Below are 60,948 nucleotides of genomic sequence, written 5' to 3'. Positions count from 1 at the left end.
CTCGGATAATGCTCCTTGCTTCCCTGGATCGAAGATAGAGAGGGGAGTGCCAATGCAGAAACCAGCCGACCGAACAAAGATAGAATTCACATTTATTGCTCTTCACACTTTTAACTCTGGCCCACCCCAACCCCCAGCATGCAGTCCTCTAGCTGAACATTTTCCCTACCCGCTGCTCAGAGTCCTATTAATGATTTTTGTATTAGTGATTTTTAGTGAGGCGGGGGGGGGGACTGATGCTGCACCTACCTCCTCCTCCTCAAGACAGAAAATTGCACACAAGAAGCCGTTTGTAGAAACCATTTATTTTTAAGTTATTTCCAAAAATTGAGTTCGTTCTTGCTTCTTTAGGAGGTTCAGTCTCAAATGTGGATCCAAAAGAGGAAAAGAAGAAATGCGGCTAAAGGTTGTTGTTTTTTGTGGGGGTGGGTGGGTGGGAGGGGTGCGCTGGGGCAGGAATACATTTTTCTCTTTCCTTCACCAAGGGTCAACAAAGAGAGAATCTGAAGCCTAGAATGGGACATGGGTCTTCTCCTAGACTCCAACCGTTGTGGGGTTATTTGTGAGGCAGAGCAAAGTTCAAGCTCAAAATGCCCCTCCCTGCTCACAAAAGGCAGCAGGGCTGGGCACACCCCAATTCCTCCCTGTTCATCTCCAAAGATCTGCTTTCTTAGGCTGCAATCCTAAATGCACTTACTGAGGAGTAAAAGCCCTATTTAACATGGATCAAGATACCTTTGTCTTCCTCTCCAGCATTTAATCCTGGGTGGCTGGACTGGTTTTCTGCTGAAACCTCTTGAAAACAGCCACTTATATAAGGCTGTAAAATAGCCCCCGTCCCCTAAGAAGGAAACCCTGCCCCCTTGATTTCCAGGAAGGGAAGGAGGAAATAGAAGTGCCTATCAAAAAGTGCTCTGGAGGGGAAAGTTACACAGCCAGCCCTGCTGTTAGGCAGCGGGACACAACTGCCTCAGGTGGCAGATAAAGAGGGGTGGGGTGCAGGCAGCGCTGTGTGCCACACGCCCAAGCTAACTTGCCGCCCTCAGGTATGCAGGATGCTGTCCTGTTGCCAGTGCTGGAGCAAGATGCAACCTCCAGCCTAACAGGCATGGGAGGAGGCGACCTTGCCTCGGGCAGCAAAGTGTCTTGGGCCAGCCCTGGGAAAGTACCACTGATGACAAGGAAGGATCACTCCTGCTTCAGGCTCTTTTAAAAATCAGATTTATTAGTCAGAATCTTTCCACAAGAGAGGGGAAGAAGAGAAAGGAAAGGGGGATTTATTGGGAATTTGCCAGATTTCATCCAGAACCAGGCTCTGTGTGGAAAGGTGTTGGGGGGAATCAGGGAAGGTGCTGTTTTCCCTAGTGTTGCAAGTGCTGCAACCAGAGAAGCAGAGCTTGCCCAAATTCTCTCCCTTTTGCACATGAAACGCTCGGAAAGCAAAGGCGCCTTGTGCCACGCAGACACCCAGCCGCCCTTTGGCTCCACAGCATGCGCAGTCACCCTTCACGGCCCTCTCATGGTGTGGACCCACTGAATCAACTCACTGTGTGGCAAAGCAGTCAAACAGGACAGAATTAGTTGGGAGAGGCGGGGAGGAAGGCTTCTGTCACATGATTCAGGAAACGGACAGTAGTGTTCTAGCTGCTGCAGGTAGCAAGGGAGACTCCCCCCCCCCGTCCAACCTCCCCACAGGTTTTAAGTGCTCCCTGCAAATGCTACATGGGGGCAAAATCTAGAGTTAGAGCAGCGGGGCCGAACCTGGCCGCACAAGTATCCCAAATAGTTGCCCCATATTTTGGGCAACAGGAAAGTAGCACATGATCGATCAGAGATGGGTGTGTGGGCGTCCCTGTCCCAGAATCCTTTGCAACGTGATCCAACAAGGCTAGCTGTCCACTGCCGCACCACAAGGAACTCTGAGGCACTTGTGTCTCTGAACAGGTGGGGCAGCCACACCGAGCGGCAAACTTTCTCTGTTCTGCTCTGCGTGGAAAGGACTCGGGCGGCCAGATCCTGTGAGCACTGTCCCAGTCACCCATCCAAAGGTTCCTCCCCTACCCCCCTAGCATCCAAATTTCAGATTGTTACATGGATGGGGCTCTGGAGGTCGTCATCAAGGTTCTCCATGTCAGGCATGTTTGGCATGTCCGCTCCCCCGTTGGACTCTCTCAAGTGGATCCTCTGGTGGTAGATCATGCTGTGCCTTCGCCGGAACCTCACCCCACACTCCCCACACTGGTACGGTCTCTCCCCGGTGTGGATTCTCAGGTGGCGCGTCAAGTGAGACTGCCGGCCAAACCTTTTCCCGCACTCGACGCACGGGTAGGGCCTCTCCCCGGTGTGCGTGATCCGGTGGCGGGTCAGGTGAGACTGCCGGGTGAACGTTTTCCCGCACTCGGCGCAGGGGTAGACCTTGCTCCCCAGGTGGGTCTTCTGGTGCCTGGTGAGCCCGTACAGGTCGTGGAATATTTTCCCGCACTCCATGCACTGGTAGGACTCCTTCTCGGTGTGGGTTCGCTGGTGGGCGGCCAGCTCCGACGGCCAGATGAACCCTTTGCCGCACTCGGTGCAGAAATAGCGCTTCTCTCCTGTGTGGATTCTCTGGTGCGTGGCAAGTTCGGACGGCCACCGGAACGCTTTGCCACACTCCCCGCAGGCGTGGCGCTTCTCGGCCACGTGGCCTCCCAGGTAGGCGCCAAGAGGGGGCAGCTGGCCGTTGCCGTTCCTGCAGTCGGCGGCGAGCGGGGAGTTGTCGCCGGTGTGGATTCTCTGGTGCGCCGCCAGCTCTGACGGCCACTGGAACCCTTTCCCGCACTCGGCACAGAGGTAGTGTTTGTTTTTGTTGTGGGTTTTCTGGTGCGTGGCCAGTTCTGACGGCCACCGGAACCCTTTCCCGCACTCGGGGCAGAGGTGGGGCTTCTTGACGGTGTGCGGCTTGGCGCAGTCGGCAGCCGGAGGGGTCTTGTCGCCTGTGAAAAGGCTCTGGTGCATGGTGAATTCCGGAGGCCACTGGAAAAGCGCCTCGGAATCCATGGCGTAGTGCGGCTGTTGGCCTGCATGGATCCTCTGGTGGATGGCGAGCTCCGTCGACCACCGGAACCTCTTGCCGCACTCCGTGCAAACATGGCACTCCTCGCCCATGTGCGTCTTCTGGTGCCTGGTGAGGTGCGAGGAACGGCCAAACTGCTTCCCGCACTCGGCACAGTGGTAGGACTTTGGCCTGTTGTGAACTTTCTGGTGCAAGGCCAGCTCAGATTGGCACCGGAACCGCTTCCCGCACTCGATGCAGGGGTGGCGTTTCTCTCTCACTCGGATTCGCTTGGGGTTCAAGTGTTGCACCATCCCGTTGAGCCTTTCTCCAAATTCGAACTGGCCGTCTGCTCTGCTGGGAGTCCTGGCACCTGGTTTGGGTGGTTGGGGAGCGGGAGAAGGCAAGAGAGAATTCACAAATTTCATAGGTATGAATTCTAAAGCTGTCACTCAATTAAAGCAATGATAGTCGACCAATGCATGTGTTTTAGATGGGAGGTTTAAGGCCTGCAGTCCTATTCACTATTATCTGGCAGCAAGTCCCACTGAATACAGTCGTACCTTGGTTCCCGAATGTAATCCGTTCGAAAACCAAGGCGCGGCATTTAATTGGCTGCAGGAGCTTCCTGTACTCAATCAGATGCCGCAGAAGCAGCGCCTGATGTTCGGGTTCCACAGAACGTTTGCAAACCGGAACATTTACTTCCGGGTTTGCGGCGTCTGGGAGCCAAAACGTACGCGTACCAAGGCGTTCGAGAACCAAGGTACAACTGTACAGCGGGATTTACTTCAGAGTAAACATGAATAAGATTGCCCTGTAACTGGATTAAGTCAGCATACGAAAGAGAGGGGGAAAGAGAGATAAGTAATGCTAATTGCTTTGACATGATTTGTGTGTTTTTCACAGCAAGCACCGCCTTGGAAGGGACATTTCCCCTTCTCTCTCCAACGTTAGAAAATGCATCTTCTAAGATGCGGCTTGCAATTCTGCAAGACCCACCTGAGCCTCCTTCCTCTGCTGAAGAATCCCACGTTGCTTCGGTGTCAGAAGAACCTGTGTAGGGAGAGGAAAGAGTCAGGTCCCACTGTGACATGCCCTCCGTCACACACATCCACACAGTATAACATGATGTTTTGGACAGAGTGCCGATATGCCTTCCTCTGGATACATTTAACTCCATCCCACAAGTGCCCCAGAACTACAAAAGAAATTCATTGAAACGGGTCTGCAGTACAGACTGAGAACTAGAGAGGATCTCTCTAATGCACCTGAGGCAAGGGACCTTGAGAACTGTGTTCGTCTGCATGGCCGTGAAAAGTAGAAAGTGCACTCCGCGTGTTACTACCGTCTCATTTTTACAGAAACAAAAAGACCCAGACTTTTTTGTCCCTAGGCTGTTTCCTTCCCAGAAAGGTCTTCAAATGTTATACAATACAACCTTTCTGGTCATAGATATGCAGCCTCATAGAAGTGAACCAGTTGCAAAATGTGCAAAAGCTATAGAGATTCATATGCAGCTTTCTGTGGGGTACTGCTTTCAGTGTTGATGTTTGTTTAAACAGCTAGCACTGAAAAGTGTACGGTTAGCATGCTTTCTCATATCTTTTGTGGTTCTTTTCTACCAGTTGTATAGAATCATATATTTGTTTTTGGAATTTGAAGGTCTGTGGGCTACTAAATAAACTTTACTGGGGTTCAGTTAAGGCCTAAAGACCTAGATCAAGTAGGAAGGTCTAACGCCAAACCTGCTCAAACCAGAAACTCACTTCAAACTACGGTTTTCAGTTCTGGCAGGCAGCAGCCCAATGGTTTGCACAAACCAGTTTGGATGATTTGGGTGACACAGCAAAGTGGTTTGTACGAAACTGGAGAGTGAAATTAAACTCACAAAGGAAGGAGGGAGGAGGCTTACATCTGATCATCCAAGCCATAGTTTGGAGGATAATCCCAACCATTCGAGTGTGATGCTAGCCATCACCCTAACCTTGAAAGTAGGGTGAGAATAAAGGTATAGCTCAAGGGTGGGGAGTTTGTGGCTTTCAAGAAGTGTGTGAACTCCCATTAGCCCCAGCCAGCAGGGTCAGCAGTTGGGTGTAATGAATTGTCAGGTATAATGGGAACTGCAGTTCAACAACACCCTCGGCATACTTTAAGGGGGTGGGCTTACAGGGAGCAGCCACCCCCCATCAAATCCAGCTCCTCTAACGGCTTGGACAGCAGCGGAAGGACAGGAGAAAGGAAGCAGGAAGTGAGCGGAGGGGGCCGGGGCTGCAGCCTGTGATATCAGCAAGGGAGGGGCCAGTAGAAAGTTCCAGCGGGGAAACAGCAGAGGAGCGTCCTTTCAAATTCACCCCGGAACTGAGGCGATCAACGGCTCGCAAACGCAGGGGGAGGAGATTTGGGGTCCCCAAACTACTCTGCTGGGGTAGGAGCCGAAAGGTGCCATTGGGAGAATCTGATAGCACTGAGTAGACATGTTTTCCTGAAGCTCTTGCTTTGTAAATAGCTTGCATAATAAAAGCACTAAAGACAAGATGGTTTGGAGTGTCGTTGCTTGAGGGTCGCCAGCAACCTCCCTGACACATACATAATAGGTAAAGGCATTTGTGTACCGAAGAGAAGTAGGTCAAGGAGCTAAGCCAGGCTTCCTCAACCTCGGCCCTCCATATGTTTTTGGCCTACAACTCCCATGATACCTAGCTAGCAGGACCAGTGGTCAGGGATGATGGGAATTGTAGTCTCAAAAACATCTGGAGGGCCAAGTTTGAGGAAGCCTGAGCTAAGCACAGGGAAGAGAGGATTCTTACCCAGCAAACAGATATCCACATCGCCCCTCTGCTCGGCCTCCATGCATGCATCTCCCTGTTCGGCATCTGACAGGGCTTGGTCATCATCGGGGAAATTCACAACCACCTCCTCAAATAGGTCTGAATCCTGAAATAAGCAGAGAGACACATTCAACAAAAAGATCGATCAAAGGCTGTTTAATGTTAAACTAGCTAAACAAACGAACAGACAAAAAAGTAGGGCTTTTAGCATGACTGCCTCTGTTCTATGGAATGGCATTCCTGTCCAGGTAAGACAGGTGCCCACTAGCGACCCTTTCCAGAAACAGCTGAGGACATATTTGTTCCGACAGGCTTTCCCAGCTGGCTAAGTGGGTCTTTGCCACAAGTGTCTATTTTGTATGGTTTTTAATACACCATTTTTAATTATCTGTAGTGTATATCACCTTCAGATGGTTGTTTAGAAAGTGATTAATAGATCAGTATAGTCGTACCTTAGAAGTCAAATGGAATCCGTTCCGGAAGTCCATTCGACTTGCAAGACATTCAAAAACCAAAGTGCGGCTTCCGATTGGCTTCAGGAAGGTCCTGCAGGCAATCGGAAGCTGCGGAAGCACCATCGGATGTTCGGCTTCCTAAAATAGTTCGCAAACCAGAACAGTCACTTCCTGGTTTGTGGCATTCGGGAGCCAAAATGTTCGAGAGCTAAGCTGTTCGAAAACCAAGGTACGACTGTAATAATAATTGTTTTGGAAGGGTGGGGAGAGGAAAGCAACTAAATCCAGCTGCCATCCCATGTACTACAATTTGGCTTTAATAATGTATTTATCTCTGCCTTGATTCATTAAGAGCTGCACAAAAAACAGAACTCTATGGTACAGTTCTTACTAGACTGTACCATTTTACACTGTAAGCAGGGGGATATCCCAGATTATTTGTGCTTTTATCTTGTATTTTTATGCTGTGAACTGCCCTGAGAACTATAGATGAAGGGTGGTATACAAATTTAAATAATAATAATAATAATAATAATAATGTATAGAGAAGAGCAGGAAATTTGGGAGTAGGCATTTCACTCGGATATGCATTCCCCTACTAGCAGTCTAAAGATTAACAACCCAGTAAATTGTAACATGTGATTCTGCTGATAGCATAGCTTGGCTGCAATTCCACCCATATGAGCTCTTTTGGAAATGTAGATTTTATAAGTGCTCTTCTAGGATGCGCCAAGGCAGCTTCATTAAGATGGTTTTTAAGCGACAATAGGACAGCCACCCCATGAACCGCTATTCCTCAGCCTAGAGTTGAACGTGATACATCGCACTGAACTGTCCTCAAGGTGGCTCACAAAATAAAATTAGCACACTAAACATACACACACAGAATACAAAGAACAAGCCAGAATTGAGATCCTGGAATTTTTGCTAGGGCTAACAGATGCTATGTTAAAGTCCATATTCTGCATTTCATTGACATGCAGATTCCAGAACTCTGGAAGGGTGGAGGAAAAGGCTGGGACTTCTTTGCTTCATATCCTAAGAATTGGAAGGCAAAACTCTGCCTATTGTGTGCTCTCTGCTCTCCATCTGCTTCTTGATTTCCTGCAGGAAACCTGCGCGCACACACACACACAGAATTTTGTCAGTTGTGCCCTTCTGTCAAATCACACAAATGACTGGTGCAAATCCATCATTTCTGATGCAAAGCCACAATTCCTGACTGCAACCCAGGGGGGGGGGAAGCTCCCTTAGCAAACAGCTCTTTTCTTCCTCCCCCCTAATATGCCTCAGCCTGGGAGAGGAGACATCTTGCCTACAGTGTTGGCTTGTGGAGAATGGCAGATGGCCAGCTACTAGGAGGAAACCCTTTGTCTCTGGGCTGCAGGACTACAACTCCCAAAAGCCTTTGTGTGGATTTCGGTGAATCCACTGTGAGCGGCAGGTGCAAAAGTCCTCTGGGGTTTGTAGGCAGCCGTAACAGTGTTTGTAGGGGACTGGAGGACTGAAGAGGGAAAGCTGGGAATAAGAGATAAGAGGCGCAGCTCTGAATGAGAGATGGCTTTGTAGAGGCTGCCTGAGGTCCTGAAAATAAGAGGAGTCTTAATGGCCAGAGGAAGGCATAAAGAGACGGGAGGCTTCAGAGTTGATTCAATATATTTTGGTGCCTCATGCACACAGCTCAAGCTGGAAAACTATAAAAATAAACAAAACTATTGACTATTTGTTCTCTTTGGTGTCACCCAGCAATACGGATTTTCCAGAAAATTTAAAACGGGGGGATATCTTCCATTGTAAATTACCGTAGGGCAATTTGTGTTGGAGAATTTCCAGTTTGCATCAGAAAATTTCCTGATACCCTAGAGAGCAATCTAATTTAGCATGTTTATTTGACTTGTGTTTGGTAAACAAAGCTATCTTTTTTTAAAAAAAAAACCTTCTAAACAGCCACACTTGCAAATATTTATTTGCAACTGGCACCCATTCATTGTTTACAAATCAACTTGCAAAATGGGGAGAGGGGGGAATTCCCTGGAAAAATTGCCTCCCCAAATACCTGATGGTAGCCCCAAAAGTCACCACTCCTTGAAGGAAACTGCCCTGCACAGCCGAATGGAAGGGAAGCCCTGAGGGACACTGAGGAGGGAGGCAGAAGAAAGACCCGGATTTGATGTTAACAAGAGCAGGACAAACATAGTGCTGCCATTCACACCCTTTGACCTGGATTCCTTACTCCTGGAATCCCAGTTATTTGCAATTACTCTGCTGTTAAGGAAGACACCCACTAGGTGCCTCAGAAAGCAGCAGTCCCTCTCCTTACCACACACCTCCATCCTCTGCAATGCCTAATACAGGCATCCCCAAACTTCGGCCCTCCAGATGTTTTGGACTACAATTCCCATCTTCCCCGACCACTGGTCCTGATAGCTAGGGATCATGGGAGTTGTAAGCCAAAACATCTGGAGGGTCGCAGTTTGGGGATGCCTGGCCTAATATAATGTAATGTCCACAGAAGGCCTGTGTTGTGACATCAACACCGTTTGAATTTGGCCTGTTCTGGTTCCACTTCGCTGGCTGCTACTTAGGGGCAAGTGGGAAAACTTGGAACGGCGTGACGTCATGTCTGCCATTTTGTATTGCTAGGCAGTACCAGGAGAAGTAGGGAGACAAGACACGAGGGCTGTTATTGTTGAAGGTAGCCATGACTCCTCTGTAACAATTAGTTCTGACAAGACTAAAGATTCGACAACTGCACCAGCCAAGGCAGAAAATATGGAATATATCGTGTGTTATGTGAAATAATAAAAACATAGCATTTTTAAAAGAAGCAGAGTAATAGTAATAGCAACAAAAAAGCTTTGTGGAAGAGCTCCCTGGCATCTTGATAAAAAATAAAAATAAAAACACCTCATAGCAGGTGAGGCTGAAGAGACCTGTCACCTGAGACCCCAAAGAGCCTCTGCTAAGTCAGAGGTGACAATACTGGGCTACAGTGACAAATATTCTGGCCGCGGTGCATAACAGTTTCCTACGTCCCAAACCATATCCACATTTTAATTACCGTGTTTCCCCTTTTTTAATACGTAGTCAGAAAGTAAGCCATGGCAGGGTTTTTAACCATTTGAGAGCTATAAGACATACCCCGAAAATAAGCCATACTTCCGCACCAGCTAGCAGGACCCAGCATGCCGGCCGCGACAGGAGGAGGAAGCCTGCCGGGTCGGGTCAGTGCCCGGAAGCGGCAGTGGCTGCTTTAGTGCCAATAAAGCGTGCAGCAGTGCCGCACGGAGCACCAGCCAGCAGGACCCAGCTCCTGCAATGCCGGCCGCGGCAGGAGGAGGAAGCCTGCGGGGTCGGGTGGGTGCCCAGAAGCGGTGGCGGCTGCAGCGCTGACAAAGCGTGAAGCAGCGCCGCACGAAGCACCAAGGGCACGAGCGGCAGGAGGAAAGAGAGAGAGGCTCGTTACTTGCGGCACTTTAAGAGAAGCAGCCAGAACCGATCTCCATATTCCGAGCCTCCCTTTTGCGCGTGCGGGCATGTTAAAGCCCCGATCACTTCACTCCCCACTTCTTCCTCGCCATCCCTCCCTTTCACGCATTGCCTTGACCCCGCAGCCCCCCTCCCTGGCCATCTTCCCCTAAGTGCAGCGCTGCTTCGTGAGCGCTGCAGCCGCACGCTCTCTGTGTGTGCTGCAGCCGCACGCTCTCTGTGTGTGCGCGTGTCTCTTTCTTTCTCTCCCTGTGCGTCCGTCTCTGTGTGTGTGTGTGTGTGTGTGTGTGTGTGCGCGCGCGTCTCTCTCTCTCCCCCCCCGTGCGTCTCTCTGTGTGTGTGTTTGTGCGCGTCTCTTTCTTTCTCTCCCCGTGCATCCGTCTCTCTCTGTGTGTGTGTTTGTGCGCGTCTCTTTCTTTCTCTCCCCGTGCATCCGTCTCTCTCTGTGTGTGTGTTTGTGCGCGTCTCTTTCTTTCTCTCCCCCGTGCGTCCGTCTCTCTCTGTGTGTGTGTTTGTGCGCGTCTCTTTCTTTCTCTCCCCGTGCATCCGTCTCTCTCTGTGTGTGTGTTTGTGCGCGTCTCTTTCTTTCTCTCCCCGTGCATCCGTCTCTCTCTGTGTGTGTGTTTGTGCGCGTCTCTTTCTTTCTCTCCCCCGTGCGTCCGTCTCTCTCTGTGTGTGTGTGCGCGCGTCTCTTTCTCTCTCTCCCCCGTGCGTCTCTGTGTGTGTGTGTGTGTGTGTGTGTGTGTGCGCGTCTCTTTCTTTCTCTCCCTGTGCGTGTCTCTCTCTCAGTGTGTGTGTGTGTGTGCGTGCGTCTCTTTCTTTCTCTCCCTGTGCGTGTCTCTCTCTCAGTGTGTGTGTGTGTGTGTGTGTGTGTGTGTGTTTGCGCGCGCGCGCGTCTCCCCCCCCCCACAGAGAAAAGGTTCCGCTTCGGCTCGTCATTCAGCCGCGCGCGCGCGCCAGGGGCATGGGCCCAAGCCTCGTCCCCCTCGCGCTTCCCTCACAAGCATCTCAGAGCGGGACGGGTCACGGCCTCCCTCCTCATTCCTCGGCCGGCGTGAGAGAGCCCGGGGAGCAGAAGGATCCCAGGTTTAACCCCCAGGTACCCCCAAGTTTGAAATTCTGGAGAGCTGCTGCCAGCCTGGTTGACAGCAAAACCTGGATAGCACAGTAGGCTAGAGTGTGGTGTTTATAATGTGCGCGGAAGAGAGCACCGAGTGTCCTGAGCCAGTGGGACCCAGTTGTACCAGCACTTAAAAAAAAAGACACCCCCTGAAAATAAGCCACCGTGTGTTTTTTTGAGGAAAAAAAGTTATAAGACGGTGTCTTAAAAAAGGGGAAACACGGTACACCAAAGGGCAGAGATTAAAGCAACCAAGCTTTAATTACCAAGCGTTTCGGCTCATTTCGAAAACCCGGCTCCACGTTTTGATGCAGCTAATGCGGAAGAAGCCACTGCCTTGGTAATTTTACCTGCAATCCTATACAACAGGATTGGGGCAACTTTGGCAGGGGGCGTCATGAGGACGCCAAGCGACTGATAGGCGTGTGGTCTCACCCGCCTGTCAAAGCTGACCTATGGGGAGAAGGGAGGGGTCTGCTTCACCTGTGCATTCCCTGCAGAGAATATGCTGGAGAAACAGCAGGATCGAACCATGCCCCCTGCCTATCAGCTGACATCACCCAGGTGGGAGGAAATGGCCTCATCGGCTGGTGGCCTGGAGGTTCCCCACACCCGCTAAACATGTCTGCTCAACTTCACTGAATTCGAATAGGGCTCCCTAAATTTATTTATAAGCGTTTCTAAACTGCTTAATATTTAAAGATCTCTAGGCAGTATGCAAATACAAAACATTAAAAAAACAGAATGCAAAAAAGAAAGATGCAACATAAAAAGCTGTAAAACTGTAGTATTACAGGTGAAACTCGGAAAATTAGAATATTGTCGAAAAGTGCATTTAGTTCAGTAACGCAACTTAAAAGGTGAAACCAATATATGAGATAGATGCATGACATGCAAAGCAAGATATGTCAAGCCTTTATTTGTTGTAATTGTAATTATTTGTCAATAGGCGGGTCAAATATAAATGGAATGTAATTAATGAAATGTAATAGCGATGTTTATTTTTGTATTATTGCAACTACAGTGGTGCCTCGCTAGATGAATTTAATTCGTTCCATGGGTCTTTTCTTATAACGAAAAATTCATCTAGCGAATCCCATAGGAATGCATTGAATTTTTTTTGAATTTTTTTTTTTGCCCATAGGAACGCATTAATTGAATTTCAATGCATTCCTATGGGAAACCACGATTCGCTAGACGAATTTTTCATAAAACAAATTCGTTTAGCAAGGCAACCTCCGCTCGAAAAATCCTTTGGTTAAGCGGAAATTTTGTTAAGCAGGGCATTCGTTAAGCGAGGCACCACTGTATTTGTTATATTACTGTGGAATTTCCAAAAGAAAGCATTTGTAAAAATTAAAAGAAAAATAAAAAATAATAAGTTGCATTACTGAAATAAATGCACTTTTTGAAGATATTCTAATTTTCCGAGCTTCACCTGTAGAATCTGAAGACCTGGATCCTGGGCATTATCAGGTCATGGGCCTCATTCTGTATGAACCTATCCAAAGTATTACGTTCAGCTGACAAAATACTGCGGATGAGTCCAAATTATCCAGAAACTAAACTGGTTTACCCACAAGGCAGAGGTTTTTCGGTGACTGCTCTAAAACGCCCTTCCACAGGCTAAATGTTTTACTCCCTCCTCCCTCCTGGCATTCCAGAAGTAAATAAAAGCTCTGGGGACTTTGCTGTGCTTTGAGGGCTTAGCGCAAAATACATACTCCCATTGTTTGATTGTTTTATTATAGCAGCTTTCAGCCCAGACACTGAGGTCCTGCTCTGGTGGTTGCCGTGAAGTTACAGGGAACCAGGCAGACAGCCTTCTTGGTGGTGACATCTGCTCTGAGGAATGTCATCCTGTCAGATGTCGAGGAAATAAATACTATAAAACTTTTATAAGACATCTGAAGGCAGAAAGTTTTTAATGATTCATGTTTTATTATGTTTTTATATTCATTGAAAGCCACACACAGTAGCTGGGGCAACCTGTTCGGATAGGCAGGGTACAAATAATAAAACTGTTGTTGTTGTGTTATGTAGTTTTATACTATTTATATCTTTAAAAAAAATGTTTGTGAGGCTGATTGTACACGATTCTGAGAGCCTTAGCTGGAAAACAAATATGTCATCTTTAAACAGAGATTTTATATTATCTTATGCAAACTGCTGGGGATTTTCTTATCAAGTGGTATATAATTTTTTAAAAATATAAATAAACAAAATAACCATTAGCCACAGCAATAACAACATCGTAAAGGCAGCCCATGCCCCAAGGACAAAATGTGCCCGTCACACCTGCCCCCCATCCGTTGCTAGAACCCCACCGCCATTTCCTTCCCATCTCCGCCATAGGTATGGGCCCATCTCAGCAGGTCAAGCCCTCACAAAGAAACTTGTCCCATCTGTGCGCCACAAGATGGTCCTTGGGGTGAGAAAGGGGGTGGGGGGTATGAAAACCATCTCACCTCCTCGTCTGCTCTCTCTGCCTCTTGCTGCTTCGACAGGAACTCCTCCGCCAGGGCCACGGCCCGTGCGCAAGTGTCCGGGCTGCATTCCCACACGCGGCTCCGAATCCCCGGAGGTAGAACCGCCAGGAACTGCTCCAGGATCAGGACGTCCAGAATCTGCTCCTTGGTGCGGTTCTTTGGCTTCAGCCAGTGGTTGCAAAGCTCCCAGAGCTGACCGCAAGCCTTCCGCGGCCCCTCCTTCTCTTGGTAGCAGAACTGCCGGAAGCGCCGGCGGGCCGTCTCTAGGGTGAAGCCGCCTACTCCCGAGGTGGACGTCCGCGTCTTCCCGATGCTCCCTCGGTCCGCATTGCCTGGTGTACTGGGCTGGGTTTCTTGCTGGCTCTCCTCTGCGTACGGAGCTGTCCACGGGGAGGAGGCAGGGTTCTCCGCTGGCTCTAACGCCGTAGTAGAGAAGGCCCCCGACTCAACGTTTATGGGTGCTGCCTCAGTCGCTGGGGAAGCATCTTGTGTTGGTGGCGGCGGCTGCACAGTTGCAGGAGGCGGAGCTCGTGGGGCCTGAGACACCTCCTCCCACTGGACTTCCCAGCGCTGAGGTTGTGGGGCTTCTTCTAGGGCCTCCGGCTCAACGGCTGGTGGCACCTCCAAGCCCAAAAGTTCCTCCACAGTCCCAGTGCACACCACAAGTAGGGAGTCATCTCCTTCCTCTGCTCCCACAGCCTCTCGTACAGGCCTTGTTGGATTCTCCTCATCCTCATCTTCCTCCTCCTCACCTCCTTCTTCATCTTCTTCTTCCTCCTCCTCTTCTTCTTCCTCCTCCTCCTCTTCTTCTCCCTCTACTTCTTCCTCTTCCTCCTCCTGCTCTTCCTCTCCTTCCGCTTCCACCACAACTTCCGCCTCTGCTTCCGGCTCCTCCTCCTCCTCTTCTTCTTCCTCCTCCTCGATTGTGATTTCCGGGTACACCCCCTGATCAAGTAGCACTTTAAAATGGAGATCCAGCTCTCCTGATCCCTGCTCGGGCTCCATTTTGTCTTCCAAAAGGTAGGCCGACTTCTCCCAGTTGTAGACGGAGGTCTGGCCACCGAGGCCCCAAGTCTCACATGCAAACATGGCGGGAAACTAGGAAGTGTTTACAGGGGCGTTGTCTCCCTGAAAGAGGGTGGGGAAGAAAAAAAAAAGAAGGCTATCACCCAGTTTTAAGAAACCTGAGTCATTAAATCAATTGAAAGTCATTTTCCTGAATTGGGTATATGAATAAGAGCAAGAGTTCTGAAGAAAAACAAAATACTTTTGTTTTTAGGCGATGCGATGCACGTGCCGGGCCATCTTAGGTAAAACATTCTCTCCTCTGTGTGAGAGAAGAGGGAACACCTCTTCTAAGAAGGTACCAGCTGCCCAGTTTTTGTATTGCTATAGTTTTGCATATAATAATAATAAAAATAACCTGCCACTTCATTAATGGTGGATACTTCAAAATATGTTTATAACTGATTAACGAAACTGATTCATCAATGAAACTTTGCAGTCCGTTTAAAAAGGGGGGGCAGAGGAAGAGGGGAAGTTGAGGGGGAAAACAGCCAGAGTTGAGGAACATCTTCCTTACACAGCCACCCCTAACTCCACCGCAAATGGCCCAGGGAGAAATTGTTAGGATGGCCATCAGTATAATCTCCTCCCAGTTTGATTCCAGAAGAGAGATAAAGTACACACAACCACTGTTACTCTGCTTCACTCATGGCTCTCTCTCTCTGAGCCGTTCTGCACATTTAGAATCTTCACCTAGCCCACATACTGCACCTCTTCAAGAGGCAGGTAGAAAATCAGACTACGGAGTGATTCCCCAAGGCCAAAAACGCCATGTCCCTGGATACTGGAATGTTAGACAGAAGAGTTATTATAGCCTAGCCTTCTCTGTTCTGTGCATAGGGAATTTCTTATTATGGTGCACATTCACACATGCAACACCTTCACCCCCAGCATTTCACAACGGGACAGCCTTTGCAGGGTTCTGTGTCTTCTGGCCAGATGGATAAGAGAACGGCAAGTACATCTACTGCAACACAAGACAAATGTATTTTCCCAGCTTGGAAATATGGTGCAGCACTCTGGAGGCTATAGCAAGGCCAGGAAGTGCCATTCATTTGCCATTTAGCTACTTGCCCAACGAAAGCAGCAGACTTCATGGCTCTGCTGCTGCTGCTGCTTCTCTCTCTCTCTCTCTCTCTCTCTCTCTCTCTCTCTCTCTCTCTCTCTCCCCTTTTCAGAGGCTCAAGTTCCCATTTGTTTGTACAGTGCCATACACAGTGCTGATAGGGTGGTACAAAGAAAAATAATAATTTACCAAGGCCATTTATTAAGCCAATATAGCACAGTGGCTGGAATGTCTGCACTCAATTAAACATTAAAATTTCAGAGTACTGGGTTTGACCTCAGGTGATTTCCCAGATTTTCAAAATTGTGCAAAAATTTATTTGCAGTTCTGTTTTAAGTCCTTGGTCACATATGATCACACAGACCCCCGTTTGGTGTGACTTAGCATTACGTCCGAACCTAGGGCTCATGGTTTGTCTTGCTGTAGCCAAAGTTTGTTATTGGCTTACTGGCCCATGGTTAGTCTGGAGCAGGCTTCCTCAAACTCGGCCCTCCAGATGTTTTGAGACTACAATTCCCATCATCCCTGACCACTGGTCCTGCTAGCTAGGGATCATGGGAGTTGTAGGCCAAAAACATCTGGAGGGCAGAGTTTGAGAAAGCCTGGTCTGGAGGAACAGGGGTTTATTGTAACACTAAGCCAAACCATGGCTTAGCTCTGTATGCCGCAGGAGGAGGAGGACCACTGGAAGAGAGACGTAGCTGCTATTTCCCCTCAAAGTACCTGCACACTCATTCATTCATGTTTAGCCATGGTTTGGCTTAGTGTTACAAGCAAATGAGGCCACGGATGAACTCTCCCCCCGGCCCCGGCCCCCCATTTCTACTCCCCTTAGGATGATGACACCTGTTGGCATTTGGTAAGTACCTCAAATACAGACGCCTCCATCATCCTTCAGTTTCAAGAATATTCACAAATATTTCCTCCTATTAACTATGACTCACCTCTGCATGTGGTCAGTCTCACAGCTCAATAAACAAAGCAACTGTAAGCAGCAATGGTAAGTTGTATAGAAATGTAGGAACTTTATACTAGCAATTGATACATTGTGCTTACAGATGACTATGTACCAGATTCTAACTTGCAAAAAAGCAACAAAAATGGAAACTTTCCACATTTACAATTAGCTAAAGGACAAGTACTAGGAAATGTTCCCACCCTCTCACCATAATTTTTCATTTCAACAAATGCAATCTTTATTTCCCCTACCCCCACCAGTGTTGAAAAAGTGTTGTTCATCCTCAGGTGAAAAAGCTAGGCGCCAAATGGCTCCTTAAAACAAGGTTACAGTCATCAAAACAGAACGTCTACTTGCCATTTGGGGGGTAAGATGGATCTAAAATCTTATACAGTGGTGCCTCGCTTAATGAAATTTCCGCTTAACGAAAGGATTTTTCGAGCGGAGGTTGCCTCGCTAGACAAATTCATTTTATGAAAAATTCGTCTAGCGAATCGCGGTTTCCCATAGGAATGCATTGAAATTCAATTAATGTGTTCCTATGGACAAAAAAAAATCAATGCCTTCCTATGGGATTCGCTAGACGAATTTTTCGTTATAAGAAAAGACCTGTGGAACGAATTAAATTCGTCTAGTGAGGCACCACTGTATTTCAAAAGACTGTCTAACACCTGGCTAGTTCAGATGAAAACCTCGAGTTAGGTTAAGAACTCTGAGAACTTAAAGAAGAAAAGTCGTTTTATCCAGGGACAGTCCACATATATATTGCCCTTTTCCTACTTCTTTTTCTCAGTGGTGACAGGGACCATTCATAAGGTAAGAATATTATTCACAGCTGTGAGCAGGGCAGTGGGGTGGGGTGAGGACAAGATACAACAATTAACTATAACACTGTTCATTGGTCTTGCACAAGCTGCACAGAAAAAGGATTTTGGTTCCTGAAATTCATTCTGATTGTGTTGCAAGTGGCCAATAGCAAAAATGTGCTTGGTGCCTGGCTAATTTCGAACACTGTTCATCAACATATTTTCATCAAACCTCACATTAATAATAATAATAATAATAATAATAATAATAATAATAATAAAAGTGATTATTAAGTTGATAAAACGGGGTTTTTTTACTGCAAAATGGAGTGGAGGCATATGCACCCTTTCAATTAAAGTAATTCTATATTCAGTAATATTAACACTGGAGGTTCCTTTCCCTCAATATTTCTTTAAAAAGATTCACCTAGATCATGCATGTCCAACCAGTCGATCGCAATCTACAGGGCAACCGTGTGTTGTCTGTGGTCGATCATGTTTGATTGCGTGATCCTGAGCAATCTATCCCCCCCCAAAAAGAAGCTCAACAACTTTGGCTCATTCACTCCCCCAAAAGCTCAACAACTCTGGTCAATCCAATGGGTAAATCACTGCCAGTTTATTTACAGTGGGAGTAGATCGCAGTTTCTTGGAAGTTGGACGTGCCTGAGCTAGATGTTTCCAGATCTGCCCCCCCCCCCTAAAAATTTCAAAACATGAACAGAAGCAAGATTAGCACTAATAATCTTTTGGAAAACAAAGCAGATGTTACAAAAGGAGCACCTTTTATATGCACATTTGGACATACAAAATTATACATAAAGGGAGATAAATCTTAAAAACAGAAATACACTCATCCTTCCAATGTGTTTCAGCTGCAAAATTCACACTGACAAATCTTCATAGCAGACTTTAAGAAATGAGTCAAAGTATTGGAACCACTGGGAAGAATCAAAATTAGCTTCAAAGACTTTTCACCTGGGAGTTATAATAGCAGACTTGAAGCACAAATATTTAGAGTCAAATCTATGCCCAAAGGATTCCCAAACTACATTGCAAGTGATCCAAGCAGTCCCTGCATGGCTGGGCCACTAACTAATGAACACTAATGCCACAGAAGCCACAGAGTGGCAGCAGAAGTGGGGGGTGGTAGAGAGGGGGGGGGAGCCAGGGCCTCTTGGGGGAAATGAACATGTTTACTAATGGTGAGAACATAGTTGATCTATTACCGCCTCCCTGCTCACTTTAACAGAATGACTTAGATCAGACATTCCATTATTTGTTCACTATTAGGGTGGTGCACTTGATTGATCTATTAATTAATTGGCAAAAGGATTACTGTGCTAACTCAAAAAGGGGGGGGGAGCTGAAGTGGTGATTCGTCCCCTTGTCATTTTTGTTAGGTTGCTTCTACTAAACAGGAAGCACCCACCTCTTTCCAAAGACCAGGGTAAGGCAATCAGCCACCCACACCCCATATACAAAGTGGGGTGCACCCCGCTCCCCACCATCGGACACAGAGAAACAGCCCCCCATCTCCATCTTTCTAACCTTCTTCCTTCCCAGATGACTCAACTTTCCACCTCTCACTCCCCCCCCCAGCCACCCATATCTTAGTTTCCTGCCCTCTTTCTCCTACCAGAAACATTTATGCCCAGCCCTCCCCTGAGAAGGGTCTTATACCCCCCACCTCCCATGTGGCTGAAAAAGGCCACCTTCCTGCGACCACCACCCTTCCCAAGAACAAAAAAAGGACCTTGACCATTCATTGCCCGGCCTTTCTCCCGCCCCCGAGCCCATCCCTTCGCCCTTACGCACAGCTCCCCCTGCCTCTCCACCCCATCGCAGCAGAGAGAGGCCCTGGTGCATTTGCCAGCCCTCCCACTAGACTCGCCCCCCCCCCCGGCGACCCCGAAACCGAGACAAGGGGAATGCAGCCATTTTGCCTCTTTGATGTGGCTGGGGGTGGGAGGGGCAAAGAAATGGCTCATGTTGCGCTTCTCGCTCGCTCTCCCCTGCGCTCCCAGCAAGCAGCCCACCCCCCTTCCAATCTGTGAAATCTACCTAGGATTTTGGGGGACCAGGAAAAGCCCCCCTCCAAATCCAGCCCACCCACCGCCCTCCCCTCCCCTCCTCCCCCACCCCCGTCCCCGCCTTGCACGTGGCTTTGCAAAATGGGGAGGGGGGCTGGCCGCTGCAACTCACCCCTTCGGCGAGGAGAGCCGGTCTTCCGTCTCCCACCCCTTGCACCAGATGCGGATACTTGGGGGTGTTGCAACCCCCAACCTCTCTCTCTTCCTTGCCCCCCCTCCTCCCCCCAAAAAGGCGGAGCAGGAAGGCGCCTCCTCCTCTTCCTCCCTCCCCACGTGGGCGCCAGGGCATTAACCCTTTGCGCGCTTCGGACGACCGCCGCTCATCAACGCGCAAATCAGATGCATGTTCCTCCAGTTTATGGTCATTTTCTTATCGTGGATTTATAGGAGCCGAACTAGTGTGCAAAGTGGCATCTTTTTTGGGGGGGCGACCCCCCACCTTTTCTAATGCAGGAAAACGTATTTCGAAATAAACGTATTTCGAAATAAAATCCCTACGCAATAATAATAATAATAATAATAATAATAATAATAATAATAATAATAATAATAATAAATAATTTCACTTCTGAGATTTTCCAACGCTGCTCACAGGAAATTCTTTCTCCAGCGTGGCGTTTAATAATCCTTCCATGAAGATCAAGCTTCCTTTTGTTCAGACACAAGCGTGCAATTTCTTCCTTTATAACCATTTCCAGAGGGACAGGCCTGTGGTGTGTCTGTTGCAGCTGACCCTACAAAGGAAAGTCTTGTGGCATCCTGAAGACTTAAAAAATTTATTATGGCATAAGACCCTGATGTTGGGAAAGATGGAGGGCACAAGGAGAAGGGGACGACAGAGGACGAGATGGTTGGACAGTGTTCTCGAAGCTACGAACATGAGTTTGACCAAACTGCGGGAGGCAGTGGAAGACAGGAGTGCCTGGCGTGCTCTGGTCCATGGGGTCACAAAGAGTCGGACACAACTAAACGACTAAACAACAACAACAAAGCTTTCATCACTGGACTACAGACCTTTTGATTAAATGGACTCCATAAAAGCTTATGCTATTAAAAATAATTTGGTTATCTTTTCAGGTGCCACAAGGCACTTTGTTAATTTCTCCTTTTACACACACACACACACACACACACACACACACCAGCCTCCCCCACCCCCCAACTAGCTGGAGAAACATAACTTTTTTAAAGGTCTTGGACTCAAATAGTTTATCTCACAGAGTAACAGTGACTGAAGCCACTCAAACACAGCACAATAAAAATGATTAAAATAAAATGAACAGAACCTGTACATTCAAAACAAGCAAAACTGTCAGGCTGGCACCAACTTCAAACAAAGCTTTTTTATAGGAAACAGTTGAAAGTTACCGTAATAAATAAATGATATTAATGCCAGGCAAATATGTCATATAATCTCTGTTTCCTTGAAAACTTGATTTTTTTTTCAATTAGGAAAGTGACCAGAAATGCCCCACAAGTGAATTATGATGAATGCTCAATAAAGGGGTCTTCTGGAGGAGCCCTCTCAACACACTTAAGCCACATTCATACTGATTTAAATGCCTGTCATGGCTCCCATATATGGATGAGTTAACCTGTCAGTTCTGGTTTCTCTGGTTCTCATTTTCCCAGTCTCAAATTCAAATCCCCACATTTCTACAACAATTTGCAATTAAAAAAACCCAAACTCATCAAAATTTATCATCATTTTTAGAATGAATTTCTCCTAATTAGCATATTTTTGCATGCTGTTTTGGCACGCACACACACAGTGTGAGAAAGAGAGCGAGCAATTCCCCCCAATAACATATTTGTGTGTTATTTTAATTAATATGTGCATTTTATGTGCATTTCCCTCAACATAAGCATTTTTGCACACACACTTTGGCTGAAGAATTGCACCACACAATTCAGAGAAGTGTGAATTTCAAAGGGCAGCTGTGTTTTGGTTCGCGTATTGGTCCAAGAAATGCCAGTTAGGTAGCTTTTCATTAAAAGGCAAGCTAAATCAAATTTCTGCCCCGTTCCTAGAATTCTCAGGCAATCAAAACTCTCAAAGAGCAACAGTTCCCAGGTTGATTTTAAGGAAGCTGTGATAGTTAAACCAGTGTTAAACCAGTTTTCATGAGGAGGCTAGATTACTACTACTACTACTACTACTACTACTAGGTAAAGGGGCCCCTGACCATCAGGTCCAGGCGTATCTGACTCTGGCGTTGTTGCGGCGCTCATCTCGCTCTATAGGCCGAGGGAGCCAGCGTTTGTCCGCAGACAGCTTCCGGGTCATGTGGCCAGCATGACAAAGCTGCTTCTGGCGAACCAGAGCAACGCACGGAAACGCTGTTTACCTTCCCGCCAGAGCGGTCCCTATTTATCTACTTGTACTTTGATGTGCTTTCGAACTGCTAGGTGGGCAGGAGCTGGGACTGAGCAACGGGAGCTCACCCCGTTGCAGGGATTCGAACCGTCGGCCTTCTGATCGGCAAGCCCTAGGCTCAGTGGTTTAACCCACAGCGCCACCTGGGTGCTACTACTACTACTACACAATTACTGCTACTGCTACCACTACTCTACTACTACTACTCTACTACTACCACTACTACTATCCACTCTACAATTTCCAATTGATTAACAGTGATATAGGCAAAAATCTGCCTTGATTCCCTTATTGGGTTCTCCATCGGTTGGAGAATATAACAGAGGCCAACCAGAGAAGTTTGAGAAGCAAAGCCTTTATTTTCGCTGTTGCAACAGGGTCCTTCCTCTCACACAGGAGAACAAGGAAGGAACCCCAAACAAAGATGTCTTGCCCTTAAAAAGAAATTTGAAATTGGTTTCAGCCCACCCCCCAGAAGCATCATCCATATGTCACAGAAGGGGTGTAGCCCAAGACCCCCCCCTCCCTAGATTCATCATAGAGGTACATCATGAACGGGGAGGTCTGGTGGCAGTAATCTGAGCAGTCTGGACCCTGCCCCCTGCTCCCAAAACCTAATCAACAAAATTGAGAGATATTTACATTTCCCTGTTTCCCAGCCAAGTTAATCACACCCTTTTGTCTGGCACTCAGGTATCAGGATGCCAGGGATTATCACTTTAATTCCTGAGACAATGAGAAGGTTTCCCCCCCTTCTTCCTTGCAGAGGAACGCCAGGTCTAAGAGAGTCAAAATGGTGTCAGAAAGGCCTGTCTTCCTGTGCTGCTTCAGACATGTGCCTGTACTGTACATTCATGTACATGTTTTATGAACAATTATTATATATATATATATATATATGACCTCAAAATTCTTATAACAACAGTCAATCCCTCTTCCCAGGGAGCAGCCATGTGTAATATCGATCCTTCAGGAAAGAGCATTGGGATTTCAGCAGAGGGGCTGCTCCACTGGGGCGAATGGCATTTTGCCCCCTTAACCTCAGCCTGCCCTCAGCCAACCACCACCTGTCACCCTCTCACTTCCCTCTTGCCCAGAGGGTGGCACTGCCTGCCAGTCTCTCCCTCCTTAGTCCCTGCAACTACTGGGGGTGTGTGGGACTAAACTACAATTAGTGATTTGCCAGACATCGGCTCTAGAGCCAACTACTAATGACCTTTCCGTCTTCCTCCCTCCCAGTCCCGATGGGCACTAACCACCACTGGCATTCCTCGTTATTCTGTTATAATTTAGGGCCATAGCTGCCAAGTTATCCCGTTTTTTAGGGGAATTTCCCTTATGCTGAATAGGCTTCCTCGCGAGAAAAGGGAAAACTTTGTTTAGGGCTGCTGTATGGGAATTATGGTTGCATCCGCACGGCAGTCCTGGGCTCATTCAGACATTCGGCCTGGATTTAATGTGCTTGGAAGGAAATTGTGGTCTCCGGGGCATGAACACCCTAACGTAACGTGTGAACGGGCACTCCCGTGCACGCACATAAACCCGTGCTTCCGCGCCGAAGAGCCAGGTTATCGCGCATACAAAGGCACTGGCTCAGCCTGGGCTGGATTTTTGAACCTGCTTTCGCTTCTTAAAGGGCAGGTCTGCCCCCCACCCCCTCTTTTGTTTTAGTATGGAAAGAGCGTGAAAAGTTAGATGATTTGAGCCAGCTTTGCGGCGACGCCGATCCGGTCTCTCTTTTCTGTTGATAACGTGGCGAGGAATGAGATTTTCCAAGGGTTAATATGATAGAGCAGGGGAGTGAGAGAGGGGCTTCGGAGAGGAACCTTCCTGCTCTGCCTCTCTGGCGATGGAGATGGGAGGGGGCAGTGTTTCAGCAGGAGAATCAGGAGTTTGTGGTGGAGGCGAGGCAGCCCTGAGGGTGAGTTCAAAAAAGGTGCCTGGAAGATGGAGAACGTAGCACCCATAGGGAGAAACCTTTAGCTGGAGAGAGAAAAGGAAAATAGATGTAAATCCATAAAGATCAGGGGGTGCTTAGCAGCTACCCCTGCAATTATTAATTTCCCAACAATACATGCTTTCTAATCAAGATTGTTACCCTCCACCATCCCACCCCCCCTACCCCCGCAGCCCAAATTCTCCTTTAGCTGCTTGAGTTTCCAGCCTGTGCAGCCGAAAGGGATGTGCTTTGCTTTCAGAAAACTTGTGCAATTCATGCATACAAATGGGCAGGAGAACAGACCTTTTATCAGCTAGATAATAAATCTGAAGAAGTGTGCATGCACACGAAAGCTCATACCAATGACAAACTTAGTTAGTCTCTAAGGTGCTGCTGGAAAGGATTTTTAGATAATAAACAGACACCCCTTAAATATCTCTCACCATGGACAGAGCTGAGTGCGATCCCAAGTCGATGCTGGACTCATAAATACCCCATCCCTTGCCCAAGCCATTTCTGGAAACAGTTTAAAGCCAGGTTAAATGCCCTTGATTCTCCCAAATGACTCTGAAAAGTACTGGTTATGCAAAGACTGATGAGGACATTATTAGAAGCCTCTAATTCCTTCCCAAGAACTACAGTACTGAAAGATCCTTGGGCGGGAACCCTGAGATTAAACAGGTTTCATTTAAAAGCATAGTTTGAGAATGTTGAGAGAGGGCCAACATTGCTTCACTAGCCTCTCCCTAATCTATACCGTATCTCATCCTTTCAGGAGCAATTGGTTCTCATCGCTCAGAGGTGTCACATTCCTCTAGAGATCATGATATCCTAATTAGGGCACTCACTTGATTCAAGAAATGCTAGCTGATTCATCGTAGCTCTTTTAATTGATCAAATCTGCACATTCATAAAACAACAGCCCTGGAGGAAAAAACTATTTTGCTCTTCATTTTTCAGTAATGCACACACACGTTGCAGCAGGCAAAAGAGACCTACCCTGCTACGTAAGACAGAAAAGGAAAATGCCTGTCCTGGGATGGTTGCCTGCCAGCACACATGCTGTTTGTATGTCCTTGCCTTAAAAAATGATTTTTTTAAAAAAAAAGGAAAAAAGAATCTTCTGCCTGTTTTGTTCACACTTGTTATCGTACAAAATAATTTGCAAATGGCTGATCTGATGTCTGTTTAAACGATGTTGCTGTTACGATTCTTCTGTGGCTGCCTCAAATCGCCTCGCGTAGTCACTGATGGATGTGAGAGAGGGAGTTTTGGGGAGCAAGAATGCAAGTTTGAAGCGAGTGTGAAGGTGGTACCATGAGAGAGAAGATGGCCACAGAGGAGGGGGCCGAGGCAGACCTGGGGGCTGTGACCCAAGCCCCACTGAGCCTGCAAGGCATTAAAATGGAAGAGCAAGCACCATCAGCCCTCAGAACGGGACAAGCCCTAGAAAAAGCAGGACAGGCTTCTGGTGTCCTTCGTGCCAGGAAGCTCTTGCAATGGAAGGTGTCTCCACTGGTCAAGGAGGAGTCAGATGCAGAAAGGACCCAGCGCTGGGAAGTCCAGGGTCCAGAGACAGAACACCCCCTTTCCTTTGGATGGGGGAGTGCAAGGCCCTCCGAGGCCGAACCTTGGGATGACACCCTGGCGCTTTTCGCTTCCTTTGAGCACGTGGCCTACGCCTGCCGGTGGCCGAGGGAAGAGTTGGTGGCCCGGCTTTTGCCAGCCCTGGGCGGGGAGGCCCAAGAGGCTTACCTCAGTTTGGACACTAGCGACAGAAGGGACTATGGGAAAGTGAAGGCAGCCATTTTGAAGAGGGAACCCGTGGCGTTGGAGAAGCGGAGGAGGCACTTCCGGCAGTTCCAGTACCAGGAGTCAAGGGGGCCGAGGGATGCTTGCCGGCGGCTCCGGGAGCTGTGCCGTCATTGGCTGAGGCCGGAGAGACGAACCAAAGAGCAGATCCTGGAGCTGCTTATCCTGGAGCAATTCCTGACCATCTTGCCAGAGGAGGTCCAGAGCCAAGTTTGGGAGCAAGTCCCAGAATCCTGTGCCCAGGCGGTGAACCTGGCTGAGAACTTTTTGGCAAGGCAGCAGGAGGCTGAGAGGCAGGTACTCCAGGTGAGAGGATCCTGCAGTTCCTTCTTGATCCCTGGGGTCCCAAGATGGTCTAACCATGTGGGAAGTTTTCCTTAGGTGCTTATCAAGGGGAGACAAAGCACCTCTCTCCTCATGATCACCACCTAATAAAATCCTTCTCATGTAAAATGTCTTCCTAAAGACAAAGATGGTCAAAGCTGCTTCATGAGCTATGAAAATCTGGTGCAGGAAGGCTTGGAATGATATATTTAATCTGTATAGACTTTAGCTGTATGGGGAACGATGTAAGTGCTTTGCCGAAAGTTAGAAGCAAAGAATGTCCCTGTCCAAAGACATAAAATCTAAACAGACAGGACACAAAAGGCAGGGAAGAGAATTATGTGGTCAGGAGTGGGGAACCTGCTGCCCCCCAGATGTTGATGGACTCTGGCTCCCATCATCCCTGACTATTGGCCATGCCAGCTAGGGCCGATGGGAGCTGGAGCCCCACAGCATGGGGGGAAACCACTGGTTCCCCTTTCTCGGCTTACCCCTTGTGGTGGTAAAAGTGTAAAATCCTACAGCTTCTTAATGTTTTTTAAACCTTCCTGACTGTAAGGAGTCCCAGCTGAGGCTCTGTGTCACGGACTGGCTGGATGCAGAGGAGGGGTGGGAGGCATCAGTTGGGAACCCCCAAGGGAAGAAGGCTCAGAGCCAGGGGACTGGTGGTGGGATGATGATGGGAGATGAGAGGGAGAAGAGGGACAGGCTGGGAGGAGGCAGTGTCAGAAGCTGAAGAGGTAACAGGGTTTAGTGAGTGGGGAGAGTCTGTGGCAGAGGGAAGTCCAGAAGCAGAAGCAGGAGAGGAGGGAGGCAGAGACAAAGAAGTCAGGGGGTCTCCCTCTCCTGCTGTGACCAGCTCCCTTCCCCATGGTCTCCCAGGGCCCGAAGGGGTTATGAAGAGGGAGGAGCAGAGGCAGGCATGCCAGAGAGTCTCAGATTGCTTGGGAAGGACGCAGAGAGGAGTAGATTATGGTATCTTCTGAGTAGGGGCAAAACCTACTCAGAAGAGTTGCTGTGCTCATTAGGGCTGGCTTCCCTAAGCTTATAATTTGTATGATTTAATGCTGGCTGGATGCAGAGGAGGGGTGGGAGGCATTGACATTCTGACATCAAATCACGCTGACTTGTGAGAGTCTCCAATTCTTTCTCAAACCCAAGCTCCCCCAAGCTGTTCTAGGGAGTCTGTGCCAGGATGTCGAATACTCATTCCTACCGGCCCTGTTCCTGCACTGAGCGGGACCTTCCCTGCAATTTCAGGTGTCAGGGCCGTTCGAGGACATCCTCGTGAGTTCCGCAAGGGCAGAGCTGGCTCCGTCAGACACCAGGCAGAGCCTCCTCTGCAGGAAGGCCAAGCAGGCAGGTGGCGGTGGAGATGCCAGCTCTCTGGGTGAGTAGTTGCTGCATTTTTGAAATTCAAGTTTACATAGGCATTGCCATCTTCACGAGTGCATAGCTTGTACTGTTGTTTTAACTGTTGAGTGTTGGATTTAACGTAGATTGTTGTTCTAAGTGTTGAGTAGCATGTGATTGGTGTGACCCCCCCACAAGCCCAGAACTGCAGGTGATCAACTGGGTCACCCCACCCCTACATTTGCCTCCAGCTCTCCCCTTGAGCTCTCCCCAGTTCTGTAAAATTAGTGTGCAGCAACCCTGCTCACAGAATTACTTATGGGGCCATCCATACCAGCTGTTTCCTCCATGTCTTGGGAACAGCAGTACTATGTTCCAGTTCATGTGATGTCCCTTCTTGGAGTTCCACTTCCTGGTTTTCAGGCCAGGGCTGAAATTGTTCCTTGTTCTCTTCAGCCAGTTTTGGCCAAACCACACTGTGTTTCTTTTCTGATGCAGGTTCTTCTGACACAGAGGCGACATGGGACTCACTGGCAGACGAAGGGGGCCCTGGAGGATGTGGGAAGCGAGACCCTTCTGCAGGGGCAGGTGGGTAGGGTATTCGACTGCTCTGGTATACAGGAGACATCCAAATCCTTACAGGGGAAGCTAACACCTTCAGAATTATGCAGCACAAAGGTTTACCTTTGTCGTGAACTTGCTAGGCAGTCTAAAGCAAAAGCCACTTTCCGTTTCAGCTCCTTTTCCCCCATGCTCAACACGGGCAAAATAATGTTGAGATTCCTGCATTGCGGGGGGGTTGGACTAGATGACCCTCAGAACCCTTTCCATTTCTATGTTTCTATGATTTTTACAGAGTTGCTATAAGAAAGCCAGTATGGTTAGTGTTGGATTAGGACCTGGGAGACCCAGGCTCAGATCCAGGAGCAGCCATAAAGCTTACAGGGTGACCTTCTGCCAGTCACACTCATTCTCTCTCCTCTATTCCCCTTTATAGAGCTACAAGTCCCTGCGAAGAGGGGTTGACTGTTAAACCACTCTGGGAATTGAGAGCATTGCGTAGGAAATTGAATGGTCTCCCAACATCTCTTAGCACCCTGAATAAACTGCCCTTCCCATAATTATTTATGGGAAGGCATGACCATTCAAAATGGAATCACAGCGCTTGAGATGTATGGTGTGAATGTGGGAGGAAAAAAACAAGAATTAATTGACTTGGCCAGTCATTGCCTTTGACACTACCTGCTGTTGGGCTCCCTACTTTCTGCCTTGCCAGTCAAAACGGGCGCCAGCTGTTCCTTACATTAAACATTTCTTTTTATTCATTAGTGCATTTACACCCCACTCAGGGTTGGCTGGCTGCAAATATTCAGCTGTATCATTTAGAGCAGGCATAGGCAATCTTGGCTCTCCAGATGTTTTGGAACTACAACTCCCATTTCCCTGACCGCTGGCCCTGTTAGCTAGGGATCATGGGAGCTGTAGTTCCAAAACATCTGGAGAGCCAAGGTTGCCTATGCCTGATTTAGAGCCTTCCTCCTGCAGCTTTAGGCCCTCAGTCTTCTTTTCTCTCCGGCAGCTGGTAGCTGTGGAGCTGCATCTGGATTCTCTCCCCTCCCTGCACCGGCCAGAAATGAAGAGTATGGAGAGAGGCTTGCGGGAGCTGAGGGGCTCTCAGCACACCCGGGCGCCGCCGGCAGGGACAGCACGTATCTGTGTTCCCAGTGCGGGAAAGGGTTTCGTTGGCCGTCGGCGCTGGCCGTCCACCAGAGGACCCACACGGGGGAGAAGCGGCACCGCTGCGCCGAGTGCGGGAAGCGCTTTGGCCAGCGCGGGCATTTGACGGTGCACCGGAGGATCCACTCGGGAGAGAAGCCGTACGGGTGTCCTCAGTGCGGGAAGCAGTTTGTCGACTCCTCTCACCTCACCAAGCACCAGAGGACACACTTGGGGGACAGGCCCCACCACTGCGCTGAGTGCGGGCGAAGCTGTGCCAATAAACGCTCGCTGGTGCAGCACCAGCGAATTCACAGCAGGGAGAAGTCCTAGGCCTGGGGAAGAGCCTAGGCCTCTCCTGAGATTAATGGACTCAGTTATTTTGCTGTAAGGCGGAGATTTGGCCCTCCAGGTATCACTGGGTTGCAGCTGCTGCCATCATCGCTGGCTGTGATGGAGGACCAAAGGTTCAGTTCCTCATTCCTGGTGTAACTGAAGAGAAAGGAGTCCTTTTTCCACCCTGTGTCCCCCTGAAGGAAGAAACCAACAACTGCTCATGATTCTCCTTCCATTTACCTCCAGAGCCCCATTAACCCGTCTCCCTAGCCAAACAGAAGCAGCACCTGCTGCTCTTATTCAATTAGCCTCTTTGTCTTTGGTCCACCATTTTGTCTCCATTGCAGTGGTTTTATGAGGTAGCATAGGTAACGCTCCCCACCTCCGCCACTCCATAAGGTAGCATGAGGTACCATCTCACCAACTCCTATTTCCATAATAATACAGTCTTAAAAAGGTAAAGGGACCCCTGACCATTAGGTCCAGTCGTGACCGACTCTGGGGTTGCGCGCTCATCTCGCATTATTGGCCGAGGGAGCCGGCGTACAGCTTCCAGGTCATGTGGCCAGCATGACAAAGCCGCTTCTGGCAAACCAGAGCAGCACATGGAAACACCGTTTACCTTCCCGCTGTAGCGGTTCCTATTTATCTACTTGCATTTTGACGTACAGTCATACCTCAGTTTAAATACGCTTCGGTTTGAGTACTTTCAGTTTTAAGTACTCCACGGACCGTCTGGAATGGATTAATCCACTTTCCATTACTTTCAATGGGAAAGTTCGCTTCAGGTTAAGTACGCTTCAGGTTAAGTACGGACTTCCAGAACCAATTACACTCATACTTTGGGTTAAGTACGCTTCAGGTTGAGTACTCCGTGGACCCGTCTGGAACGGATTAATCCACTTTCCATTACTTTCAATGGGAAAGTTCGCTTCAGGTTAAGTTCGCTTCAGTTTAAGTACTCCACAGACAGTCTGGAACGGATTAATCCACTTTCCATTACTTTCAATGGGAAAGTTTGCTTCAGGTTAAGTACGCTTCAGGTTAAGTACAGACTGCTGGAACCAATTATGTACTTAAACCGAGGTACCACTGTAATTCATTTTTTTGGTACCCCTTCCATCTTGACTGCGTTGCCCCATCTTCTCTGGATGCCTTCCTACAGAATATATAAAAACACAACAGAACGCCACACATTAAACGCTTCTGCATACAGGGCTGCCTTCAGATGTTTTTTAAAAGTCAGATACTGTAGTTTTTTATTTGCTTGATATGGGACGGAATGGCGTTACAAAGGGTGGGTGCCACTGCCGAGAAGGCGCTTTGCCTGGTTCCCTGTAACCTCACTTCTCACAATGAGAGAACTCCTAGGAGGCCCTCAGAGCTGGTCCTCAGTGTCTAGGCTGGGGATGGGGAAGGAGACACACTTGTGTCATAACACTTGCCCAACGGTGGTTAGTGTAACTGAGTGTGGACAACAATGGGGCCTGACTGGGGTAGAATTACTAAGTGGAGGGAGGGGGCAAGGCAGGTACCGGTACAGTTAAGATGGAAATAGGACTCTTACAGGGAAGAAAACATGTCAAAACCTTTTCGCTGCATCTGGGTTTTTTTTATTAATAAAAAAACAAGGTCATGAGTACTGAAAAGGTTGGCTCAGTTAGAGGTATAAAATCTGCTATTTACAGTTCTGCTCTGGGGTCTGTGTGTGCAGAGGGGCAGTAGCAGGACCTCAGTACACTGAGATGAAAGAGATGGGGACATGACTCCTATCTGGAAGACAGTGCAAATAAATAGTCCCTTGCCACTTGAAAGACTCACAGATACATCTGACCCACCCCTTAAAAAACACCCGTGCCACAGGCAACACATTTGCCAGCTGTTGTGGTACCACAAAGAGCTTTGGTGTTTGGCTAACCCAACAGAATAACACAACTACTCTTCTGACAGCATTTGTGCTTCTCCAGTTTCTTTCTGTGCCAATGATTTCTTCTTATTTTTGACAAAAGAAAGAAGGGTGGGCTCGTTGTGGGAATCAGAAACCGGTGAAACAGCAGGAAGCAGAGACAGTTCTCCCCATTCCAAGCCATCCAAAAGGGTAACATATTGAGGGTGGGCTGAGAATCTAGTTCAGTTTACTTAAAGATACGCAGCACTGAAGAGTTCATGCAAGGCGTAACAGGTTTCTGGGAATAAACAAAGGTATAGACTTCATGCAACAACTTGGAATGTAAAAAGAAAGAATAACACTTACCCAATCTATAGTTCAGCCCAGTCTAATTGGTGAGGTTAAATATATGTGGGAAGCAGACTGGGTTATTAGAAATATATTTTAGGCTGCTGAACTGCAGCCCAGTTCCAAACTGGACCAGTTCCTACCAACCCTGAATTGAGAAAGAAAAAATTTGTTTAATTGCTTATTCGTTAATTAGGATTCCAGGGGAAATGGTCCAGTTTGGAACTGAGCCCCAGTTCAGTAGCCTAGAAATTACAGTTCAATTACACTGGGCTGAGCTATAGATTGGGTGAGTGTTATTCTTTCTTTTTAGGTTCCAAGTTGTTGCTTGAAGTCTCTTCCTCTGTTTATTGTCATAAACCTATTTATGGGAAAGCCTTGCATGAACACTTGGGTATTAATCAGATGCCCTTCTTCAATATTTGGTGCTGGAAGCAGCAAGTGGTGGAACAAGATTCTTCCAGTGGATCTCAAGGAACACAAACAACAACGACAAACGGAGCCTCTAATCATTCCAGTATTATACCTGAAAGAACAGCAAGTTTAAGGAGCGGGTGGAGGTTGCAGGTGCAAATTCAGAGTCACTATGTGTTGAGAGTGCAAATTTGGAGGTAGCAAGACTGTCCTGGAAGGGACTCCAGGGGATCAGCAGCCAGGGATGATAAGTTGACACCTTCGCCACAGACTGCACTGCAACCAATGGTTCATTAAATTTTCTGAGTTTCACCTGTATGCAGTCATTATAGGTGTCTAGGGTGGGTGACTTGCACATATATTCTTATCCAAACACAGACGTACACTTTTGGTGCACGCTTATGAGTGGCAAAGTGGGTGTAAGCCACATCTATGAGAAGGCAGAAATGTGAGTGGCAACAGAATTCCCCGGTTCAGCTAACCCAGAAGCTAAAAGAAGAGGAGTGTGTGTGACCTTGCAGGCAATTTCTCCCCTTGTCCATGGCAGCCAGGCAAGAAGGCACCTGCAGAATAGTCTCTTGGGAGGGCAGCTGCGGGGGTAACATGGGGCTGGCGCTCTAAGCAGGCTTGCCATACTGGTGGAGGGAAGCAAAAGGAGAAGGCGTAATCACTTTGGGGCATCACAATTTTGCATGAAGGCCCCCCCCCCCAAGAAAACAGGATGTCCCAGACTGTTGACGGGTATGTGCCAGCCACAGACCCCCTAGGTGAGTTTCGCAGACCACCAATTAGGAACCGCTGATCTACAGTATTCCAAGTGTTTTTTGCACCACAGATTTGTAGAATGGCATTCTGGTAGCCACAGTTTTGTTTTTAAATGCATTTTCACGTGACCCCCCACCCAGCATGGAATGTGCCTTTTTCACAACTGCAGAACACAGGGTTGGCATTTTCATCCAGCTCTCCACTACCATCTTAAGGTCTCGATCCAAGTTGGTCACTGCCAGTTCAGACCCATGAATATATATGTTTGAAGTTAAGGTGTGTGTGTGTGTGTATGCATCACAGAATCGTAGAGTTGGAAGGGATCCCGAGGCTCATCTAGCCCAACCCCCAGCAATGAAGGAATCTCAGCTGAAGTATCCCAGACAGGTGGTCATCCAACCTCTGCTTAAAAATCTCCAAGGAAGGCGAGCCCATGACCTTCAGAGGGAGCCTGTTCCACTGTCAAACAGCTCTTGCTCTCAGAAAGTTATTCCAAGTGTTCACAGCGCCCCCCACACAGAGACAACATCGCGGATGGCCTCAGCTACCTGCCCACCTAGAACCTGCTGGAGGAGGAAATGACCTTCCGAGTGAGTCTCTCTCCCTCCCCATAGGGGGCTCTGGAGGGGGTGTCCCTCCTTTCCTCCCAGCCTAATGCTCCCCACCTCTGCTTCTCCTGCAGGTGCTGGGTAATATCATCATGGTGATGGTCACCTCAGAACCCAATTCCTAGGGGCCGAGGTCCATTCGGGGTCCCCAATAAAATATTTGAGGAGGCTGGGCTTCCACGAGACCAGCATCAGAGACCTCACCCCCCAAAAACACACCCAGCAATGACAATCAGTCCACACTCTCTGTCCATTGAGGGTTCTCAGTTATTGGGCAATTGGGAGAGTTCTTCCCCTTTGGGTTTTTTTTTATTAATTTCCCTGTTGTGCAAACCACGGGGGTGGAAGTGGGGGGGTGGCCTCCACCCAAGCCTTGTGGCCCTTCCCACTTCTGTGTAGGCAGTGCTAGTTGACTCATTAAGCAACTACCCTCTTGGCTGAAGAGGTAGAAAAAACAATCTGGGCAGCTTGGCAGGTCCTAAACCCAGACCAGGAGTCTCTTGGTTCAAGGCCCATTCCCTTAGGCCATGAGCCCGCTGCTTGAAAGGGCACATAATTGCAAGTAAATATGGAACTCCTCCTAACTGATTGATATTCCAAGGACGAAATGAGAGTAGCAGCATTTCACCACTGGCGACGGAACAACCTCTGATATCGTTCCTTGTTCTCTTCAGCCAGTTTTGGCCAAACCACACTGTGTTTCTTTTCTGATGCAGGTTCTTCTGACACAGAGGCGACATGGGACTCACTGGCAGACGAAGAGGGCCCTGGCAGATGTGGGAAGCAAGACCCTTCTGCAGGGGCAGGTGGGTAGGGTACTAGACTGCTCTGATACACAGGAGACATCCAAATCCTTACAGGGGAAGCTAACACCTTCAGAATTAAAAAAATTCCTTCCAGCAGCACCTTAAAGACCAACTAAGTTTGTATTTTGGTATGAGCTTTCGTGTGCATGCACACTTCTTCAGATACACTGAAGCAGAAGTCCCCAGGCGCTTATGTAGGGAAAGGGTGGTGGAAATGGGTGATTGACTGACTGATAGCTGTTGACGACTGTGAACAACTGCAAATGGTCTTGTATGAAAAAGCAAGGGTTGGGATGGCTGAAGATCGCTTTATCATGTATGATGAGATAAGAATCCTATGTCTCTGTTCAAACCAGGTCCCTCCATGGTTTTGAGCTTGGTGATAAGTTGCAATTCAGCAACCTTCAGAATTATACAGCACAAAGGTTTTACTTTTGTCATGAACTTGCTAGGCAGTCTTAGGCAAGCCACTCTCCATTTCAGCTCCTTCCCCCCATGTTCAACATGAGCAAAAAAATGTTCACATTCCTGCATTGTGGGGGTTGGACTGGATGGTCTTTATTCAGTTAGCCTGTTTTGTCCACCATTCTGTCTCCATTGCAGTGGTTCTATGAGGTAGCAAGATGGCTGCCATTGTCACCTCCTATTTCCATAATAATCTTTGTACCTCTTCCAACTGACTGGGTTGTTCCAGCTACTCTGGGTGACTTACTAAAGAATATAATAGCAACAGAACAGTACACATTAGATCCTTCCGCATTTAATGGCTCTCGGAGCTGGACCTCAGCATCCGGGCTCTATAATAAAACAATCCAATTTCAGTGTCCAGACTGAAGGATGGGGGCAGAAACACACTTGTGTCATAAGGCACTTGTGTCATAACAGTTGTCCAATGGTGGGTGCAGTAACTGAGTATGGAAAACAACAGGGGGCTGAGGACCTTGGATAAACAAAGGCCACATCCTGGTTATAAATTTAAACATGGACCACTTATAAACGCCATCTCCAACTCCTTGAAAGATTCCTTCAACAGTGTCTCCAAAAATTTTTACACATCGCTTGGGAAGACAGGCGAACTAATATCAGTGTACTAGAAGAAGCAAAGATCACCAGTGTTGAAGCAATGATTCTTCAACATCAACTTCGTTAGACTGGTCATGTTGTGCGGATGCCTGATGATCGTCTTCCAAAGCAACAACTCTATTCCAAACTTAAATATGGAAAGCGTAATGCTTCAACAAAAGAGGTTTAAAGACTGTCTCAAGGCAAATCTTTAAAAATGTAGTATAAACACCGACAACTGTGAAACACTGGCCTGCGAGCGCTCCAGTTGGAGAACAGCCTTTAGCAAAGGTGTCATGGGCTTTGAAGACACTCGATCTCAGGACGCAAGGGAGAAACGTGCTAAGAGGAAGGCATACTTGGCAAATCCACACCGTGATCAACTTCCGCCCGGAAACCAATGTCCCCACTGTGGATCCAGAATTGGCCTCCACAGTCACTTACGAACTCATTGTTAAAACTGTGTTTATGGAAGACAATCTTACTTGGCTATGAGTAATTGCCAAAGAAGAAAGAAGAATACATTTAAAGCACTCTTAGACCACTTGAACAGTCTTGGCTTTTCCCCAAAGAATCCTGGGAACTGTAGTTTGATAGGGGTGCTCAGAGGTGCTAAGGGACCCTTCACAGAGTTACAATTCCCACAGTTCCTTGGGAAGTGGGATTGATTGCTAAAGCACTATTGGTATTGTAGCTCTGGGAGAGGAGTGGGAGTCTCCTAACAACTCTCAAGGCCCAACTACCATTCCCAGGATTATTGGGGGCAGGCCATGACTGTTCAAGTAGTATAATAGTGTTTTGAATGTACAGTCGTACCTTGGTTTTCGAACAGCTTAGTCCTCAAACGTTTTGGCTCCCGAACGTTGCAAACCTGGAAGTGACTGTTCCGGTTTGGGAACTATTTTTGGAAGCCGAACATCCAACGGGGCTTCCTGAAGCCAATCAGAAGCTGCACTTTGGTTTCCAAACATTCTGGAAGTCGAACGGATTCTGGAATGGGTTCCATTCGACTTCCAAGATACGACTGTATAGAGCCGGTGTTGTGAAGTTGGTAGTGTGTGGTTTTAAGACATTTGGAAATAATAGAGAAAATGCAGGAACAAAAATATGACTATCTCCGGACCAGCCAGAAAATGGGAAGCCCCATTAAATTAATCAATTTGAAATGTTTAATTGGATTGTTTTTGTTTTTATTTTTTCTTGGGTATGACGTGGCAAGATTTGCTATTCTGTTAATTGAGATGTTATTAATGAAAAATTAATAAAAATTATTTTTTTAAAAAAGAAGAAGTCAATGTGAATCCTTGTCTGTCTCCTGATGAGCCTCCAGCCTCGGTCCTGGGTATTGCCGGCTAAAAGGAAGCCCTTCTCAAAAAGCAAAATGGTGTTTCCTGCCATCTTGGGCCCCTCCAGGCCTACAAGGTCCTCTGCTATAGAGATATTCTACCATGGACAGTCCCGGGAGGTGGTGGAATCTCCTTCCTTGGGAGGTTTTAAGCATAGGATGGATGGTCACCTGTCAGGGACGATTTGATTCCGGGGGTTGGACTAGATGACTCTGAGTGTCCTTCCCAACTCCATTATTTCAGCGCACCGCCCCCCCCTTCAGCCTAAATAGACTCCGGGAGAGCAGTGAGAGTTAAAAGCAGGTTTATTGGAGGGGGGGGAGAGAGAGACGTGGTCGAGGCTGCCATGTCCAGGCGGCACCTCTCCGGAGGGCGCCGGCTGCTGCTTCTCTAGCCCAGTGGTACTTGGAGGTCAGCATGACGGGGCTGCGGCGGCTGTCGATGCAGACGCTGACGCTGTTATCTAGGTCTAGGAGCCCGGACCGTTAACGTCCATTATCACCAGGATCGGATGTCTTGGCCAGGCATCCCCAAACTGCGGCCCTCCAGATGTTTTGGCTTACAACTCCCATGATCCCTAGCTATCAGGACCAGTGGTCGGGGAAGATGGGAATTGTAGTCCAAAACATCTGGAGGGCCAAACTTTGGGGGTGCCTGGTCTTGGCTCTGCAGCTGCGGGAGAGGCGAAGGCAGGGAACGTTAGACGGAGAGGACGGAGCGGTGCGAAGGGGCGAAGGAGGGATCTACATCCGAAGCCCCCGCCCGACGGGGAGGGAGAGAGACTCACCCTGAAGTTGAGGGCGTCCGCGAGCAGGTTCTGAGCGGGCAGGGCGCTCAAGTTGCCGAGAGCGCTGGCGTTGTTGTTCATGGTGAGGATTGGAACACAATGACGGTGACGACGACGCAGACACAGGCACGGATGAAGGGGGAGAAGTCGGTCAGGGCGGTGGGTTGCGCCGCTAAAAGGCTGCGGGAGCCGAGAGAAAAGAAGAGAAGGGTCGGGCCATGGCCTCGCCAATGGGAGAGGGTCCCTGCCCGACGGGGCGGACTTACCTGGGCACAGCCTGGGCACCGATGTCTGCGGAACGGGTCGGGATCTCGGCCCAAACGGGCTGCACGTGGCTCTGGCTGACTCTGCTCAGCACCATCCTCACAGTTCAACCTCTTCGGTGCCGTCGGAGCCCGAGGAGCCCTTTAAACGCTGTCCATCCCACCCCCTGTGGGCGTCTCCCCCTCGGCCTCCTCCTGCCGTTGGCGTTGCGTTCATGCACATCTTTCCCGTAAATAGGTTTATGGGAATAAACAGAGGAGCAGACTCCAAACAATAACTTGAAACATAAAAAGAAAGAATAACTCTCGCCTAGTGTAATTGGTAAGGTTAAATATGTGGGAAACCCAGACAGGATTATTAGGAATATATTTATAGGGTAGGCTACTGAACTGGGAGCCAGTTCCAAACTGGACCATTTCCCCTGGAATCCTAATGGAATCACTCACACATAAGCAAATCAACAACATAAATATTCTTCTTTATTTCAGGATTGGTAGGAAATGGTCCAGTTTGGACCTGGGCCCCAGTTCAGGAGCCTTGAAATGTATTTCTAACAATCCAGCCTGATTCTCCCATATATTTAACTTCACCAATAGATTGGGTAAGTGTTGCGTTCTTTCGTTTGACATGGTTGTTTTGAGTCTGTTCCTATGTTTGTTCCCATTAACTTATTATGTCTTGCATGAACACTTCAGTCGTGCATATTTTTCTGTAGGCTGAACTAGATTCTCAGCCCCACCCACAATATGTTACATTTGGGTAGTTTGGCAATGTGGGTATGAATCGGATGCCCTTCATTGTTCAGTATAAAAATAATAATTTATTGTTTATACCCTGCCCATCTGGCTGGGCTTCCCCAGCCACTCTGGGCGGCTTCCAACAAAACATTAAAATACAATAATCTATTAAATATTTAAAGTTTCCCTAATCAGGGTTGCCAGATGTCTCCTAAAAGTCTGGTAGTTGTTTTCCTCTTTGACATCTGGTGAGAGGGCGTTCCACAGGGCGGGCGCCATTACCAAGAAGGCCCTCTGCCAGGTTCCATGTAACTTGGCTTCTCGCAACGAGGGAACCACCAAAAGGCCCTCGGTGCTGGACCTCAGTGTCCGGGCAGAACGATGGGGGTGGAGACGCTCCTTCAGGTATATGGTGCAGTATTTGGTGCTGGGCCCAGCAAGCAGTGGGACAAGATTCTTTGGGTGGGTCTCTTGGAAAAAAGACAGCAGCCCAGCACCAACAGGAAGCTTCTAAAGAGAAATTCTGTTTTCCATGTGACAGCTCTTAGGATATTTGAAGATGCCTATAATATCTCAGCACCGTTTCCTTTTTTCTAGGCTAAACTTCCCCAACTCCCTCAACCGTTCCCCATCAGGCTTGGTTACACGGGACACTTGTTACATTGAATTGCACTTGCCATGTTCCTGGCATTTCGGAGGGGTCCTTTTGGAGACCCCTTTTTCCTTTAACCCCCCCCCCCAATGTACTATCACCCTCCTGACTGCTCTTCCCTCCTCTTTTCCCTCCCCGATCTTTGGGGAACTCCACTTTCCCCTTCTGTCCATGAGGAGAACTCTCTGCTTCCTGCCACTTCACCAGTTCCTGATGCCCTCGAGGAACCCTCCTCTTCTGTCAGGCGGGAGGCATCGGGAGTGGCAGGGAAGCTACTCCCTTGCCAGGGCTCGTGCGACCCGTCCCGGATTTCAGCCAAGGCCGTGGGAGGCTGGGACGCGAGAGAGACGCCACTGAGACGCCCTCGAGGCCGGGGCGGGGGGCAGAGTCTGAGGCCGGGGTGGACGGCGATAAAAGGGCTGCCCGCGCTCCAACGGCACCGAAGAGGTTGAACTGCAAGGATGGCGCTGAGCGGAGTCAACCAGAGCCACATGCAGCCCGTTTGGGCCGAAATCCCGTCCCATTCTGCTGACATCGGCGTCCAGGCTGTGCCCAGGTAAGCCCGCCCCCTCGGGCAGGGAGGGGGACCTTCTCCCGATGGCGAGGCCCTGGGCCCGACCCTTCTCTTCTTTCGTCTCCTGCAGGCTGCTCGCGGCCAGCCCCACCAACAACATCGCCGGTGCCCTCGGCAACCTGAGCGCCCTGCCCGCCCAGAACCTGCTCGCGGCCCCCCCTCAACTTCAGCGTGAGTCTCTCTCCCTCCCCGTCGGGGGGGGGGGCTCCGGACGTGGGTCTCTCCTTCGCCCCGCTCCGTCCTCTCCATCTAACGCTCTTCGCCTTCGCCTCTTTCCTCAGCGGCCGAACCAATACCTCGGGGAGACAATTGACCGCGGCATCTTCAGCGACGCCTGCTGCTTCTCCGCGGAGCTGACGGTGACGATGTGACCTCTGATTACCTGCGCTAGCTAGGCCAGAGAAGCTGCCAGCACTCTCCGCAGAGGTGCCGCCTGGACGTGGCAGCCTCGACCACGCCCCCCCCCAAATAACCCTGCTTTTAGCTCTCATTGCTTTCCCGGAGTCTCCTTAGGCGGCAAATAATAGAATTGTAGAGTTGGGAGGGGCACTCAGAGTCATCTAGTCCAACTCCCTACATTGCAGGAATCTGAACCAAATTGTCCCTGGCAGGTGGCCATCCATCCTCTGCTTAAAACTTTCCAAGGAAGGAGAGTCCACCACTTCCCAGGAGTTTCCTTTCCAAGGTAGAATAGTTCTATAGCAGGGGGGCTGCAGTTTGGAGTAGCATTCTCTGAGTATGTGCAGAGTACATTATTGACACTTTTGAGGAATTCCAGTGGGCCTCCTCCTGGATCAGGATAAAGGAGTCCACATCACAGGGTTAAATCTCCAAGTAGCCTTAAGCTCCAACACCTGCTCTTGAATAAATTAACTATCAGGCTGGCATGCAATGTTTGCCTCATTTGTGATTGGCTATGATGGTCTTTGTTTTCATGTGTGGGTGGGTATTTTGGGGTCAGGTTAGCCATACTGATTCGTACGCTGGCGGTAAATTTTTGTCATTATCCTGTTGGGCTGTGTGTGTGATAAAGGGGAATCATACTGGGGTGAAGACATCCTCTTCTATTTGCCCCCGTGCTAGTTTCAGCTTGTTGGTTAGTTTTTCTAGTAAGGCTGTTTCCCATACTACTTGGTACCACTGGTCCATAATCCTGCTGTGAGTTAACCTTGCTGTTAGTTAATTTGCTGCATATTGCCAGAGCTACTCCGGTATTTATGGCTGCTGCTACTTTTCCGGCTCCTGCCTCACCAACAAGCGTCTTGGGACTGAGGCAATAAGAAGATTGTGCTATAAATGACAGGTTGTAATACTGGAACTGAGGGCCTATGAATGAAGTGGACGGACAGAAGTTTCAGAACAGGGATTGGGCCCGAATGTCCTAAGAAAAAACGGGACATTCCAGAATCAAATTGGAAACCGGAATGGCTTCTGTAAATCTGGGGTTGTCCCTAGACAATTGGAGGGTCTGGTAGCTTAGAAATATATTTATGATAATCTAGCCTTGTTCTCCCATTTTTTAATCTCACCTATTAGACTGGTCTGAATTAGATTGGCTAAGGTTTCCCTTTTCTTTTCATGTTCCAAGTTGTTGTTTGAAGTCTGTTCCTGTGTTTATTTCAACAAACCTACTGTATTATGTTGTGCGTATTTTTATGTAGGCTGAACTAAATTTACAGCCTCACCCTCAATATGTTACCTTTGGGGAGTTTGGTAAGATGGGTATTAATCAAATGCCTTGGAGAAAGTGGAGGGAATGGGTGAAGACGAAGAGTCACTATGTGTTGAAGGTGCAAAGCTGGAGGTAGGAGGAAGCCCTCCAGACATTTCTGTAAAGAACTCCAGGGGCTCAACAACCGGTGTCGATAAGTTGAGGCCCTGGCTGTGGACTTCAACCAACGTTTTATTTCCTGTGTTCACCAAAGCAGGAGGGTATTATTATACCGTAGGTGCCCAAGGTGGCACAGTGGGTGCAAAACGTTAGAAGGCAGAAACATGAGTGGCATCAGAATCCCTGGGTTAACTAAACCAGAAGTTAAGGAGAAGAGGGGTGAGCGTGGCCTTGCAGGCAAGAAGGCACATTAAGGAGAAACCCCCAGAGTCATCTAGTCCAGCCCTCTGCAATGTAGGAATCTCAGCTAAAGCATCCCTGACAAGTGGCCAGCCAACCTTTGCTCAAAACCCTCCCAAGAAAGTCTGTTTCAGAAAAGCTGTATAGCAGGGCCTGGAGGGACCCAAATATTAAGAGAGCCCCGTTTTGCCCTTGGAGAAGGGCTCTGTGTTAGCTGGCAACACCAACCCCCCAGGCTGGAGGTTCTTCAGAAGAGGAGACAAGAATTCCCATTGGTTTCAATGCTCGGTGCATTTGCCCCTAAGACCAAAGCTGCTCAGCATTAAAAGCACACAGCACCAACTTGGCCACACCCGCTCTATGCATTTAAAACACTATGGGCAGCCATGACTTCCACAAAATAATCCTGGAAACTGTACTGTAGTTGGGTGCTGATAAGTTGTGTCCTAACATCATGCCCCCCCCCGATTATCCAAAGTGTCTCGTACCCCCACCCCATCATACCTGATGGTGATGAAGGGGAGTTATCTTGTGAAAAGCCCTCCAAAATGCCATTCTTCGTAAGACAGGCCGCTGTTGTGAACTGCACTGTGACCTTCAGATGAAGGTAGCATAAAAATTTGATAAATAATACTAGTTGGCTGGGCATTTTCAGCCCTCTCAAGGCTGTTGATGCGCCAGGGCTGCAAAAAGGTGGCGAGGGTTTGGGACAGGCTACAGAAATTTCCAAACAATGACATGGTAGCTGTGTCTGCCAAGCAACTCGCTGAAGAATCACCTCCTTTTCAAATCAAGTCATAGTCAGATATTTTGGAGGTGAATGTGGGTGGGCTCATAGGCAAACCCCATTTTCAACACCCCTCACTTTGTATAGGCGTGGGTACACAAACTGTACACTTGTTGACTGTTACATGTGAATAACTACCAGTGTACAGCTTAACTACCCGGTATTTGTGTACATTGGCATACAAATTTTATACTAGTTGAGTGTAAACCCCACTATAACAGTAGAGTGGCCTCAATGCCCAGGGCTTCTTTATATTTCAAATATTGAGGATGACCTTCTTTCCAGCTTCTTGACCAGCAAAGCTTCCAGGTTTTGTTCAGTTATTGCTGAATTTTAATTTGCACATCCCTGCTAACAAGAGTGAGTGAGAGGGGCAACTCTCACCAAGGAATAGCCTCCCATCCAGTAACAAAAAAGCACTATTAAAATAGGAACGACATTCCTTTTTAAAGGCATCCTTCCAATAAAAGTGTATCATGAAACTTGTAAAAAGAAAAAGAAACCCAGCGAGAGAAACAAAAATGTGAGATGTTTAATTTCTTCAAATTAATCCATACAAATGAAAATAAAATCCAACTTTTTTTTTAAAGGAAACTGCCCAACTGGGCTAGCCCCAATATTCAGTTTCTAGTAGGAAAGGCTTGTGGGGGTGGGACAGATCTGGCCTGCAGGCTGCTAGCTCCTCACTCCTGCTCAAATCATAGAATAATAGAATCATAATCAAATAGCTAGACGAGGAACAATGGCAACCTTATCCCTAAGGAACAAACATGGTACTGGTTGATACTGCTTTTCTGCTTTTTGGTGTTAGGACTTTGTGGGAGGAAATCTCCCTTCTACAATGGCAGAGACTTTGCTAGTGGCTGTCAGCCTCCAAGTAGCCAGGACTGAAGAAATGTTAAAATAAAATAAAGCTACAAAGAATTACTACATAACTGGGTTGTCAACAATGACTATGAGGTGGAATTTAGGTCTTGTTAAAGGCCTGGCAGATTTCGGTAGGAGCAGAGCCAGTGTTTGTATTAAACTGGCCAGTTGCCCTTCCTTTTTGTGAACGCTCCCTTAGTGTTCTTAACACTCCCTTAGTGTTCTTAGTGCATGAACCTCCGCAGGTGACACCATTGTTTTTGTAATCTGGCGAAATCCCCACTTAGGTACAGGACAGAGTCCTCAGACCGTCTTGCACTTAAGACTTTATTGCACTCAGCGTCTTGGAATTATCCTAGGCCTGAAACCTGGGAGATCATTCTGCCTTCTTAGCTCAGAGAAGGGCAGGGGATCTTCCTGGACCTCATGTGGAGCCTCTTGGAAGAGCATTGAGGAAGTTCCCTCCGAGAAGGGTGTGTCTGTGTGGCTTGTCCCTCTGGTATTTATTAGGTCTGAAAAAGCCTCCAGAGCTCAGCGTGACATTTCTCCCCATTATGATGAAAAGTAAAGCAAGTGCAAATTCTGGCTACCAAGGCCAGCTCAAATTTGTGGGTCTCTGCTCGCCTATGAGGAGGCACAGACCTGCACCCACCAACAACACACACCTTGCATTCTCTCTTGCAACCAAGTATGAAATGGTGAGCTTAACAGCAGGCCCGGCTCCCGGCTCTAGGTGCACTCCCGGTGGCACGGGGCGCCAGGCCGCCGGGGGGGGGGGGCGCTGCGCGACGAAGCCGCGCTGCGAGGGCGCCAGAGCGATCTCCGCGCATCAGCGCCAGGGCGCCCGACCTGCTCGAGACGGCCCTGCTTAACAGTCTGGCTTGGTGGTGTGGGATACAAGTTCAAGTGTGTTCATGAAGTGGGAAATCACGCTTTGACTCCAGGCATTCTAGTTTTACTCCAAAAATTGTGAAAACCAGCTCCAAAATTATGGCTTTTGCACACACACAAAACCACTCTCCTGGAAGTCAAGAGTGCCCGACTACTGTTTTCCCCTGGCTGGTTGGCACCCAAACCGCAGGAAGAAACCAGGCTGGTTGGCACTGGCCCACTTTCTAGATATCAACCTCCACCCCACTTCATCTGGGCTAATGAATTGTCACATACTGCAGTAACCCCTAAATTATTCCTCATCAATACTTGCCCAACCACTGTTGGTATAAAATGAGGAGTATAGATGAGGTGTTTGGAGATCCAAGTATTATAAGAACATTCCCAGAAGAGTTACTTACGATGCCTGGACTTCGCTTCAGTGCTTATGACGACTGTCAAAATGACCTAATAAGGTCCTACATGGCTGATACTAGGGGTGGTATTCAACACAAGTCCTACTCCAAGCAGACCAATTTAAGCTAACGGACATGGTTAACTTGGGTTTGTTAACTTCAATGGGTCTCCAATGAGACCACGAGTTAGTTGACCACCACTCTATGGGTTCTAGAGTCCTCCCAACCCATTGGTACAACTCTGATGATGTTTATACCAGCAGAACACTCCCCTCTTCACTACCTGACTAGTCTAGGACTTGGTGATCCTGCTACCCACTGTTAAAATCTTCAAATAAGATCTCTCAGCTTCACAGCCGCCCTGAGAGACTTGACAGTCTTAGCGCAGTGGTGCCCAAACTTGGCCTTCCAGCTGTTTTTGGACTACCACTCCCATCACCCCTAGCTAACAGGACCAGTGGTCAGGGATGATGGGAATTGTAGTCCCTAAGCAATTGGAGGGCCAGGTTTGGCCACCACTGGTCTAGCAGGTCCACAAGGCATTTACCACAAGGTAAAAGCTGGGTTTTGAGATAACAGCAGCTTGCTGTGAGCTGCATAATTTTGTTTTTTAAAAGGGGAAGACTCAAAGATTCTGCACGAAGAGAAAATGAAGCCTGGGCCTGGTATGGTTTGTGCAAATCAAAACATATTTGCATATATTTGGGTGTAGAGGGGTTTGCATAAATTGCATAAATGAGGGAAGAGTGGAGCAATCACTGACTAGCTGGATGTTAGCTGGAAGAGGAGAGAAGCAAGGAAGGCACACGAGAATAATAATAATAAAGTATTATACTGTCCCAAGCCTTGCCTATCATGTGGAGTGGACAGCAGGTGGACTAGAACAGTGTTTCCCAAAATTGGGTCTCCTGTGTATGAACCACAACTCCCATCATCCCTAGCCAGAAGGACCAGTGGTCAGGGATGATGGGAATTGTAGTCCAAAAACAGCTGGAGACCCAAGTTTGGAAGACACTGGACTACAATCATGAATAGGAATTCTGGGCTTTCTGATTGGGCTTTGCAGGACTCTGAAAATGGCAGTAACTCAAAGAGATTTTAGGAGATTCCCCTTACCCCCTCTTGTGGCCCTTCATACTCACAGTCCCTCATTTTCAACAGGGCGATGCTAAGAAAGGACTGAAGGGCTAGCAGCACTGGCCTCATCCCACTGGCTCATCCTCACCAGTAAAGGGCTCTTTAACCCCTTCTGTAACCCCAGAGTGTGAACAGCAAGCAGAGGCCTTGGCAGGAATGCTTTCCTTACGCACGTCACCTGCTCACACTCCCAATTTTGCATGGGTTTTGACTCACACAAGGGAGCTCACAAACTAGTCAAGCAAGGAAACAGCTTGGGAAAATCCTCTGTTGCACAGAACATGAAGAGCCCTTTGCTACATTGGAGGAAAAGGCCAAGGTGTGCAAGTAGCAAGGGGTGGCGTTTCTCTGAGGCAGGGGGGCAATGCTGAGGACCAGATGGAAATCCTGTGGGGCCCTTTGAATGCCAGCTGCCAATCCCAAGCATTTGAGGCAGGGAAGAGCTCCTGTTACCTGAACGTCCAGACACCCAGATTCTCAGTGCCATCATTGTCACCTCCTCTTTGTGTACTCCCGTACCGGTGAAACCCTATGTTGACAACTCTCCTGTTTATCAAAGCTGTAATTTCCACCACCACCCAGAAAAAAACAAAGTACCAAAGCAGCTTCCCCAAGAGGGATCTCCACTGTTTTGAAGATTCCCCGCTTCCCCAAATACAGAACGGACCGTCTTCTCTAAAAAATACATTGCTTTTGTTTTGCTACAAAGGTATGATCTTGGCATACGGAAATACAGGCTGTGTTATGTAACAATAAACCTGTCTAGAGGACTAGAAGATCTATCGCCTTTCCTATAAAAAAGAGAAAAATTGAGAGAGAGAGAGAGAGAGAGAGAGAGAGACATTCAGCTGGTGCCACCACAATGTTATTGGTTCAAGAAGCCAAGCCAAGCAAGACTGGGCATCTTCTTGGACCGCTCAGTCTGGTTGTGCTGTGGAGCTTCTAGCGAGAAACAAAATGGGAACCAGAAACCAGCCACACTGTCCCTCCTGCTTTGCACGTAAATAGAATTCATTCTAACTAAGCCATCCCTGACAGATAATCTGCAGACATCAAGCTGAAGGGACACCAGTCATCTGGCCCACAAGGGCACCAAACTTGGCGGTGAGCACGGTCCACGCTTTGGCCCCTGGCGAATTCTCAGAGCCGGGCAATTCGGATTTACTTCCGTCGGGGGAAGATCTCCCGCTAAGTCGTGTGGGTTCTCCGATGCCGAACGAGGTGCGAGTTCTGCCCGAACTTCTTCCCGCACTCGGGGCATTTGTACGGTCTCTCTCCCGTGTGGGTGATCTGGTGCCGGATGAGGTCGGAGCTCCAGCGGAACTTCTTGCCGCACTGGCTGCACCCGTAAGGGCGGTCCCTGGCGTGGGACGCTCGGTGCCTGGTCAGCTCCGAGCTCTGGTAAAAGCTCCGGCTGCACTGGGCGCAGCGGAAGGGTCTTTCCGAGGCGTGGGTCCTCTGGTGCCGGGTCAGCTGGGAGGTGTGGCCAAAGCGCTTGCCGCACTGGGGGCACTGGTGGGGCTTTTCCCCCGTGTGGATCCTCTGGTGGGTGAGCAGGTGCGAGTTGCGGCTGAACGTTTTCCCACATTCTGAGCACCGGTGGAGGGGCCTTCCTGCTGGGTGGGAGGCTCCGCCAGGGGCAGGGCGTGCAGCCGGATTCTCTCCCGTTTCACCGCACCTCTCTTCCTGAGGCTGGCTAGCTCGCTCGCTGCCACGGTTTTCAGCCGCCATGTTCTCCTGGGAATTCCCGGAAGGAAACGCCCTGTGAGGCTCCATTTCCATGGAACCTCCCTGCAGAGGGTTCTCCTCTCGGCTCCCGTTTACCATCAGGGCACCTGCTGGGATAAGAAAAAGAGAAGGGCATTGCCACGCTTTGCCAGCACGCTGTCTGCCGCCTACAGAGCCAGGCTGGCAACCTGCGTCTGGCATCTTGAAAGCAAAATGTAAGCACTCTTACTGTCCCTCTTTACTAGGAAATATTCCTATTTCCAGGTCCCCATCAATGTCACTGTTATGGCTGGCATCCGCTTGTCTTGAGACACAAATAAATCACTGCCTCCACTTCGCCTCTCGCTTTTCGTATTTCAGGGATGTCAAGCTGAAATGCTCTTTGTGGAGAGTTACTAGCATGGCTGTTCTTCAGAATTCACCCTCCCTCATCTGGGCTCTAGAAATTAAATCACCACGAGACAAAATGGGTGCATCTTCTCTGCACTGCAAATGAGTGGAAACCTCAGGGAAGTGGGCTAAACATTAGGAGGAACGTAATAGTCATTCAAACAGCAAAGTGGCCTGCGTGTCTGGGGTGCTGTTAGGGCAGGGATGGAGAACCTGTGCCCCCCCCCTGACTTCCTTGGACTCAAACTCCCATCAGCCTCAAGCAGCATGGTCAATGGTGAGGGGTGATGGGAACTGGGAGTCCAGCAACACCCACAAGGCCACAGGTTCTCCCACCCTCTTTGCACCCTGCATTGCAGATCATTCTCCCTAGTCACACCCTCTTCTGGTCCTGCTTTGCACCCTTCCCTGAGCGATTTTGAACTGGCTAGTGTGTGTCCTTGACCTCTGCTAAGGCCCATCCCTAGGCTAGATGGGAGAATGGAGTGGGGTGCATGTGTTCACAAACCAGATTACTGCACAAAGGTAAAAAAATATTAATATTATTAATTTACTTATACCTCCCATTCCCCCTGATTTGTTGCTCTGCCCAATTTGGCCTCTGGCTTCACCCACCACTGGCATGCGGCCCTCAAAAGGTTGTCCAGAAGGTAAGGTGGCAATCAGGCTAAAAAAGTTTCTCCATTGCTGATGCAGATTCTGCATGTGTTTGAGCCAGACTATAGGTGGGTTGCCTGCATGGCCAGTTGCTTTCTGGTGCTGATGAGAGCCACAGTCCCAAACATCTGGAGGGCACCAGGTTGGCCTGTGTTTTATGAGAAAGGCAAGTAAAAACTGAAACAAACCAACAGGACTGGGCCAGCAACCTTCAGTCTCTGTGTGTAGGGAAACATCCCCAGAACCTTCCCTTGCACCCAAAGCTTCCTTCATTAAAACCAGGGGCTCCTCTTGTATTTCTTACCTGTTTCCTGAAGTCCTCGGGGCTCCTGTTTGGGGATGCAGGGCATCTTGAGAGCAGGGATGAGGGGAGGCTGGTTTAGTGTTACTTCTGTTGAGGATAAGCAGTCGAGATGGGGCAGCAGTGGGGCAGGAGGTTCCCATGGCGCTCCGGGCAAGATCATCTCTTGCGGGCTTACCTGCTCAACTTTCACCCGTACTGTAACCTGGCAATGAGGGACAACAACATGCCATTAGGAATGAAACGGCCTCCTTCAAGGACCCCCATCACCTTTAAAGCATGGGAAGAAATAAACCGAGACCCTCCAGCTTTCACTAGACCAGCTCCCATCACTCCTGACTCTTGGACACTGGTGGGAGTTGTTGTAGGGGAACATCTTTCTCTCACTTTGCTTTGTTTAGCTTTTTCTCACAAGGAAAATGCTTCAATCCTCTCATTTAGGTTGGCCTTTTCTGTGCCTTTCCAGCTCTACAATACTCCTTCTGAGAGCAGGTGAACACCAGCCTGCACATTCCCCTTCTCAATTGTCTTCCCTTGTTATCCTTCATATATTTTAGACCAGGCGTGGATCACCTCCTGCCCTCCAGATGTTGCACATCTCCCACAATTCCTAGCCACTTTTAATGCTTCCTGGGGCAGATGGGAGTTGTAGTTCCAGCAACATATGTAGGGCAAACGGTTCTTTTAAACCCGCGGTTCCCAACGTGGGGCACACACACCACAGGGGGGCAATTTGATTTTTAAAGGGGGCAATTTGAGAATGAGTTATTAACAGTTAATGGCCTTTTAGGCTTCCTCCACGTCAATGGTTCACTTTTCCAATAATAAGAATTATATGTCACAGGGATTTTAGAGATGCCCAAAAAAAGGTTGGCAACCACTGTTTTAGACTGTACACACCTTGGGCAGGGACTTGTCTCTATTTATGTGAAGCACTGAACACTTAGTTAAGGGTTTTATACAGAAACGCCTTGCTGGATTCTTAAGAAAACTTCTGGAGGTGTCGTTGGGGGAACTAGGATGCTATGAGGACTGTGGCTGGAGGCTCCATTATTATTATTATTATTATTATTATTATTATTATTATTCCACCCTTCATTGGAGGATCTCAGGGTGGTCCGCAAAATAAAACCCCTCTGTCACCATGACGTAAAGCGTCCTCACCTGTTGCTCCCACATGCCTGCCTCTCGCCGTCCCATCTGGTAGCCTTCCACTAGTGCCACCGCCTGGGCACATGTCTCTGGGCCACGCTCCCACACCCAGTTCTGTATCTCCTGGGGCAAGATGGTCAGGAACTGCTCGAGGATCAGCAGCTCCAGGATCTGCTCCTTAGTGCGGCTCTCGGGCTTCAGCCAGCGGCGACAGAGCTCCCTCAGCCTCCGGCAAGCCTCCCGAGGGCCTTCCGAGTCCTGGTAGCGGAACTGCCGGAAGCGCTGGCGCTGCATCTCCACGCTGGGCCCGGCCTCCCCTCGCAGGCCGGAGGACTTGGACTTCCTGTGGTCTCCCCGGCTGCTCCTGGCGTCCAGGCCGTTGTGGGGTGGCTGGCCTTTCCCGCTGAGGGCTGGCATGAGGCGGGTCACCCACTCTCCCCTCGGCCACTGGCAGGTTTCGGCCACCCGCTCGAAGGATGACAGGTAGGCCTCAATGTCGTCCACGGGCGCCAGCTCGGGGAGCTGGAGGTTCCCCCAGGCAGGTGGCGGGGGCGGCACTGCCACGGGGGTCTGCACCATCTCCTGGCACTGAACCTCCCACAGCTGCGGGATGGGGTCGCTCCTCACCTGGGGAGGGGTCGCCCACCTCAGCAAGTCGCTAATAGTGCCGGCCTGGACGACGAGGGGGGCCTTCCCTGCGGCGTCCCATTCCCACCCTGCTTCGGGGCATGGCGGCCCAGGCTCCTCCATTTTCACCCGTGGCGGCAGCGTGTCTTCTAACGGGTACAAAAAATGGAGGCCCAGCGCCGGAGGAGGCACTTCCTGTGTGGCGGCCATTTTCTCTCCAACCTTCCCCTCAGCAAAAAGGAGGAATCCCCTGGCTGGTGCCAACTGGGGCCAGTCGAAAGAGGCTGTTGAGACAATCCACACGTCTCCACAAGGGTGGAAATGTTACCTTAATGCCGGTGAATTGATGATGCAGCAGCAAGAGGACTCCTCCCTGAAACATAAAGCCAAAACACCACTGAGAATTAGGCTTGTAAGAAATGCGATTCACCCCAAAGCGGCCGAGAACTGTCTGTGCCCCTGCTGCGTTGGGACAGTAGGAGTTTGGAATTCAATTAGTGCCTATGTCCTTTTAAATGTTGCATCAATTCTTCGGCGATCAGCCTTCTTTATGGTCCAGCTCTCACTTCCATACATCACTACTGGGAAAACCATAGCTTTAACTATACGGACCTTTGTAGGCAAGGTGATGTCTCTGCTTTTTAAGATGCTGTCTAGGTTTGAAAAGCAATGACAAACCTAGACAACATCTTAAAAAGCAGAGACATCACCTTGCAAACAAAGGTCCGTATAGTTAAAGCTATGGTTTTCCCAGTAATGATGTATGGAAGTGAGAGCTGGACTATAAAGAAGGCTGATCGCCGAAGAACTGATGCTTTTGAATTATGATGCTGGAGGAGACTCTTGAGAGTCCCATGGACTGCAAGAAGATCAGACCTATCCATTCTGAAGGAAATCAGCCCTGAGTGCTCACTGGAAGGACAGATCGTGAAGCCGAGGCTCCAATATTTTGGCCACCTCATGAGAAGAGAAGACTCCCTGGAAAAGACCCTGATGTTGGGAAAGATGGAGGGCACAAGGAGAAGGGGACGACAGAGGATGAGATGGCTGGACAGTGTTCTTGAAGCTACAAACATGAGTTTGACCAAACTGCGGGAGGCAGTGGAAGACAGGAGTGCCTGGCATGCTCTGGTCCATGGGGTCACAAAGAGCGGACACGACAAACGACTAAACAAATGACCTTTTACATGTGTTTGTGGGAGGGGGAGTTATCATTTTGTTTTACCTATTTATTTTGTGCTTCTATCCTACATTTTTATTTTGCGTTCCGACCTGAGATCTTCGGATGAAGGATGGCATATAAATTTAATAAAGAATAATAAAGAAAATTGGGCCTGCAGCAAAATGCTGCAGTGCTGAGTGCTGCTTTTCAGGATTCCAGACACTCTGTGCCATTCCTTCTGCCCCCAAACCTCTACCCCAAGTCAGTCAGTATCCTAAAGCCCCTTCCCCCCCAATGCTTTTTTTGTACTTCTACAAACTTTGGGGTGTCCCCCCCACCCCGAGTCTGCTGCATCAGCATTCACAGCCTGGAGATAAAATGTAGACAGAACACCAGCCATTGATAGACCCTCCCTTACTCCAGAAATGTATCTAATCCTCTTTTAAAGCCACGCAGGTTGGTGGCCATCACTCCATCTTGTGGCAGGGAAGACCACACGGCAACAATTCCCAAACTCACCCCCCAGCCCTGGACCACTTGCAAACTGCCAAGAGTCTCGGACGGCAGATCACTTAATGATTTTTCCGCCGGCTGTGGCAATTGTAATGCACTGTGCTAGGCGCTGTACTATTTTTAAAACTGTGTTTCTATTGCTTCCTTTTATTTCATACCTATTTCATTGCAATGCAACCCAAATTCCATAGAATTCAACTTGTAATACAATGTAAGAAATGCAAGAAGCGAATAAAAATGCAATTTGAAAACATTTAAGGCAAGGACCGGCTGCACTGCCTCCCATTTTTGACCACAAATCCACAGCCATGCCACAGACCAGAGGTTGGGAACCCCTGATGTAGATGAAGCACCCATTGCACGGAAAAAGTGCTTCCTTTTATCCTTCCTGCGTCTACTGCCAATTTCTTTTGAGAAAACCTGAGTTTTATCTTCCTGTGGGAAGGGGAAGTAATTTCTTGCTATTCATTTTCTCCACACTGAACAAGAGCACCCTTCTTAGGAGCATAGGGCAAGTGGAAGTTCTCTCCTCAAAGCGAGGGCAAAGCAAAAAACGAGTGATAGGGCAGGATAATGCAGTACTTTGCCTCCGATGATCAAAGCACTCCTGTTTTAAAATATTCCAGGCGTAACTGTCCCCTGGAATGCAAAATTCTGCACAATTACTTGCTCTCTCGTGACCGACAGGTCATCTACAGAGCCTCTGAGCGAGAGAATAATATAGTGACACTTTATTTAAAAAGATAAAGAGCACGTGAATTGCCTTCCTCGGCCAGACCAAAGGTCCCTTTAGTTCAGCATTCTGAAAGTGCCTGGCCAGATGGGAGGGGCCTCAGCTCATGTGCTTTGTCTGCAGAAGGTCCCAGGTTCAATCCTCTGGATCTCCAGTTAAGCAGGAAATGCAAATGATATCTGCCTAAAGACCACTACTACTCGGGAGTAAAAGAGTACTGGACTAAGCAGACCTTGCCTGACCTAAGGGCGGCATGGTAGCATGGTAGTAGAAAGGTCCCAAGTTCAATTCCTAGCATAGTGGGTTTTTTGTTTTAAGGAAAATGATCAGTGAGTAGCTGATTGGTGGGGGGTGGGAATACTTCTTTCTGCCCTGGAGAGCTGCTGCCGTTGGAGTAGCCAGCACTGCATTAGATTAGCAACTAGTCTGACCTGGTCTAAGGCAGCCTCCTTAGATCAATGGAAAGCCAGCAGTCGTCACAGCATCCCATGAAGATGAATGACAGAAGCTAATCAGGCATCCTTTTGCCAGTCCTGTCACCCAGAGGGCAGGACTAGAACCAATTGGTGGAAATTGCAAAGAAGCAGCTAAACAGGAGGAGAGACAAACTAAGAGCGAGAGATGCTTGGTCCTGGGAAGAGGGCCCTAGGGAGAAAGTGGGCTTTCCTTCACTGTGGATTCTGCACTAAGCAGGGGGTTTTGACTAGTTGGCCTCTCAGGGACCCTCCAGCTCCATAATTCTATGGTTCCTGTATCTAATTCCAAACACTTCCATTGGATAACTCCATGTGGCACGACTCAAATGTGCCCATTCAGAGCACCAAACCCCTGGTACCAATTCTTAGGGATTCTTTAACAAGGCTCGTCCCCTAAGACCCTGGGAAGTCTGGGAATCATGCGCTAGAATCCCTTGCAAGGTTTCAGAGGATGCTGGGGTGTGTGTGAAGCACTTGGGTTATGCACACATCTGGGCCACACCTCCTGAGTACTGTGCTGCTTCCCAGCTGCCCCCAAAAACCGCTTGGGATGTTTGCAGAACATAGAAAAGGCCCTGCTGCATAAGACCAAAGGCCCATCTTGCTTCCTATTGTGTCGTAAGAATGGGAGAAAAGCCCTGTGGGATCAGGTCGATGTCCCATCTAGTCCAGCATCCTGTTTTCACATTGGCCAAACAGGTGCCTTTGGGAAGCCCACAAGCAGAATCTGAACACAATGCTCTCATTTAGCTTACATGAACTGGGCCTATGCTCCATTCTTTTTCTTTTCTTTTCCTAATCTCTTTTTAAAGACATCTAAGCAAGAAGCAGCAAAATACATATGTTAAGTGTGTGCGTCAAGTAAAGTACTTTTTTGTGGCCGGTCTGTCTGGAATCTCCTGCCAATTTAGTGCTATGGGAAGGGATGTGCCGGGGGGGGGGGGACTTCTCACCATGCACCAATAATGAACTGACTCAATCCACAGGCAAGAAGCAATTCTGGTCATGCTTAAACACACAGGCAGGGTGTCTCAGGAAGATCCAACCCCCCCCCCCCCGACACACCACAAAAGTCCCTTGTAAGAGTTCACAAGCAGACAACATATGCCATACTGCTAACGTATAAGGCAGTCCTTTGGAGTTGAGCACCTGTGGATCAGCCACTCCAACATTCCCTGCCACCCACACATAATCCTACCACTGGATGGGATGATGGAGTGAATTCTACCCCTCATCCCCAATACTCCTCCCCTAAAATGTCACAAGGAAGCTGTGCTCCTTGATTCGCATCCCCTTGTCTTTCTTTGTTGCCATCCCATTTCGCCAAGCATATGGGAGACCCGCTTAGGAGGCTAGCTTGAGCCTATAAAACTCACTCTCCCTGATATCCCAAGGAATTCTGACTCTCAGGATTCTCCAGTGGCTGTTCTAGGAAAAAGTATCATGAGGACCAAGAAGTCCTGGGTCTGGCACATCAGATTCCCACTTACATTTCCCTGCAAATAAATCCAAGAGTCCTGGCTCCCAACCCTAATTCTAAGAAGTTTTATCTCTTCCTTTCTAGAAGAGTGCTGTTTCTGATCTTCCACGCTGTGTCTCCCTAAGGCAGGGATGGAGAATCGGCGGGCTTTCAGAGGTTGCGGGGACCGGGACGCCCATCCCCCTTGATCACAGGCCATTTTGGCTGGGGCTGATGGGAGCTGGAGCCCCACAACATCTTGGGCGGAGGGCGCAGGTTCTTTTCCATTGCCCTCTAAAAGCACCGAGGAGCCCAGCCTCGCACCTCCCTTCCTAAGGAAACCCAGCAGTCCTGCTCCTAATAATCGAGAACTATAACCGGTCCCGCTCCCAGAAATCCTGGGTCCGGCCTCTGAATGAAACCCAGGAGTCCTACCTCCACCTTCCCGCCCGGCTTCCCCCAACACCCCGATATTAGGAAGCCTGGTGGAGCCCAACCCCAAATGCGAGAACTAACGGGACCCGGACGAGTACCGAAGCCTCTTTCTCCGACCTCCTTGCCCCGGGAGGACCCAGGCGTCCTGGTGCCGCTAAAGCCCCGGGACCCGCGAAAGGGAATCCCGGCTCCCGCTTCCTGCAAGATCCCCCTCCTCCCCGAAGGGACCCAGGAGTCCCGGCTCCAGCTCCGCCCTTTGTTCCGTCCCCCGCCCTCGCCCCGTGCTCCGCTCGCCGGCTGTGCGCGTCTTGGCGCGCCCCGGGCCCGGCTCCGCTACCTGGGCCGGGGCGCCTCCCGTGCGGCGCTCTCTCGCTCTCTCAGGGCTCCGGAGGCGGCGGCGGCGTCTCCGCCTCGAGTCCCACGGCGCCCATCGCGCGCTGCCCGGCCCTGCCTTGCCTTGCCCTGCCCGCGCGCCTCGCAAGCCTCGCTTCGCCCTGCCCTGGAGGTGGCCGCCAGGTTGGTTCCCGGGCTGCGCCGGAGAGGCTGGGGTTAGTCCCCCCTCCGCAGGGCGGGCACTGGCTGCGATCTCTGTCAGTCACCGCCGAAAGGAAGGGGAAGCCGGCTTGGGACAGCCCCTCGCCCAAAGCGGGAGGGAGGGCGGGCCGGCGAGGGAAGGGGGGGGCAGGCCGGGCAGGGCCGCCTTTGCCACGATTGCTCCGCGCTGCAGGCGCCGCGGCCGGGATTGCGCGCAGCCGGGTCGAGGAGGGCGCAGCAGACGCGCCTTTCTTCCCGTTCGATATCTTGACAATAATAATAATAATAATAATAATAATAATAATAATAATAATAATAATAATAATAATAATAATAATAATAAAAACAGCGTACGGAAATAGGGGTCGCCGACTTTTTGCTGCTGCTGCATCTTGCGCTGTATTGCCTCTAGGCATGTGCAGAGCGCATTTCCTTTGAGGAAGGGAACGAGCGTCTGTCTCGTGCGAAAGTGCTTCAAAAACGAAGCTGGCTAGTAGGGTCGTTTTATAGCGAATAGTGTTGCTTCAGCCAGGGAGAAGAGGGGGCAAAGGCCTCTTGCCTAAGAGGAGGGGAGCGCCCCCCCCCATGGTCTGCTGCCGGGAGAGGCAGAACTAGGCCAGCAGGATCAATTCTGAATACTTTTACAAGGCAGCATATGGTTTTTAAGAAACCACAGTGTCCCTGAGCAACTTGGGGAGACGAGTTGGCTTGCAAACATATGCACCAAGTTACGTGGTGGAATATGGTTTCAAAAACTGCCTCATCTTGATTTATTCCAAGAACGGCTTTCAATTTACATAAACGTTCACGGTGGCTCATGTAAAATGAAGCAAGCGCTCAACAACCCACTCCGAAATCCATGCATAAGTCAAGTAGAGGCGACTCTCAACTTAAGCGGGAGTTACATTCTGGGGATGGTACATAAAGCCGAAATTGTGTGTAGTGTAGTGACTACAGTACACTACAGTCAAAACCCATTGGGTGCAATGGATGGGATGGCCAAAGTTTCCTTCCCGCACCCCCTTTTTAATTCTACCGCCCAGCCCATAAAGCAGATTGCGCTCAAGTTAAATCTGTGGAAGTTGCAAGTTACCTGCATGCCAATCCCAAGACAGAAAAGGCGACATTTTGCAGGCAATGTAGTCAAAAAACTATCCACAATGACCGTTCATCAAAGGCCTTTGTAGATCAACTTGTGTTCTTAACCTAGAGCAGTATTCAGCCAACGCCACCTCTGCACTATACATTTAAAGCCCATTTCCAAAGTGTTTTAAGAATCAGTCCTCCTTCCCAGGGCACTCTAGGTCTGTGAGGGCAAAGGGGTGTCCTAACTCAAGGTAGACTTCTCAGGCTTCTTTGGGGGAAAGCCATGATTTTTAAAATGCTAGGATTCTAGTGTGAATTTCTTCTAACACATACAGTATGTGGTTTTGACTAATTACACATTTTTGCAAGCAATTTTCTCTAAGTGCAATGCATTTTTGTATGTTATTTTCACTAATATATGCATGTTTGTCCCCCTATATAGGCCTTTTTGTAAACATTGGCAGGTTGGGGGACTGTATCCCAAAATTCAAAGTGGAAATTGGGAAAGATGGCTGTGTTTTTGGTTCTCATGTTATAAAGCACAGATTTGATAGACTCAGCTTTAAACGTGAACTAAACCGAATTTCTCCTCTCTCTCTAGAGCAGACCCGTTGAAATTAAGGGACCTAACTTAGTCATGCTCATTCATTTCAGTGGGGCTGCTGTGAGCGAAACCTAGTTCAATACTACCCTTGATGCCACAAAGAGATAACTGAAGGTTGTGAACCGCCCTGAGGTCTATGGGAAAAGGTGGTATAACAAATTTAATAAATAAATAAAATAATTAAAAATAAACATTAATTATTTTATTTTGGGGGAGTTTTGTCTCCTTGGGGAGAGCTTTCCACGGGCTCTCAGGTGGGGCAGAAAGCCCCCTTTCCCCTTTGAATTCTCCTCTGAATTTTTGGGGAGCAAGGAAGCAGTCAGAATTGGAAACAAAGAAAAGGAAACCAACATTTTTATCTCTTAATAGCAGGAGGTCTCTTCTCTGTTCCTTCCTCCGTCACATTTGTACAATTTTAGGACGAGTGCCATGGAAGTAGTAGCAAGGGGGGAATGAACCTTTTTATTGCTCTGCAGAAATCATAATCTTTTACAGACATGAGGTCACGTCTGCGGTATTTTCTGCTCACACACCTTTTTGCAGTGCGCCAGCAAGATGAGCTTGGGAAACAATCAAACCGGGTAAACTCTACAGTGCTTATGCTGATTCCCACTTACTGTCATTTCAGATTCAAAACATCCGTTGTTGTTTACGCCATCATTGAGGAATTATGCTACAAATGCAATCAGTTTTAAGTTGGATTCACTATTCCGGGCTTCCTCCAAGAATCGCTGCAAATTTGTGGGGGTGTTAAGAGACTTCTCGGTTAGAGATCTCCGGCCTTTTCCAGAAATCTGTGAGCACCTAGAAAGGAACGCTGTGATCACTAAAAGTCAGCATGGGTTTCTGAAAAATAAGTCATGTCAGACTAATCTGATCTCATTTCTTGACAGAATTACAAGCCTGGTAGATGAAGGGGAATGCTGTGGATGTAGCCTATCTTGATTTCAGCAAGGTGCCCCATGATATTCTTGTAAAGAAGCTGGTAAAATGTGGGCTAGACAATGCTACCATTCAGTGGATTTGTAACTGGCTGACTGACCGAACCCAAAGGGCTCCTCTTCATCCTGGAGAGAAGTGACTAGTGGGGTGCCATAGGGTTCTGTCTTGGGCCCAGTCTTATTCAACATCTTTATCAATGACTTGGATGATGGGCTTGAGGGCATCCTGATCAAGTTTGCAGATGACACCAAATTGGGAGGGGTGGCTAATACCCCAGAGGACAGGATCACACTTCAAATGACCTTAACAGATTTGACAACTGGGCCAAAGCAAACAAGATGAATTTTAACAGAAATGTAAAGTACTACACTTGGGCAAAATAAACGAAAGGCACAAATACAGGATGGGTGACATCTGGCTTGAGAGCAGTACATGTGAAAAGGATCTAGGAGTCTTGGTAGACCATAAACTTGACATGAGTCAACAGTGTGATGCAGCAGCTAAAAAAGCCAATGCAATTCTGGGTTGCATCAATACGAGTATAGCATCTAGATCAAGGGAAGTAATAGTACCACTGTATTCTGCTCTGGTCAGACCTCACCTCAAGTACTGTGTCCAGTTCTGGGCACCACAGTTCAAGGAGGATACTGACAAGCTGGAACGTGTCCAGAGGAGGGCAACCAAAATGGTCAAAGGCCTGGAAACGATGCCTTATGAGGAACGGCTTAGGGAGCTGGGTATGTTTAGCCTGGAGAAGAGAAGGTTAAGGGGTGATATGATAGCCATGTCGTGTTCAAATATATAAAAGGATGTCATATAATGTTCAAATATATAAAAGGATGTCATAGAGGAGGGAGAAAGGTTGTTTTCTGCTGCTCCGGAGAAGTGGACATGGAGCAACGGATTCAAGCTACAAGAAAGAAGATTCCACCTAAACATTAAGAACTTCCTGACAGTAAGAGCTGTTTGACAGTGGAATTTGCTGCCAAGGAGTGTGGTGGAGTCTCCTTCTTTGGAGGTCTTTACGCAGAGGCTTGATGGCCGTATGTCAGGAATGCTTTGATGGTGTTTCCTGCTTGGCAGGGGGTTGGACTGGATGGCCCTTGTGGTCTCTTCCAACTATGATTCTATGAGTATTCCATAGGGAGGTGAAGGGAGCCATGGTGGTGTTACTTCTGCAGCCATACTGAGCTGGGTTTAAAAAATAAATAAAAATACAGTAAAAGGGAATCTACTGGGGATGCAGTTGCATAAACCTGCCGTTAGATGGCACACTCAGCCTGGGCAGCGGAGGGCATTGTTTCCCCGCCAAATACAACAAATATTTCCCCCCACCTTCGCATAACTCAAAACCAATTGTTCATTTGAAGGGCATGAGGGCCTGTGAAGGGCCTAGGCTGCCTTCCAGCCATGTTGTCACATGGCACAGCAGTTGTGTGCATCCTGACGACATGTGCAAGATTTAATCCGGTGCGGCTTTTGGCATACTGCTGCGCGCATTCTCAAAAGCGCCACTGGCGTGCCTGTAAAAGTAACTGGAGAAATGGACGCTGAGTGGCTGGGAGTGAGCCGCAGCCTCCCTAAATGCCGGCAAAGTCCTTTCCTTGTTTAGCTGTAGGCCGTGCTGGTCTCAAATGCAGAACCCGAAGTAGTAAAGTCTTGTATGAGGAGCAAAGGCCACTGGATTCAACCGGAATGAAGTGCAATTGAAGAAACATAGGGTAACTCTTAAGCAAGTGTGAGGAACGTTTTTCAGACTCAGAGCCACATTCCGCTATGGGCAACCTTTCAGGGGCCGCATGCCAGAAGTGGGCAGGGCCAGAGGCAAAAATGGATGGAGCGATGAATGCAAATTTCACCTTTGTGCAGTATACTTGTTTCTACACTCACAAACACAACCCATCCAAGCAATTAAGGCGTTAATGGAGGTGAAGGACGCATTCAGCTAGGTGAAAGTACAGTGGTACCTCTACTTACGAATAACTCTACTTACGAATGTTTCTACTTACGAACGGAGCTCTGTCCGCCATCTTGGATGCGGTTTAGATAGGATTTTTTCTACTTACGAATTTTTAGATAGGGTTGCTTCGACTTATGAATTTTTTCTCCCAATGCATTCCTATGGGATTCGACTTACAAATTCTTTCGACTTACGAATGTGCTTTCGGAACGCATTAAATTCATAAGTAGAAGTACCACTGTGTTCAAATAGGGTATGAAGTACAATAGGTCTGGGGAGAGCGGGTATGGTTTGAGGAAGGCATGTGGTTAGACAGAGAAGCCCAAAGGACTGCATTTGCCCCCTGGGCTCAAAACTCCTTACCTCAGATATTACGGAACAGCTGCATCAGTCAAGTGTACTGTGGTAGGAACCTTTTAAGTTGTCCCTCCCAGAGGAAGAGATGTGTGCAAGCTTGAGGCTGACAGAAATAAAATGCTGCCAAATGTTGAAATGCAACATTTCACTTTCTGAAATGTATAATTTTTCTT

General features: G+C 48.6%; 3 protein-coding genes across 6 annotated transcripts; 1 reads left to right on the top strand and 2 right to left on the bottom strand.

Moving 5' to 3' along the window:
- Positions 1–425: 425 nt before the first annotated feature.
- On the bottom strand, positions 426–19,614 carry LOC118094627 (zinc finger and SCAN domain-containing protein 2). Its single transcript, XM_035135181.2, has 5 exons — positions 19,516–19,614; positions 13,395–14,543; positions 5,842–5,968; positions 4,034–4,087; positions 426–3,404 (listed from the first exon to the last, which is right to left on the bottom strand). Exons 2-5 carry the CDS (start codon positions 14,502–14,504, stop codon positions 2,080–2,082), a joined length of 2,616 nt encoding a protein of 871 aa, XP_034991072.1. The 5' UTR covers positions 14,505–14,543; positions 19,516–19,614; the 3' UTR covers positions 426–2,079.
- A 4,036-nt stretch (positions 19,615–23,650) lies between these two features.
- On the top strand, positions 23,651–31,144 carry LOC118094629 (zinc finger protein 24). 2 transcript variants are annotated; one of them, XM_060281578.1, is made up of 5 exons: positions 23,651–23,701; positions 24,495–25,837; positions 27,116–27,245; positions 27,707–27,796; positions 28,788–31,144. In XM_060281578.1, the coding sequence occupies exons 2-5, from the start codon at positions 25,037–25,039 to the stop codon at positions 29,255–29,257; spliced, it is 1,491 nt and encodes a 496-aa protein (XP_060137561.1). In that variant the 5' UTR covers positions 23,651–23,701; positions 24,495–25,036; the 3' UTR covers positions 29,258–31,144. The 2 variants fall into 2 exon arrangements, with proteins under 2 accessions (XP_060137561.1, XP_034991077.1); XM_035135186.2 differs by lacking the exon at positions 23,651–23,701 and having other exon boundaries at positions 24,263–25,837.
- A 9,439-nt stretch (positions 31,145–40,583) lies between these two features.
- On the bottom strand, positions 40,584–55,830 carry LOC118094628 (zinc finger protein 397). 3 transcript variants are annotated; one of them, XM_035135185.2, is made up of 4 exons: positions 55,630–55,830; positions 49,900–50,887; positions 48,739–48,940; positions 40,584–47,494 (listed from the first exon to the last, which is right to left on the bottom strand). In XM_035135185.2, exons 2-4 carry the CDS (start codon positions 50,722–50,724, stop codon positions 46,848–46,850), a joined length of 1,674 nt encoding a protein of 557 aa, XP_034991076.1. In that variant the 5' UTR covers positions 50,725–50,887; positions 55,630–55,830; the 3' UTR covers positions 40,584–46,847. The 3 variants fall into 3 exon arrangements, with proteins under 3 accessions (XP_034991076.1, XP_034991074.1, XP_034991073.1); XM_035135183.2 differs by having other exon boundaries at positions 40,584–47,497; positions 55,630–55,829; XM_035135182.2 differs by lacking the exon at positions 55,630–55,830 and having other exon boundaries at positions 40,584–47,497; positions 49,900–51,136.
- Positions 55,831–60,948: the final 5,118 nt, after the last annotated feature.

Source organism: Zootoca vivipara, chromosome 13, assembly GCF_963506605.1.
Source record: "Zootoca vivipara chromosome 13, rZooViv1.1, whole genome shotgun sequence".
NCBI classification, from domain to species: Eukaryota; Metazoa; Chordata; class Lepidosauria; order Squamata; family Lacertidae; genus Zootoca; species Zootoca vivipara.
The sequence above is the reverse complement of the archived record's forward strand: the minus strand, read 5'-3'. Positions and strand labels throughout refer to the sequence as shown.

Bases quoted from the DNA above. Each gene is read 5' to 3' on its own strand.
- LOC118094627 (XM_035135181.2), bottom strand. From the start codon at position 14,504: ATGTTTGCATGTGAGACTTGGGGCCTCGGTGGCCAGACCTCCGTCTAC. The intron at 4,088-5,841 runs GTAAGAATCCTC...CTCCCTACACAG, and splicing joins TGTGGATATCTGTTTGCTGG to GTTCTTCTGACACCGAAGCA. The intron at 3,405-4,033 runs GTGGGTCTTGCA...CACCCAAACCAG, and splicing joins AGCAGAGGAAGGAGGCTCAG to GTGCCAGGACTCCCAGCAGA.
- LOC118094629 (XM_060281578.1), top strand. From the start codon at position 25,037: ATGAGAGAGAAGATGGCCACAGAGGAGGGGGCCGAGGCAGACCTGGGG. The intron at 27,246-27,706 runs GTGAGTAGTTGC...TTTCTGATGCAG, and splicing joins TGGAGATGCCAGCTCTCTGG to GTTCTTCTGACACAGAGGCG. The intron at 27,797-28,787 runs GTGGGTAGGGTA...TCTCTCCGGCAG, and splicing joins AGACCCTTCTGCAGGGGCAG to CTGGTAGCTGTGGAGCTGCA.
- LOC118094628 (XM_035135183.2), bottom strand. From the start codon at position 50,724: ATGGCCGCCACACAGGAAGTGCCTCCTCCGGCGCTGGGCCTCCATTTT. The intron at 48,941-49,899 runs GTGAGGACGCTT...CCTCATTGCCAG, and splicing joins CAGGCATGTGGGAGCAACAG to GTTACAGTACGGGTGAAAGT. The intron at 47,498-48,738 runs GTAAGAAATACA...TTCTTATCCCAG, and splicing joins CCGAGGACTTCAGGAAACAG to CAGGTGCCCTGATGGTAAAC.